At 39.4% G+C, this 72,089-nt stretch overlaps 1 protein-coding gene across 2 annotated transcripts; it reads right to left on the bottom strand.

Moving 5' to 3' along the window:
- Positions 1-13,886: 13,886 nt before the first annotated feature.
- Positions 13,887-70,596, bottom strand: SEL1L (SEL1L adaptor subunit of SYVN1 ubiquitin ligase). 2 transcript variants are annotated; one of them, XM_067728739.1, is made up of 21 exons: positions 70,400-70,596; positions 65,175-65,212; positions 64,090-64,321; positions 47,727-47,894; positions 46,028-46,133; positions 45,066-45,228; positions 42,253-42,306; positions 42,103-42,162; positions 39,768-39,849; positions 39,249-39,403; positions 35,776-35,832; positions 33,384-33,452; positions 30,612-30,689; positions 29,499-29,561; positions 28,100-28,187; positions 27,628-27,776; positions 26,592-26,757; positions 25,989-26,063; positions 24,727-24,899; positions 20,954-21,082; positions 13,887-18,112 (listed from the first exon to the last, which is right to left on the bottom strand). In XM_067728739.1, the coding sequence occupies exons 1-21, from the start codon at positions 70,467-70,469 to the stop codon at positions 17,903-17,905; spliced, it is 2,385 nt and encodes a 794-aa protein (XP_067584840.1). In that variant the 5' UTR covers positions 70,470-70,596; the 3' UTR covers positions 13,887-17,902. The 2 variants fall into 2 exon arrangements, with proteins under 2 accessions (XP_067584840.1, XP_067584851.1); XM_067728750.1 differs by lacking the exon at positions 20,954-21,082.
- Positions 70,597-72,089: the final 1,493 nt, after the last annotated feature.

Here is a 72,089-nt window from a genome sequence, read left to right as displayed (position 1 = left end):
TTGGCCGTGTCACGTGGCTTGCGGGATCTCAGTTCCCTGACCAGGGATTGAACCCTGGACATGGCAGTGAAAGCACCGAATTCTAACCACTAGAGTACCAGGAGACTCCCAGCAATGATGGTTATTCTAAACCATCATTATTCTTCTTCATTATTATTCTTAACCTCCCTTGAATGTAAATAATTACAGTTGACAATCTTTAAGGACAAGAGGCATGAGGGAGTAAAGCATTTTCTAAGAGAGTAGAACCCACATGCCCTCCACCACTACCCCACACCCCGCCCGGAAAAAAAAGATAAATTTGTGAGATGATGTGTGTGCTAAGTAACTCGGTGGGGGGCAATCCTTTGCCCCTTGTGTACGTATAACAAATCATCATGATATACACTTTAAATATCTTTAAATATTTCATATGGCAATGATACCTCAATAAAGTTGAAACTTTTTAAGAAAGCCCTCAAATTAAAAAAATAAAATTACTAGGGGTCCTTTTCTGGCTCAGGGTTGGTTAACACACAAGTGTTTTATCCCTGAAGACCTATGGGGCTCGCATAGCTCCCTGTCGCTTTTGGAATCCCTTTCTGTGGCTCACAGGGGACAAGGAGGCCAGGTCCCTCACCACACCCAGCTGCTTCCTTTCACACTGCCCATCAGACTTGTTTTCTTCCTTCAAAAGATTGCCAACCCTGCCTGGACTTCCTGGGGCTGAGCCCGCTTCCTTTGTCTGTTCTCATCATTCACCAGGACAGAGCCAGGGTGGAGGTTTTGGCCGGCTAGGCAGATCCCTCAGGGCACAAGGGACAAGAAAATGTCACTGAAATGCCAGAACCACCCTTGAAATACAACCAGATGAAGAAAACTGCATTTACAAGAGTTCCTCTCAGGAAAAGTACAGATGTGATTGGCAAAGGGCTGCTTCAGGTGTGTCTGGAGAAAGGGGCAGAACCACGGGGCTGCTCCAGAAGCCCTGCTGGCTGCCAGCTGCCTTCCAGGAATTGGGTCTCGTTAACATGGAACTTTTGTTTCCTGTGGGAGGTATGCATGTTCAGGGCCAGAGCTGAACTGCTCAGGGCAGCTGCTCTGCCTCCTCACCTTCCACCCTGTTCTGTAAGGGAATTCGAACAAATATTTAAACTATTAGCTTGTTAGCCTCCCCAGGGCACTCAGATGTCTGGGTCCAGCCCAAATCAGTTTTTGTATTTTCTAAGATATCCTTTCTTTCTTGTTGGAAATGTACATTTCAAAAGAAAAATAAATAAATAAATAAAAACAAAAAAAGTCTTGTAGCCATAAAGGAAAATGACAAATTTGACTACATCACAAAAAATTACGCATGACCAAAACCACCAAGACCACAGTCAAACACACATCAGACTGGGAGAGCACAGCCATTCCTCTTACAGAAAGAGGTTAATTTCCTTAATACATAAAAGCTCATTGACATCAATAAGAATCAACAATCTGATAGGAAAAGTGAGAAAACAACATGAGTATCAGTTCACAGGAAAAGAGCTGCATGTGACTTCTCGTACACGGAGGATAATCTAACCTCACTCACAGAAGAAATGCAAACTAAAGAAACACTGGAGACTCTTGTTGGAAAAATAGGATCACTGTACACAGCAGATATTCCCGTGGCTCATTTCTGCAGTAGAGACTCTTCCTATGCACACCATCCGTGTCCCACATCAAGTGCCTGCTTCTCTCTGCTTCTCATGGGTGTGGAAGAACAAGACTGCAAGACGAGAGACCAGGAGGTCTGGGGAAGCATCTCATGGATGGACCTATGGGGGCAGATCTTTGTTTCTCAGGTCTTTGCACTCAACAACCCGGGAGACAGGATGACTTGTCAGGTTGCTGTCAGACAACCTCTGTCCTCCTCTCTCAGTGCTTTAAACAAACAGACAGACAGACAAACACACACTATGTACCAGCAGTGCACAGAGGCAGCATTGATGATGCTAAATAGAGGCCCAGATGATAAACACAATGATTTTGGAGGCTGGAAAAATGACTGGGTTGGAGGGTCAAGGAACACTTTCAGTGTGCCCCAAGAACCAGATATATGGATGCGAGGGGGCCTCAGTTTGAGAACCTAAACTGTATTTACTGAGAATCAGACTTGTCTCAGGATCTTCAGAGGAAAGAACGCACTGTGAGTTAGCAGTCAAAGTATATGTCCCAAAGACAACAGGCTAGAGGTGGACGAGGGGACAAGTTTAAGAAGAGCCGTTGGGTCTGGACCTCAGTGTGTGTTCCTATGATGCGGCTTCCTGCAGGAGTTGCGGGGCCGAGGTGAGGTGACGGTGCTGCTCCAGGAAACTTTCTCTCCAGTGGGGGCGCACTGGCTACGGGGATGCTGCTTTGGGACGGGGCGGAGGGACACATTCTCCACCGGGGCACCTCAAGGCTCGTAGGCGCAGGGGCCCACGTCACACAAAAGAAATCTCACCCACGGGTGATGTTATTCTAGTTAGCAGAGGATCCTAAGGCCACTTCTGAGCCTGCCTGGGGACTCTAGGAACTAACTGGAAGGAATTTGAGATGGTCCAAGGTTCTCACAGAAAGGGTGGAGCTGGAGCCAAAGAAATAGCCTTTTTGTTACTGTCAACGCAATCAAATTTTTAGCTCAAGTGTGACAGTGTCTGGGGAAACACAGGACTCGCTAGATGGGAGAGAGGTAGAGAAGAAACGCCAGGTTGTGGGACTCCAGGGCAGCAAGCTTGGGGAAGGCTTTAGCCTGTAATGGGGAGCCATGGAGGGTTCTTGATCATGTTTGTTGCAGATTGTTTAGGGAAGATTAGTTTGGGGTACAGGAGATCGTGGGGGAGGGGTGCGGAAATGGCATGGAGACTGCTACTGATGGGACTGGAAGATCTTAAGCAACATGATAACAGCAGAAATGAAGAGGCTGGACGACCTGAGACAGAGTGCGGAGGAAGCGTCTGTTTTCATATGGGGGTATTCTCTCTGCCTCCAGCCCCTGCCTCTCCTTTCCTGGCTGAGTCCAACTTGTCCCATGCACTCTAACTCCTCTTTCAGGAAGTCCGCCCTGACTACTACCTCCCTTCCCCAGACGGGAGGGGTGGGGTCCCCTTGTGCGCCCCACCTGGCCTCCCCTCCGCCATCCCCCTCAGCCATTGGGTTGTAAGTGTGGCCTGGTCCATCCCCTCTCTAGGCTGTGTGTCTCTTAAGAGCAGTGAGCTTGAATATTTATTGGTATATTGTGTGCCCAGCCCACAGGTTCTTTGTACTTATGGAGCTAGAAAAGAGGGAGGAGTCTAAAATGCATTTCTCTGAGGAAAAAAATTTCATCGTTTCCACTTGTATTTTACTTCTGTCTTTTTTGTTACATCTTAATTTTTCCTCATGTCATCTTAAAATTTAAAGGTAGCACTGATGTGTATGCAGCATAAGTGTAGGGCAGCGATTCTCAGCTTAAAAAAAAATGGCTATTCCCATAAGGAATATTGTTTAGATTTTGTTTTTTCCTTGGTTGTCTTTTCCCTCCCTGCCCCTCCGCGAATAAAGGTTTAGTACCACAGATATCCTGCATATCTATTTATGTACTGTGGTCCTTTGGAGGGTGACAAATCATTGCAGTATCTAAGATTTTTTCAGGAATTCCCTGCCCCCCTCTAAAAACCAATTTTCTCTTCCTTGGGGGCCATATAAGCCCCTTTGAGAATGTGTGGTATAGGCTGACTGTATTCATTTTCTAGGACTGTTGTAACAAATGAACACAACTTGGTGGTTTAAAACAACAGAAATTTACTCTCTCACAGTCCTGGGGCCCAAGGTCCAAAATCAAGGGGTGCTCCCTCCAGAGGCTCTGGGGGAGAATCCTTCCTTGCCTCTTCCAGCTTCTGTCGGCACCAGGTGTTCGTTGGCTTGTGGCTGCATCCTCACAGGGACTCTCTTCTCTGTGTCTTCCCTCCTTCTGTCTGAGTCAAATTTCCCTCTGCCTTTCTCTTACAAGGACAGCTGTCGTTGGATTTAGGGCCTGCCCCTATAATCCAGAATATCTCATCTCGAGATCCTTAACTTTTTCCAGACAAAGCCACATTCACAGGTGCCAGGGTTAAGACATGAAAATGTCTTTGGGGGCGCCACCATTGGACCCCCTACAATGACTAAAATATTTGAGGTGGCAGGGGACATCGTGTCAGTGACACAAGAAAGCTTGGTGTGCATTTCAGAACTCACACTGCTGGTCCAGTGTACTTATTAAAGTTTTGTGATGCTTCTAGCAGTTACAATGATGTTATTGTGGAAATCCAGGGAGCAGACCCCTCTCAGATCTGGCCTATTCCCAGAAAAGACTTTTTTCTCCTTCATCTTCCCTCAGATGTAGCCATTTGGCGCCCTCTAGTGGAACCTGTGGGAACTTGCGGTAACTACAAAGTTACTTTTCAGAGGAAACTATTCACAGATCCAAAATGGTTAGCTGGGTGAGACATGATAGAAATGAAACAGCAACAAACATAACTTGGAGCGTCTATATTATAACCCAGTACAATTTACCGCCCACCCTCGAGAGAAGTGATGCCAGGCAGAGTCGGAGGAGATGCCTGCGTGTGGATTAGGGTTCTCCTGGGTCCTGCCGGGCCCTTTACGCAAAGAAAACTAATCGAGGGAGGCTACCTGCAGGAAGGAAATAGAATGAAAATGGCCGGGTATCTCTCCCGTAAATATCCCAAGAAAGGAGCGAGGCACTTTCAGTCATAAAGAGATATTTGAAAACTTCTTAGTCGTCAGTTTTTCGTAACAATATTACTTGGAAAGACTTCTGCAAAAACCCTAAGTGAATCCCCTAGCTATATTCTTTGCCAGTTTTTCATCACAGTGTTTTCATGACGGCATCCATCTATTGGATGAAGAAAGATTTGTGTGGAAAGGCCCGTTTCCCGGGTAACTGCATACACGCGGACACTTTGATACAGCACCAGCCGTCCAGCCATCCTCACCGCCCGGCCCCCTGCAGTCTGAGTGCTTCTCCTTCCTGGCACAGGATCATGGACATAATAAGCATCCAGGCAGTACTGAGTGGAACTGCCACTCAGAGGTTTTCTTGGTTTCTTTTCAGTGGTGGCTTATGTACTAATGTTTTCTGCTTTTCAATCTGCAAAGGGCTTTGTCACTTCCGCGAGCTGCCTCTGGTGTAGAGCTCTCCTGCCCCTGTTTCTGGGGAACAGCCGCTCCTCTGTGGGGTGGGAGTTGTTACTCGCGGGCCCTCCGTGGGCCACGCACGAAAGCGACTTCCAGATGTACTTTCCTCTTGCTCGCCTTAGAACTGTTTCCCAGCAGGGATCTCCCCTCCCTGCGTGGGGATGGGAACAATAGGTCAGGGAGATCACGGAAATCTTACACCAAGCGGGTATATCACACAGTAACAAACCCTTCAAGTACCTCTGCATTTAGGTAGGTTTTCTCAAGAGCTGACTCTGGATCTTAACTGTTTTTATAATGTTGCTTTTAAGTCCATCCACTAATTCAAACATCAATCAAATCGACGGGTGTGTCAGGCATCATGCCAAGCTCTGGGTGTACACTGGCGAATAGGACAGAAATGGTGTCTGTCCTCCAGGGATTTACGAACAGGGAGACCAAGATTAAACAAATAGTGTAAATAATCAATGATAAGAAGTGCTATAAAGGAAAAATTCCGAGGGCTGCCTAACAGGTGCACCTGATTTAATGCAGGGACAGGCAAGTCTGAGCAGAGATAGGAGGAAAGTGGGCGGGGCCAAGGGGCAGAGGGGAGGCAGGAAGGCAGTTTGGAGACTTGAACAAAGCCGGTATGATGAATGCAGCACATGCACATAATCCTCCATTAGCTCTAATTAATCTTTTCACTACCTCAGCTGTTTCAGGTAAATGGATGAGGGAGGTCTTGTTCTAAATTTATAGACAGATTGGGCTGGCGCAGTTGGGGTTAACTTAGAAGCACTGAAATCATGGAGACAGCTTTGGTCTTCAAAATCTCCTGGAGGGGCTTCCTTGGTGGCACAATTGTTAAGAATCTGCCTGCCAATGCAGGGGACACGGGTTCGAGCCCTGGTCCAGGAAGATCCCACATGCCGCGGAGCAACTAAGCCCGTGCGCCACAACTACTGAGCCTGCGCTCTAGAGCCCGCGAGCCACCACTGCTGAGCTCATGTGCCACAACTACTGAAGCCCGTGCGCCTAGAGCCCGTGCTCCGCAACAAGAGAAGCCACCACAGTGAGAAGCCCGTGCACCACAACAAAGAGTAGCCTCCGTTCTCAGCAACTAGAGAAAACCTGTGTGCAGCAGCGAAGACCCAATGCAGCCAAAAATTAAATAAATGAATAAATTAATTAATTTTTTAAAAAAGCTCCTGGAGTCCATTTTAAATTTTTGTTGTTGTTGTTGAGGCCATTTTTTTTTTTTTTTTTTTTTTTGCGGTACGTGGGCCTCTCACTGTTGTGGCCTCTCCTGTTGTGGAGCACAGGCTCCAGAAGCGCAGGCTCAGAGGCCATGGCTCACGGGCCTAGCCGCTCCGCGGCATGTGGGATCTTCCCGGACCGGGGCACGAACCCGTGTCCCCTGCATCGGCAGGCGGACTCTCAACCACTGCGTCACCAGGGAAGCCCGAGGCCATTTTTTAATGAAGTCCTTGAGGATGGGGCTGATGTCTGATTCATTGTGTCGCCCTTGGATTCTCACAATTTATAGCAGGAGTTGTATACGGAGAAGTTATCTAGAAGCAAGTCAAACACTGATGATTTTCATAACCAATGGGCTGTTTTTTAACTTCTAAGGTTGCTGATGTCATGAAGGAAAACGAAATGTGATTGTGGCAGCCTGTCTCTAAGATGGACACTGTTGGTTCCTTCCCTCCCAGTCTACCTATGCCTATCCTCCACCGGAAGGCTTCCTCTGCCCACACCACTTGAATCTGGGCCGGCCTAAGTGACTTGCTGACTCGTAGAGGGCAGTGCAGATGACGTCTGGGGCTCCCAAGGCCAGGTCCCAAGAAGCCTTGCAGCAACACCAGGGCTCTTATAATTCTTACTTTGGAGCAATTTTATGGACCCTGAGAGGGCGAGTGCCCAGCTGTTTTGGGCATCTCAGCCCAGGCACCAGACATGAGTTGAAGGAGCTGTCTTGGATTTTCTGGCCCTGGAACACGTCAAACAGGAAAAGGCTTAGGCCCCAGCCATGTGGCTTCTCAAGCCAGCCCAGCAGAGGCCCTAGACATGGTGGAGCAGAGTTGAGCCAACATTGGTGTGCTCTAGGTGGTCATCATGCCTTTGTAAAAAGTTAATAAACCGAAGCCTCAATTAAATAGGAGACCAGAAGGGGATGCTCTCATGGCCTGAAACAACAGGGGAGCCCAGTGGGAAGAAGAAAGACTTCTTTCCTGGCAAGGATTTTGCCAATGAAAAAACGATGGACTCTATTATGTTTACTATAGCCTCCCCGACTTCCTTTTCCCCTCTGTAGGAGAGCTCTCCTCCCCTCCCTGTTCAGGGGACTTGCACTTGCCTTGCCATGGTTGCAGACCCCAAATTACAACTCTCTCCTGATCCCAAATAAACCCATTTTTGCTGCAGAAATAACTGGCAGTCTATTTGTTTTAGGTTAACATTTTGGTGGCCCATATGGGGACCAGAGAAGACCCCTGAAGACCATATGGCCCCAGGGCTGGTGAGCAAACAGGTGTGGTACCCACAATCGAGCCCATTGTGCTCACTGCTTTTCTTGCCAGCCTTGGAATTTGAAGGTCTTTCTTTCTCCTGGATGTGAGTTTCTGCCCCCTTTGTGTTTGAAGCTCTCCAGGCTTTATTCGGGATCTGTTTTAAGGTTTAGTCCTTTCTGGTTAAGACCTGGTTTTGTATGCAAATACTCATTGGCACTTCAGTCTGATTTTGAGATCAGATGGTTTCAACAGAAACTGGCTGAGAAGTGTCAGCCCCATCCTGTGAAACAGGGGCTGTTCTATGGCAACGGGCTGGAAAACCTTTGGCCTGGTTCCTCCGGGACCAACCTGTTCCTTAGAACTGGCTGGTATTAGGCCTGCAAGCTATTCAAGCTGCAAGATGTTTGAGATACTTGAACTGTTTAAGCCGTTTGAATTGAGTTATTTGAGCTGTTTAAGCTGTTTGAAACTTATTCTAGAGAAAAACCTCTGAGAAATGGGATCCCAGTTACCTAAATATTTTGAGGGTGCCCCTGACCCCAGGAACTCTGGCTGATTTTATGTTTAAAAAATCCACAGTTTATCCTCACGTGCATTTCTAACTAAATGGACCAACCTGACCAAAGGCAATTTAAAATATCAATGGCCATTATGGGGAACTTTTGACATCCCCAAACTTAAATTTCTTAAAAACAAACTAGACCACAATAGCTCTAAAATTTCCGGAACTCAGTAGAGCACATATTTTGATTGGTATTTTGAGACTTCCCAAGTGTTATCAGGAGCCTAAAATTGCCTCTCTGCAAAATAAGATTTTAAGATTAACTGAGGCAAACGGACTTAAAGAAAGATAAGATGGCTCCCGAAGCCTCAGGCTCTTCCTTGGTTCCACCTCTGGTCCATCTTCCTCCGCCCTTCCTACGCTGCCTTCCCCCCTCTAGACCCTCAGGTTCCCCATACTAATTCTCTTGCCAAACTTCCCTGTTTCTCCAAAACTCTGCCTGATCCCTTTTCCTCTGAATGTATCAGAACCTTTCCCTTTAAAATGAAGACTTCTGAGGATCCAGAGGTTAAACCTTTAATTTCTATATTCCCTGGACTAAAGCTGAGCTGTGAGCCATAGTCAAGGATTTTCCCAAAGTAGTGGAAATCCTCACAGATTTGCTGAGGAATTTAATATAGCCATTCAAACTTATCAACCTGGTTTTTCTGACTTATATACCAGCTAGTTCATAGGCTTGTCAGTGAAGGCCAGGACCAGCATTAGATGACAACTGCTAATTGGGAACATCCTGAAAGGTCTCTAGAATTACAACCAGGAGACCAGCCTACTAACTTACATGATCAGGCTCGGGCAATCCCTAGGTGACTTCATCGAGCAATTCATAGGGCTTTTCCAAAGCCTGTGGATTGGAACAAAATTCAGTCTTGCACAAAAAAATCTGAACATGTTCACGATTATTACAACTGGCTTTGCATTTGTATTTTAATTAATTAATTTTGGGCTGCGTTGGATCTTCACTGGGGCGCGTGGGCTTCTCATTGCGGTGGCCTCTCCTGCTGCGGAGCACGGGCTCTAGGCGTGCTGGCTTCAGTAGTTGTGGCTCGCGGGCTCCAGAGTGCAGGCTCAGTAGTTGTGGCCCACGGACTTAGTTGCTCCGTGGCATGTGGGATCCTCCCGGACCAGGGCTCGAACCCGTGTCCCCTGCATTGGCAGGCAGACTCTCAACCACTGCGCCACCAGGGAACAATCGGCTTTCCATTATTTTTAAAGAAAATTCTAGTCTTCCTTCAGATCCTGATTCCATCCTGGTAGCTTTTAACTCTAACTTTATTAATGGGCTGAACTAGGATCTTTCCCTTCTAGTAAAAAGGACCAAGATGGAATGGGAAACGATGTCTACTCTAGACTTGGTTACTCTGCCAAACCAGCTCTCTCCCACTCTCCCACCTGAAAGGGAGACTGACAGAATTCTTAATCTTCATCTCCAACAAATGAAGGCTCCTAAATGAAACCCAAAGTCTCCTAAGCTTTTGCTATTATTGCAAAGAGCCAGAACATTGGAAAAGAGATTGTTACAAATTTAAGTACTGAGGCACCTTCAGCCCGTTCACTAGCATTTGTGACATCCTCCCGATTCTCAGTGACGGGGCTCCACAGAACTACAGGAACTCTTCCCAATCCTCCCTCTTAATCAGATTGAAGAAACATTTCCCCTGATTGGGAATGAAGTTTTTCCAGTCCTGACACTGGAGCCACACTCTCGGTGCTCAGCCCCACTACTATATGGGATCATTTCCTTAATTTCTCTTTCTGATCTTTCGTTGTTAGTGTATAGGAAGGCAAGAGATTTCTATGCATTAATTTTGTATCCTGCAACTTTACCAGATTCATTGATGAGCTCTAGTAGTTTTCTGGTAGCATCTTTAGGATTTTCTATGTGTAGTGTCATCTGCAAACAGTGACAGTTTTACTTCTTTTCCAACATGGATTACTTTTCAACCCCACTACTATAAAGCAGCCCCCTCCTTGGAGTACTAAAATGGTTCAGGGAATTCCCTGGCAGTCCAGTGATTAGGACTCAGCACTTTCACTGCCGTGGCCCCGGGTTCAATCCCTGGTCAGAGAATTAAGATCCCACAAGCTGCATGGCGTGGCAAAAAAAAAAAAAAAAAAAAAACCCAACAACAAAAACCTAGTTCAAATACTGGGGATCTCTAATGAACCTTAAGAGGTTTCAGTCTCTAAAGCTATTCTCTTTCGTTTAGGCCCTTTGAGAGGTACACACCCTTTTCTCCTTAGTTTCTCTACCCCTATCCATTTACTACACTGAGATTTGTTAGGGAAGTATCATGCTGGCATTTTTCTCCCAAAAGGATAAAATAATTCTAGAACTTGATAATAGCCATCAAAGCAGCCAACCAGTGAACTCAATGACCCTTTGACATCTCTGGACCCTTGCTCCATCTCTGACGCTACTGGACTGATTCTGGAAACACAGATAATTTGTCCCTATTGAGTCAGCTACCACACTCCTTGTGGGCAAAATCTCCAACTGATATGGGCAAATTTTGCAGTCCACCTCCCATCAAGATTCAAATAGATCCTTCAAAATTTCTTCCCAGAATTAATCAATATCCTATAAAGAAAGAAGCCCTTCAAGGCATAAACCCTGTAACAGATTACAAGGCTCAAGGCCTCATAATCCATTGGACTCCCCCTTGTAATACTCTGCTCTCCTTCTCAAGTCTCTTCACAGGAAGACAGCCTCCACTTCCTAGAGCTTTTAGCCTTAAAGGGATATAAGGTCACCAAAGAAAAATTGCAGTTTGCTCAAACCCAGGTTTGATATTTAGGGCATCTGATATCAGAACAGGAAGTACACCTACATCCAGATGGACTTCATGGTGATCTAAGTTTTCCAAAACCCCAAACTGAGTGTCAACTGCGAGGTTCTCTCAGGCTAGCTGGTTATTGAAAAAAATGTCTACTCAATTGCTTTTGGCATTTAAAACCTCCGAGGGCTGGCAAGACCTTAATGACCATCCAGTGCAAGCAGCCTCTTGATAAAATGAGCGGTTTGCCCAAGACCATCCACTCACCATGAGGACTAGAGCCCAGTCCAGAGCTTTTCTCCCCTTGCTACAGCATCCTTCCTTTCTTCCTTTGTATTTCAGCGCCATTCACTGGGGGCAGGACTGATCCCTAATCGCTTTTATGAAGGGATTAGGCAACTCAGGAGGGTCAACGGGAGAACCTGTCGGGAATGCAAGACCCAACTATAGGCCATGGAGGTTGTGTATAGGTCCATCCCTGTGCATCTGTCCAATTTGTCATCATGACTCTGGCACTGGAATAGTGACTCGTAATTAAAAAGCCCCTTTCATTAGTGGCAATAGGTCTACTGGGATGCAGTGTAGTTTTTCTGTAGCTAAGGCTGGGGTTTCATCCCAGTTCACAGGCCTTTCTTCTACTTCACTGCTTTAAGGTATAAATGTCCAGTTCCTAGCTTAGTTCACTGTGCCCGGTGAGACCTAATAGGTTCCTTCTTTGGTTTAGTGAACTTGAGTACAAAAAGCATTAGTTATGCAGTTTTAATTACTTTTAAGCCTTAAATGAGTGATGAAATATAAATACCAATTAACACATCTAAGGCTTCTTCAATTACTTTTTTCCTTGCCTTTGAAATAATAAAGGCTGTTGTTCACAGCTCCAGTGTGGACAGTTCCATTTACAGCATTTATTTCATCTAGAGTCAAAATAGGGACTATAGGGAAACCAGTGTGCTGTTCTCACCTCTGTCCTGGCAGTAAATTTCCATGCATCGTGTAAGATGCTACCAGCCAAACAACACTGTCCAAATAGTATGCAAAAGCAAATAGCATCTGTATAGGTTGAAGAAAATTCAAGTAAATTCTTTACTAGTACAAGGGAAACAAGACCAGCTGGATGATTCCCTCTACTTCCTCCCCCTCCTCTCTTGCACAATCGGGATTAGTTTCTATTTGTTTTCATTTAGAACAAAAAGAGCCAATTAATCAAATTTTCCTAAGGAAAAAAAAAATTAGGCAATGCATGGGTGAAGAGTGGGGAAACCCAGATGCACAAACTCTGAAACTCACAGCTGTGCTTTCACATCTTGAAATAAATGTTTCCAAGAATGGAGGCTTCCGTTGTTCACATTTAAATCTTGAATCATGTAAAACTCAGTGACAACTTCAAAGTCAGAATCCTTGTTTAGGATACTTAAATCTCATATCTAATACTTAGAAGACTTATGAGGAATTCTTTTCAATCCTGAGAGGCTAAATAAGAGTTCTATTGGGAGGTAGAGAGAGGGCAAAAGGAAACTGGACTGAGCAAAACCAGAAAATATTTATATGAATGTTCTCAAGTCAATTAACTGACCATATTCGACTCAACTTACATAAGAAAAAAATCACGTGGGGTTTTTGTAAGTGGGACTTAATACACAATTCAGCATTAACACTAGGTCATGTTTAAAATAAATTAATCCAGACTGAAAACATTTGGCCACTAGGAAAACTAGAGTTTTTGCTCAAGGTTGTTCAATCTGATGGCTTTCTAAGTAGTGGTGGAAATGACATGGGAAGAAATATACAAGATCCATTAATGCAGAAGCATCTCCTTTTGAACTGGTAGATCCTAAAGCCCTTTTTCACTTGACTCTTCAAGTATTTGGAAAATATCCAAAAAGTAAAAAAATCTTCCTTCTGTTTTTTTTTGTAGTTTCTACTACAGAAACAATTTCTAATCTTTAACTTGCATATATTTATGTATATGTCGTGACACAGTATAAGCAAATTTCAAGGTTAGTGTAGCCAATCCAAATTAGTGTCATAAAGGTAAAAGGGAGAAGCTGCTTCTCATCAAGTTGCATCCAGTGAAGACCAAGGACTCATTTTAATGACTTGTCAGAAAGGGGCTAACTGGTAAATAGGCATCACACCCAACTCCAGGTTGAATGATCAAACTGCTGATGTTATAGCTCCGATGTCCAACTTCCTCAAAACTTTTATTTTAGTCAAGGTCAAAGTCATCTTGGGTGGCTGACTATGCTCCCAGAAGTAAAATTTGAGACCCAATTTCTCCACTTGCCACAACCTGCATCATCCAAACTTTTTCAAGGATCTGATGCTTCTAAGATGAACATTTTAGCTCGATTTCTTTTGAGTTGGCTGCTAGGAAGTTAGGGCCAGATTTGTAGCCTGGTTCTAACATGCATTTTGTGTACAAAGTTCACTCCTGATTTAATACTGTTTTCTCCTTTGTTTCCCCTTTACTTACTTATCCTAAGTAAATTTCGTCGTGTTGCACCGTTATGTAGCTCTGCAAGCCCTCCTAAAAACTTTCTGGGAAAAGACAATGCATAAACAACCTTTAGCTAAGTTTTACCATAATCAGGATAAAAGTGAATACGCATACTAAATATCACAGGCTGATTCAGGTCAAAGATCTGAGATTTAAAAAGGGAATCATGTCTTAGCAAATTCATATTCTGCAGGATAAAATTCAACTTATAGAAATCTGAATTTCAATAGTTAAAATTAAATGTAAGATGGATTCAAACTGCCCCTAATCAATGCTTTCTAGAAGTTTCTGAATTTCCAAAATGGTTCATGAAAAAATTGAATGATTCAGGTTTTAAAAAAAGTCTGCCTGGAGAGGTGCCTGGCCATGGTACGTTATAGCATACAGGATAACCAGAGGTGGAATCTTTATTTCACAGGTTTCAAGATACAGTACAAAACGAATCTGTACATCTCTCTATTAACAGGATTTGTTTACACAATTATATTACACTTCACCAGCCTTTATATTGAATTTAATTAAATACAAAATAAATTTACAAAAAGTCTACCATGGTGCTCTTTCCCATGCCAGCTTACGGTCTTTTAAAACGTCTCCTAAATATTGATAGTGGTTACACCTTGATCGTATCAGTATTATGATTTTTTTTTTAATCAAAGAGAATAGTGTCATCTTGTTATTCCAAACAGGAAAGCCGGTGCATGAGACGTGACTCCCTGCACACAACCGAGACATCCTTCTCACGCGCACATCAGGTTTTTACTTGTGCAAATAGTCACTTTAAAAATACAAATCATTTTTACTTGGAATATTTTCAATTCTCTTGAAATACCAAGTGGAAGGAGAGATGTAGCTTCTTTTCGAGGACTACTACACATTTAAAAATCAGGTAGTGCCTCTGACAATATGATATTCAGAAATTTTGTATTTTCATTTACATTTGAGAGCAATGACTAATGAAAAGTATTTTCGTGAAAATAGAAGTTTCTTCTGCTTTATTTCTTGCACAGTTGTAGTCATAATATTGTATAACATAATTAAATTCACTTTCAAAACAAACACTACCTGTTATTGGGACAAATGTAGCCCACGTTGCTCTTCTTGGTAGGTAAAGGGGCTATTTCTCTGAAGCACTTTTTGTTTTGAAATGTGCATGTGAAATGTTAGTCCAAACCTCTGAAAAAGGTTTTCTGCAGATGTAGCTAGACAATATAATACACATGCTACACACATGAAGAGCTGTGGTCTTCATTTATAGGCTTGCATGCATACTTCCAAACACTGGTTTGAAGAACAAACATGAGGAGCAAAGAAAGGGAGAAAAAAAAAGCTTATACAAAATACTTAAGTTTCCTGGAGGCAACAGCAGCTCCTTAATTAAATAAAGCAACAGATCATGGCCAGATCACCAGCAGAAGTTTCTACAACTTCCCAATGGTACAGAGATAAAATGGCTTAGCAGTAAAACGCTCACAAATTAACCTTATATGCACAAAATAACCTTATATGCAAAGGGTAACACATCCTCAACAGTATTAAGATTAATGACTCACAAGTTCATCTAAATGCTAAATAATAATGAATTCTGAAAAAAAGAAACCTTTTGGTTTAATTTTTCTGTGCCATTGGATATTAACCAAAAATAAGATAAGCCTTACCCAGAATACAGAAACAAAAGCTCCAAAAACAAAAAGGAAAAAAAAAACAAACCAAGTCCCAAACCCCAATGCTACCTTTGTTAACATAAAACAAAAAGCAAAACAGATAGTCTCAAGACTCTGGAACAGTTGACTAACCAAGAAACCAAATGCACAAGAGAATAGAAGCTAAGTAGAGTACTATTGTCATCACCTTGGAAGGCAGGAAGACAGACTATAAAAGGGATCGGGAGAGAAGGGCTACCACGGAGAAATGAAGCCGTACTCTGCTAGCTCTAAATTCTAACATTAAAACTCCTGAATCCTGGAGTTAGTTTAATGTCACTGACATTAACTAGCTTTAGTTACTGTCATTTTATTCAAATGGATGCCATTTGATTAGGTAGGTATTGAGCATTATTTTAGGAGAAACACCAAACCCAGTTCCTACTTGCTTAGGTATCATGTCTCTTGTACAGAATGAAAAAGGGAACAAAGTATTTTGAGACAGTCTTTAAATGAAGCCATAGGAACGAAGTTATTTTAAATTTACCATTCAAATTTCCAGTAGCAAATGACCCAGGGTAAAACAGGAGGTGGACAAAAGCCAAGAAAAAGATCTATTTGGGAGATTAATAAAAAGGACATGGCTAGTGGTACACTACCGGGAAGTTATTGCCTGGAGAACAAGACCACGCTTTCCCACCTGCCTCTGGGTAGTGCACACTGCTTTAAGAAATGTTTTTTCAAAGTACTAACAGAGGGAAGTAAAGATAGAGATAAGAATGCTGCTAAAGGAAAAATTAGGTGGATGGTAGAAAAATACGGAAGTTTAGTTGTTCAAGTTTTAAATAAATTAAAACAGTTCCTTCGAAATGAAGCGTGGCTGCTACTGTGGATCATACTTATTTTGAAGGTTGGGGGAGAACGGGCAGGGGTGAAGACACCAACATACTGTACCGACTGTACTCAAATCTCTAATGTAAGAGATCAAACAAGTCTTAATATTTACATGAGCTGCCCAAAGCAACATGACACTTCTGAGGGTAAAATTTCTTACCTTTCAGATCTGCATTTATACATATGGTTCTCGCTGTCATCACCTCTTCCTATTAGAAGCAATTATCTAGGAGGAAAGTTTGCTTACCAGGTTTCTCATAATACTCTAAACACCAAAAAAGCACACTACTTCACATTTAGAGCCTTCATGTTCATTACAGACTAATTCACTCTAGTTCTAAATACAATCTCTACTTCAAAAACCAAAGTCTTACAACTCTTCAAGTTTTCTGGCAGATAAGGGGTTATGGAAAAAGAGTATAAAGATTAATATAAACAGATGAGGTCAGCAGGCACAGAAAGCCTGCTCACACACTAAGAGAGCCTCAGACCAGATACAGGCTGGTGAACGCTGCCATCCGACAACAAAAAGGAATACAATTTGGTTGAAGTTTCAATTTTTTCATTTGTGGTATGTGACCTTCTCTGTTTTCTTTGTTGTTGCTGTCGTTGTTGTTTTCTGTAGTACTTAACCAGACAATTCTGAAGTGTAATAGCCTTGATTTTCCTGATGTTAACAGTGGGAGGGTGGTGAATACGAAAGCTAAGCAAGTGGTTGATCTTCTACTGTAACATCAAACTGCAGAAATAAAAGTCTCCCTGAACAGTACAAACAGGCTTTGGCTTTCCTCAACCACTGATTTTAATGCATCTCAGATTCTCTGAGTGTTAGTATTGTAATGGTAGTCACTGTATGCCATAGCTTGGCAACAATATTTCATATTTTAAAAATTCAGGAGGGTGGTCTGTTCTTTTGCAATAAGAAATGCAAAGTAAAATAAATCCTGGTAACAAATGCTTCAACTTTTGGGAAAGTGTGTCTGTGATCCTGGTACCCCACTCAGAGTTCTTCAATATTGTTTTCTAATCTCTCCCCTTTAGTCCATCCTCTGGCTTCCAGGTAAAGGCTCTGTATACTCAAAACAAGCAAGCAAATTACATTGAGTAATTTGGGGCAAGTTCACGTGTTAGCTCAAGAAGTCAGTTCACAATGTTTTCTATATATTCCATTCCAAGGAAATGAAGTTCACATAAAACTCTTTAACATGGCCTTTCAGTCTTTGAAGGAGAGAAGTATGGTATAAAGTATGACACTCACCAACAGTAAGAAACCTCCCAACCTTGCCTTTTAAAGTAATAAATATGCTGAATATGTATACTTGCATGTGGCCTGGTAAAAGTTCCTCGGTTATCGCAGTTCTGAAACACTTTGAAGACTTTTTTTTTTTTTTAACTTAAAAGGCAGTTCTATTTTCAGACTTTCAAACATGTTAAGGTTAAATCTGCAACTAACTGGGTTTTCCTTTTTACATCGATCAGTTTTTAGTGTCGACGCATGAGACCTTAAAGATGGTTGACAGAACTTATGCACATTGAAAGAATGACCAAAAGGACCCAAGAAAGATAGCTGGACACAGCAGACATTACCTTGAGTGTCTCACATGTTTCCAGGAAAAAAAAAGGGGGGGCAGGGGAGCCACTGAGAGTTGTTATTCCATACGGCACTGAAACGGACATTCAACTCAGTTTAGGTAAGAGTTACTTATCCCTGAAAATAAAGGCATCAGATTCTAAGCAGCTTTAGGAATTCAATGCTTCCTTGTGCCTCTTCCAGGAGGTGGCCACTGATCCAAAGTCCTAAATCAAATGCAAGTGTTCTTGGTAAACGATTTCCTTGTTTGTCACTGGTCAAGGCTGGCCGCCGTGGGTCACTGTGGTGGCTGCTGCTCGGGCGGCCCCTCCTGCTGTGGTGGTGCTGGCCGTGGCCCGGGAGGCCTGGGGACAGGCATGTCCTGGTGCTGCCTCTGCCTGTAAGCGATAACTGTCCCCAACAGCAATGCGATGATGGTCATGAGGTAAAGGTCCCACTCAGGTCCCAAAAGCTGGTCCATATCAAGCTGGGTGAACAGATCTCGAAGCTTAATGAGAAAAGTATAAAAATCATTATGATCATTAAAATATAATAGAAGGAGCTACGAAAGTTACATCACAGATTAGAGATAAATACAGAATTTATTAAATCAATTGGTTTTAGTAACATTTTGCAATGTGTTCCAAAAAAAAGGGTTTTACTAAACTCAGAACTACCATATGACCCAGCAATTCCACTCCTGGGTATATATCCGAAAAAACAGAAACACTAATTCTAAAAGATACATGCACCCCAATGTTCATAGCAGCATTATTCATAATTGTCAAGATGTGGAAGCAACCTAAGTGTCCATCAACAGATGAATGGATAAAGAAGACGTGGTACATATATACACAATGGAACATTACTCAGCCATAATAAAGAATGAAATTTTGCCATCTGCAGCAAAATGGATGGACTCGGAGGGCATTATGTTAAGTGAAATAAGTCAGACAGAGAAAGACAAATAGTGTACGATATCACTTATATGCAGAATCTAAAAAATACAACAAACTAGCGAATATAACAAAACAGAAGCAGGATCAGATATAGAGAACAAACTAGTGGTCATCAGTGGGGAGAGGGAAGAGGCGGAGGGGCAATATAGGGGTAGGAGACTAAGAGGTACAAACTATTAGGTATAAAATAAGCTACAAGGATGTATCATACAACATGGGAATTATAGCCACTATTTTATAACTGTAAATGGAGTATAACCTATAAAAATTGTGAATCACTATATTGTACACCTGTAACTCTATATAGTATTGTATATCAACTATACTTCAATTAAAAAAATAAAACCCACCAGACTTTAACAAAGAATCCAATCTAATAAAATTAAGGATAAAACAAGACAAAAATATAAAGACAATGAGTTCAACTGAAAAAAAAATTTTTAAAAGCCTGAAACTCAAAATAATGTCTGAGGACCAGAGCTATGGTTCCTTTCCATCAGTAACCTAATGCACTGATTTCCAACCATTTTTCACAGGAAATATTTGAAACAAACACTGGGGACAATGGAGGATGAAGGGGGGGCGGAAATCAGTATCTTGGCACACCTCACCTATAACCTATTTCTAGTGTTGACACACTAGCTAAAAAGCTCTCTTCTAATGAAAGCAGGGCTATTTTACTACTTTTCTCATGTAACTGAAGATGACAGGAATTCAGAAATTTAATAGCTGAACAAATAATGCTTTTTAGTTAGGATTTAACTAAATATTTAACAACTGAAATTGAACTTAAAAGTTATTTTCTTCATCTATGATATTTTAATTGTTTTAATGTCACTTAAGTTATTCCTGGTATTTTCTGACTGATGCTTACCCACAAAGAAAGTAAATATGGGGCATAATCCTTTATGTTTAAATAAAATTACATTTAAAAGGTCCCCATAATATAATATTTGTAGGTACAGGTGCTAAAATTTTTCTGGAAAAAAAATTATAACAAACTATTAACTGTGTTCCCTGGGGTGGGACCCGCAATAGGAGACTTTGTTTTTCTGTATTTTTTGACTTTCTCACCATCAATACTTATTACTCCTTTTTTTTTTTTTTTTAAGTTGGAATATCTAGGTGGTAGGATTACCGGGCATTTTATTGTCTTCTTGAAACTTCTGTATAAAACACAACAACTTAACATGGTGTATTACATGACCAAATCCTAGACTGTAATCAGTAGTTTATTAGTGATAAAAACTGTGAGAGACAAGAGTCTGAAATAGTCCTGAGAAAGAAAGAGCAGGCGGCCACACTGTTAGCTTTTCAGTTAAAGGAACAAGGATCCTTTGAGTTAACGGAGCGTACAGCATACCCTGGCTCACGCTATTGAACAATTATAAATTTGACATTACAAATGTATAAGCAATCAAGAGGACAGAGGCCAACATCTCCAGCCCTCTGGAGCCCTATACGTGGAGGACCTCAGTGCACGTGCTAGGGCTGCAAAAGGGAGGAGTTGTCGAATTTCTCTTTATAGATGCTGAAGCAGCATGGACTAAATTTACATCTGTGTAACAAAGAGGGAATGCCCCTTCCGGAATCTAGTGCTGAAATGGTGCATCAACTTGTTCTACAAGATATTAACAAAAGGTTGAAACATCATCCTTTTCTGGTCTGGCGTGAATTAAAGTTAAATAGCCCTTCTTTCTGCATACATTTTAGGACTTTCAGAGTTAAATGCTGCACCAGTGAATCCATTAGGAGGAACGATAGGTACTGTAAACAAAACAGAAAACTGGAGAACCCAAGAGCACCAACATTGTGTTGGTAACTAGAGTTGGTAGTTTTGAAGAGAATGGGTAACCCACCCATCTCCTAGCAAAGTTCTAACATTAAGCATATTTAAATAATTCAAGGTATTTTTAGAAAATATAGTTTCAGTGGTATTTTTAACATGTTCCACTATCAGAAGAATCTGAAGTACAAGAGCCTGGACAGGTTCTCAGGTTCTACTTCTTTTCATGTCTTAAATTCTCTTTTTAAGGGGCTGGTCTGAGTCACTGCTAGGCAGTCATCTGATTTAATGTTTACTGGAATTAGTTAACTACTATTTCAAATTGCCATGGTTTAGTCTCAGTTTTCCCTAAACCAGGAAACATCTGCACCAATGAAAAATACTTTAGCACTGGGAACCACTGTCAAATGTTACCTGGGAACTGTTAAGTGCTTTGTGGCTATACTCATCCCTCACCTGATGAGGTCCCTTCATCTGGGAAGAAGGAAAGAGACCAGACACTTGCAGGTCCTTCCTCCCCTCCCCCAACTTTGCAAAAACGAAACTGTGGACTGAGAAGGTTACATCATTTGTATTCTAGTTAAAAGAGACATGGACCACTTACATTTGTTTCCCGTAGGTACTGCAAGAAATAGACAATACCCAATTTGCAGAGTGCTAGGAAGACTGGTACTTGTGCATCTGGGCTGGCTTCCGCTGCCATGTCATAAAAACGTTTTGCAAGGTGAATATCCTATAATACGGGTAGTAAACCAAAGTTCATTTCTTGTTAAACTAAGTAAAAATAATTACTATTTATATATTAGGAAAGTTTATTTTACCTTTCAAGTTTCATTTTAAAATTTCCCTTACCTAAAGAAAAAAACCCAAGCTTTAATTAGGTAAAATTTGTTTAATTATCTAACTGCTTAATTTTGAAAAACTTAGTTGAAAAATTTAAAAGTTAACTTGTGTTCCCCTGATCTGACATCCCACTTGCTGTGCAGATACGGTGGACACAGCTATATACCTATGCATAACACTGTTAACCTGGAGACTTCCAGGGGTGACCTGTAAGTCTCAAGTTAATATTTTCCTACTTATAACCAGTCAGTGTAAGCAATTCCTGGTTTCAGTCTGCAACAGTGATCTTCAAACTGGGGTAGACATACTCAAAGTTTTCCAAGGGGTGCATGCATGGACAGCGATAAGGGACTTGCATTCTGTGTTTTCCTGTCTTAGATGTATTTCTATAAAGGGCAAAACAAGTCATTACTAATTTTGGCCCAGGTTGGAGTGCTCTGCATTTAGATAAGTGGTAGAATGGGATGGTGGGAGGTGCAAAATTCTCATTTAACAACCTCACTTCTCCCATCCCCTGACTACTGTCAAAGAATACCAAACTCATAGGTAAGAATTCCATGAGACATGGGAAAGAAAGGCTAAACATTAAGACTGACTTTTTCTACATATTTAAATATAAGCAGTTACTTTCAGCTGTTCTCCATACTTGTCCCTAAGGTGAATCCTTTTAGTTAAAAAGAAGAGCACCTTCAAATAAAAGTAACAGCATGGTCAGTGTCTTTGACTTTTTAAAAAATGTAACAAATTTTATTTGTAGTAATATTTCAGAAGACTGCCCTGCATCTCTCTCATCCTCGAGCACACACACATATTGATATCTACACTGTTATATTTAGGATATTAAGCCAAAGAGAGATTCATGAAAACGGAAAAGTATATTTTTCAAGATTCATGATAACGGAAAAGTATATTTTTCAAGATCATGCATCAAACTTTATGTGATCTGCAGACTCTGTGTGGATGATTCAATAGGGTAATTAAATCTTATCTATCAATCAAATCCTGAATTATTTATTCCAATTATAACCAATCCTCATCTTGTTTAATACTTAATATTTTTCTATCTATACTGGATGCTGGACTGATTAGCTTTTAGAGTATGAGTATCTCTTTTATTTAAAAAAACAGAAAACATAAGAAAAGGTGATCATAATGTCTTATAAAAACGAATGAAATTATTCTGATTTTTATACATGATTAATTATTCTTAAAAGCTGAATTCCAGGGTTCCCTCCCCTAATGCTAATCAAAGGAATTCTATCCCTTTTATCATAGTCTTTATTCATAAGAATTTGTATAAGCTTTACATTACAAATTAAATTATGAGAAAAGCACACTGATTAATTTTCTTGTTTTCTTGTCTTACAGCCTATTATAAAAACAGACTGTTATATTACTTTAATTCTGATTGTCTTTAGCAAATTATTACTAAGCGTATAAAAGCCATAACTTACGGGTAATCTTTACATTAGGGATCAAACCCATATTACTTTTATTTGAATTAACAAAGTCAGACTTTCTGATAGAAACTAAGTCTGATTTGGCTGACTGATCTGACAATGCAGGGAGGCTTCAACAACTATGTTACATGGCAGAGATTGTCCATGAACTGAACGCACTCAGCCTGCAGCTCCAGATTCTTGATAAAACTATATTCAAGTATCTTATATTAATATAAATGTAAAATATCAAAACTTACATATTGGAATTAAAATACTCAAGTGTAATAAAATAAAAAAGCACTTTGACAAAAAACAGTGCATTAACAAAATGAAATGAACAACCTTCTAGATTTAAAAGCACATAAGGTCACAAAGTGTCTCTAAGTGACTGAATGAGCAAGGAGTATCATTAGCTATTGATAAGCCTTGGGAAAGCCTTTTAGACATCACTCCCAGAAACTGAGAAAGTATGAGTCCAGTGATCAGGGAACACCTCCTTTTGCAAGTCTCTAGTTTCCAAATCTTTGCTTTCAACAGAACTGAACAGAGGCTTAACCAAGTTATCAAGTGACAGATCATTAGAAATAATTTTAATGACAGATCAGTCTGATTTTTGGCATATGTTATGGACTAAATGTTTGTGTATCCCCAAAATTCATATGTGAAACCCTACTCCCTAATGTGATGGTATGAGGAAGTGAGGCCTTTGAGAGGTAATTAGGACTGGATGAGGTCATAAGGGTAGAGCGCTCATGAACGGAATTAGTGTCCTTATCAGAATCCCTAAAGAGCTTGCTGCTTCTCTCTCGCTCTTTCCTCTTGAGAGGACACAGAGAGAAGAGGGCCTTCACCAGACACCAAATCTGCTGGCACCTTGATCTTCAACTTCCCGGTCTCCAGAACTGTGAGAAATAAATGCCTGTCGTTCAAGCCACTGCGCTATAGTATTGTCACTGCAGCCCAAACTACCAGGACAGCATACAACTCTAAAGCAGTTTAAGGAATTAAGTGACCTTACTATAATAAAATTCTTCCCATTCCCATATACTTATTTATGCGAACAAGGTTCCAGTCATATATTTATAAAATGAAAACAAGAATTAATGGTAAACCTGTTCCATGATACTTAGGCTAATTTTTAAAAATGCTCTATTTATCTCATTAAAAGATACATTTTCAATAATTACCACAAAAAGTAAAATTTTATCAAATTTATAATATCATGAAGTTGATGAGAACAATAGTATATTAATAACTGACCAACTATGGCTAATAATATCTCAAGAATTTTTCTTAATACTTAAGAGCCTATAATCACAGGAAATAAAATTCAAATTTGAATTTATACACTTTTTTGTTTCAGATAAGCATGATCAGTGATCAGTACATTACACTGGTATACAATTCTGTGGGAATAATGGACTAAAATATAAATTCAGGGAGAAAAGGAAAAGATACTATTTTCATTTAACGAATTTGCTGTGTATTTTTAAAAAATTAATAATGGGGTTATCAAATTATTTTGGTACTTAAAGTAATTTAGTCATTTTATTTATAAAAATGTTAGTGTTTAAAATAGCTAGGACTTAGACCCTTTGAAACTTATGATGAGATATTTTAAATGTCAAATTAAAAATGTGCAAGAGGATACACAGTTTTTCAAAATTATTTTAAGGGTACACAGGCAAAAACTTAAGACCGTGGGTCTAAAGAATGTTAGACTTCATTAGGAAGGTAAAAGAATGAATATATTAAATTCATTTCAAAATAATCTAGAAATGATAGAATTTGGCTATTGATGGACAGTTTCTCAAACAGCAGTTATCAACAGAGGCAGCACTGTTTTTCCATTTTCATGAATCTATCTTTGGCTTAATATCCTAAATATAACAGTGTAGATATCAATATGTGTGTGTGCTCGAGGATGAGAGAGATGCAGGGCAGTCTTCTGAAATATTACAAAACTGTCTCTTAAGTTAGCACCTAAAATCTGAGCACATTCTAAAGCAAACCTATTTCCTATAAAAATGAAGATGTTTCCCCCCAAATCACAATTACATTATCCATACATTTGTTTCAAAGTCACACTCACCTGTTTAATGCCTAGTCCTTTCTCATGCATATATCCCAGGTTAAACATAGCTTGTGCACTGTGCTGCTGCTCAGATGCTAGGCGATAATGAATAAACGCCGTCTCATAATCTACGTCAGTGCCAAATCCATAGAAATGGTAGTCTCCAAGCTTAATTCTAGCCACAGTATAGCCTGAAACAAAAGGTAAATGCAAAACCGCCAATAAATAAGGTGTGTTGAAAACAGACCAAACTCTTATTTCTCCTCCTGCTAACATGTTTATATAAAATAAATGTTAATTTGTAACACACGAACTTTGTAACAAATTCTTCAGCCAACATAGAAATTCGGTAAAAATTTAACTAGAAGGGTTGCTTTTCCGAAGAAGGCTTTTGTAATAGTCAGGGAGAGGTAAAACAAAGTGGGTGTAATCTCTATTTCACTAATGATACTCCTCAGATGATCAATCACTCTACTCTGTCATTTAACATTTTAAAATAATTCAACTGGGGACTTCCCTGGTGGCGCAGTGATTAGGAGTCCGCCTGCTGGTGCAGGGGACATGGGTTTGATCCCTGGTCCAGGAAGATCCCACATGCCGCAGAGCAACTAAGCCCGTGCGCCACAACTACTGAAGCCTGCATGCCTAGAGCCCACGAACCACAAGAGAAGCCACCCAATGAGAAGCCCGTGCACGGCAAAGATGAGAAGCCCCTGCTCACAGCAACTAGAGAAAGCCCACACGCAGTAACAAAGACCCAAGGCAGCCAAAAATAAATAAATAAAATAAATAAATTTATTTAAAAAATAATAAAATAAAATAATTCAACTGGACCATTGTTTAGGCTTGGAGAAAGGGACAGGCAGACGATGTTGATAGTAGTATGTGTGAGAAAGAACTATTCAAATAAAAAGGAGTGGGGAAAGGCTGAAATCTTAGGTTTTACACCTATAGTCTATTACACGTTCTATTCAGTTCTCATTTAATACAACATACTAGCCTCCAACTAAAAACCAAAGAGTAAAGCATAGTATGATATAAATGTCCAGTACGATAGAAACCTTGCAGTTCAACTTAGAAACCCTGGGACTGGAACTTCCATTTTAAGAATGAATACCAATCATGAAAGCAAACAAGTTAAGCTATAGTTAGCATCTCTGCTTAATTTTAAAGTGGTGAATGACATGATTTAATCTTTATGTGAGATTAAAAACAAACAAAAAACAATAAAGAAAGGTCCCTGGGTAAAATTCTTATCCTAGAATTAACCAACCACTCACCTTGTGAGGCGGCCCGGTTCCAGTGTAGCAAAGCTCTGGGATAAGTTTCATTCTCACCTACGATGGTTGCTTCTCCTACAAGGAAAGTTGAAATACAAATCAGGTGTTTAAGGAAAGGCCCTAGACTTTTAGGCTTTATCTGCAAACCAGGGTGGATACATGGAGCATAATTTAAATAAGTACTGGGATATAACAAATATTAAATGAAAAAACTATTGAAATTAAACAAGTATGGGAATAAAATACTGAGTTCAAAGGAATCATTGCATTCAGGGCAACACTACTTCCTGAGACATATTTTCACCACAGAACTAATAACGAGATTACTGAAACACTAGAGATCTACATACCACTGGAAAAGCAATGTTTCTGCATCTGCTGTAGTTTGAAAAATGTATTTACTGAAAGCAGTTAATTTTATGATGGACGTCAAATCCATTTCTATTGTCAACTGTATAAAACTAACTTTGATGGCTTAGAGATCTGAGGTAAAATAGCTTGAGCATGTGTGCTGTTATGTTCTAGTTATAATAATAGAGAAGTATCTTTGTGGCTTTCCTTTTTAAACAGGTTAACCCAAGGCAGGACTAAAATGAACCTTACTCTGATCGAGAATGAAGGCTGCATTGCTTTGTGCCACTTCATAGCCTTGCTCCGCCAGCAGGAGGTACTGGATCACTGCGGCATTGTAGTCACCATCTTTATAGCTGTTATAGGCAGTCATGAGCCTCTCAGACCACCGGCCCCGTTCACATACATTCTTAAACAACTAAAAAAACAGGAAAAAATAATCAATACAAAATTAAGAAAGATATGTTGGAAAATCATTTTTGCACTTTGGCTATAAGCAATTGTTAAGCTTGCTCTCTCAATCAATCTCTGGCAGTTTTACTAAGTATATATATAAAAGTCAGGGATATTTATTTGAAGCTTTCACCTAGTCTTTAGAACAGGTTTATAAAAATAACAGCAAACAATTACATACCATTTACTCTGGCCAGGCACTATCCTAGTGATTTATGTATAGTATGTATATTGACTCACTTACTCCTCCCATGAGGGACCACTCTCTTATGAGGTAAGTCCTAGTAACAAACAGCTTCATTTTACAAGCGAGGAAACTGAAGCATAGAGTGGTTTAGAAACTTTGCTAAGCGTTTCACAATGTCCTTCTAAAGTGCCAATTACGAGAAAGCTAACAACGTTCACTTAACATACACTTTTTGATGCTGACCATGTCTCAGATACTGTCTTAGGTGTTAGAGAGACTGTAGACAATAATATCTGCCCTTATAAATGCTGATTCCAGGAGGGAGAGACAAATGGAATAAGTGTGATTCTAACACACAGACCCTCAGAGCCTTCTTTCAGTATACCAGTGCTAGTTGGCTAAGTCTGTTTCTACTCTAGAAGAAATCATGCAAAGAAAACCAGAATTAAAACAGTAGGATTGGGGGTGGGGCAGGAGGGAGGTCCAAGAGGAAGGGGATATATGTATACATATAGCTGATTCACTGTTATACAGCGGAAACTAACACAACATTGTAAAGCGATTATACTCCAATAAAAAAATAAAACAGCAGACTTTCCTACGGGGCAAATTAATTTCCTACATACAGGTTGGTAGAAAAGCCCTTACCTCCACTGCGGTGTGACATGATCGCATTACACCTGTGCCGCTGGCATGCATCTGAGCTAGGTTATAGAAAGCCAAGATATGGCCTCCCTGAGAAGCTAAATTAAAATACTTCAAGGCCTGTTTATAATCCCTCTTGACTCCAATGCCATCTGTAAGGAAAATTACACGAGAGGTTAGGAATAGTCTTAAATAAGATTTAGCTGAAGCGTCAGAGAAGCCTTACATAGGAATAAAACTAAATGAAATTCAGAATTCTTACTCTGGAAAGATGTGAATCTTATTAATATAGATTTGTACATCAATACAGATTAATATACTCTACAATGAAACACAAGATGCACACATCATTGCATTGGGAGAACATTAATCAGCTAGAAATTCGATAGCTCTCACTTCCATATCATAGTGGCATCTAGAGGAAAATAGGTAATTTAGATTTGGTGTGTCCATCATTAATTCCAACGTTACTTACTATAGTACATGGAGCCAAGCTGTAGCTGCCCATCCACCCAGCCTTGTTCAGCAGCTTTCTGGAAATACTTCAGTGCCAGATCATAATTCTGTAGAAAAAGAGGTCATATGATCACATGGTAAGAAAGTTCAAATGGCTGATATACTCAGAAGTCAGGAGATTCATTCATAAAAAGAATTAACAAGGCATACAGAAAATATTCTTAAAATCATTAAAAGGATGACCTTCTAATTTTTTATAATACAAAGACGGTAATATTTTTTAAGTCATCAGGGATTAACATTTAGGACTGTTAAAAAAAGCAAATATACTCTTTTGTGAAACAATTTGCATGTCTGCTCTCAGAAAGCATAAACAACACTAGTAGAACAGCCGGCCAGAAATTAAGAAACAGTCATCGTATCTTTTCGATTAACCAACTAACCCTTTTAAACCTCAATATTTCTAATATTAAATAAGAAAAATTCTCTCCTTATTTGTTCTTTCCTGGGTAGCTTATCAAACATTATATGATTATTATATTTCAAATATCAGACATATCCCCAAAGAAAAATTAAAACAAAGGTCACTACTGGATTTCAGTACCCTAAAATGACTAGAAGGAATAAAAATGAGACCACATTACTGTCTTTTGTGCTAGGAAATACGTACAGATTAGAATTCTATACCTAGCTCTTAGTTTCGGGCCCAAATTAAAAGAACGTATTGCTTGGAGAGACCACACAGAGATGAGGATCCAGGAGCATCCAACGTGAGCAAGTAGCACAGAAGAATGAAGAGCAATGGCCCAGGAAAACCAAGACAGCCCCCGGGAACAAAGAGTTCAAGTAAGGTAGAACCAAAAAACGTCCTGTGGGGCTGACACTGAGGAGGTTACTGGTGAGCTATGTAGAGCAGTTACATGAGGTAAAAGCCTGACTGTTGAGAGCTGAAGAGTGAATGGTAGCAGCTCACACAGTTCATTCTCTGGGGAAACGTGGCTTTGCAGGAAAGGGCTGGAGAGAAGAGAGGTGGTAGCTAGAAGGGCAAGGGGTAGAACAGAAAGCTTTTCTCCCTCTACATGGGAGGACTTAAGAATTTTCTTAGGCTTGGGTGAAGAAATAGCAGGGAGATATTTAAGTCTGGGAGAGATGGCAGAGTAGGTGGGGTAGAGAGCATAGATGGAACAATGAGAAACAGCTTCATACCTTAAGGAGAAGGTGCCAGAGACACAGCTATTCTAAGAAGGCAGCTGCTATGGTGGGATGGGGTAAGGGGTGGTAGGGAACCAAACTCAGAGTTTCAGCTTTGCTTATAATGAAACGGCCTCACCTGGGCTGACTGGGAGCTAGTTAAGGAATACTTCCCTATCTCACCAGCTGACGGCTCATTAAAGTCAGACGTCAGATTGAAGACTTACAACTTGAACTCCTCTCCCGTAGAGGTAAGCCATTCCAAGCCCACTCTGTCCAACTGGGTTGCCCTGCCAATCAGAGACAAAGTGAGATTCATTACAAAATAGGCAAGAATAAATGACTGCAAAAGAAATAATTTACAAGCATATTCAAAACATGTTTTAGTACTTTTCAATTTAAAACTAAATTTTCTCCTTCCCATCAGACTAAACATGATACTGAGTTTTAGAGATTTGACTTTCAGTAATTGCTGAAAAAGAGTAAATAGTAAATTCACTTACAATTAACTTTTGGTGACTTACCTTATGACTATCTGTTTCATGAATTTATGATATAAAACATGACATGTATTTAATCTTTTCAAAATTAAAAGTAGGTCATTGTTTTTCTTTTTGGTAGTTTTTCACTGGTAACTTCCCACCCCAATAAAGAAGATGCTGCCATGGGGCAGAATCAACGAATTAATATTGGGATCAGGTGGCAAGGATATGCTTAAGACTGTTGGAATGTTGTGGAGCAAAGACAATCATTGTTTTGAGACCGAAAAGAGAAAAATCTAGTATTCACCTAAACTCAGAAGGACAGAGCCATCTTTAAAAAAAGTGTCACAGTGCCCCTTTGGGAAACACTCCACTGACATTTGGGACTACAGTAACATGTACTAGTTGACAAAGAGGTCAGTGTACACACTGGAGCCAGAGGATCTTAAATATTCATAGGCAGCTTTCTCTGGGCCAAAGAAAGCCTAACTTATGTATCATGGTTATCAAAACTACCCAGTCATGTAAGCTTTAAACCTCAAGTTGCAACACAAATAGGATAAATTATATAACACCCAATTCCATTACTAAAATCATTATTTCCCTGATCAGGAAACTTCTCAATGAAATTGAAACAGAGAATTAATATTCAATAATCCAGTCCCTAAAAAAAATACATACTGCTTTTCACCGAGTAGGTTTTTTCTAGCCAATTCATCCATATGAATCATACTTACATAAGCACTTCCAATAATTCATGAAGTCGATTATGACTAACCCCCTTAACACAATAAACTTTCTTATGAAAATAATAGTAATATGGTACACATTTCAATATACTGAGTCATGAAGTCTTACCATGTCAGCAGCTTTTTTAAAGTAGTGAAGAGCTGTCTCATTACTCTGAGGTACAATATCACTTCCCTCTGAATACATCTGAAAAACAGACCCCAATTTCAATATGAGCTGTAACCTTCTCTCCAATTACATTCTTCTCCTATCTCAGCTCATTCTGGGTTTTGTTAGATTTCATGGAATCTTTCAAAAAAGTTTAAAATTCCCCACAAGATATTTTAGAATTAAAAGCAAAACCTTAAAAGTAGACATTTTTTATATATTCTATGTCATGTCAAATTAATGACTTATCTATAAACATGAATATATAAAATCAGTTCACTGATCAAACTCAAAAGAAGAAATCTTTTTTATTAACTACAGTTATTTTATTTTATTTTTGAAACATCTTTATTGGAGTATAATTGCACTACAATGTTGTGTTAGTTTCTGCTGTATGACAAAGTGAATCAGCTATATGTATACATATATCCCCATATTCCTCCCTCTTGCGTCTCCCTCGCTCCCACCCTCCCTATCCCACCCCTGTAGGTGGTCACAAAGTACTGAGCTAATCCCTGTGCTATGCAGCTGCTTCCCACTAGCTATTTTACATCTGGTAGTGTATATATGTCCATGCCACTCTCTCACTTCGTCCCAGCTTACCCTTCCCCCTCCCCATGTCCTCAAGTCCATTCTCTACGTCTGCATCTTTATTCCTGTCCTGCCCCTAGGTTCATCAGAACCATTTTTGTTTTCTTAGATTCCATATACATGTGTTAGCATACGGTATTTGTTTTTCTCTTTCTGACTCACTTCACTCTGTATGACAGACTCTAGGTCCATCCACCTCGCTACAAATAACTCAATTTCATTCCTTTTTATGGCTGAGTAATATTCCATTGCATATATGTGCTACATCTTCTTTATCCATTCATCTGTCGACGGACACTTAGGTTGCTTCCACGTCCTGGCTATTGTAAACAGCACTGCAATGAACATTGTGGTACATGTCTCTTTTTGAATTATGGTTTTCTCAGGGTATATGCCCAGTAATGGGATTGCTGGCTCATATGGTAGTTCTATTTTTAATTTTTTAAGGAACCTCCATACTGTTCTTCATAGTGGCTGTATAAATTTACATTCCCACCAACAGTTCAAAAGAGTTCCCTTTACTCCATACCCTCTCCAGCATTTATTGTTTGTAGATTTTTTGATGATGGCCATTCTGACTGGTGTGAGGTGATACCTCATTGTAGTTCTGATTTGCATTTCTCTAACGATTAGTGATGTTGAGCATCCTTTCACGTGTCAAAAGAAGAAATCTTAAACCCTGAGACAAATCTTTCTTCTCACTCTGTCCCAGCGCAAATGGTTGAACAATTGCTTGGGATAAGCGATTAAACGAGGAAAAGAAGAGCCGATAGCAATGTCCACCTTCCTTTCTCCTCTACCACCGCTTTCCCCATGATAAGATGCAGGGTATGTCTTAAATTCAGGAAAGGAAATAACTAAAAGGTTATCTTAAAAGGTTTCAAGCACTGAATGTCTATATAGTACCAGGTACGGGAACTGACAAAAGGGCCAGGAGAAAGGAAAACTGAATGACCAGTAGTACTGTTTTTATCAATGTAAGTATTAAGGAAATAAGTAAAGAAAATCTTTTTTTGAGATAAGGAAAATTAGTAAATCAGAGCAAGAATCGAGAGGGCTGAAATGAAAAGTTGTTAAATGCTAACAAAAATAGATAGGCAGTGACTTCCCTGGTGGCACAGTGGTTAAGAATCCACCTGCCAATGAAGGGGACACAGGTTCGAGCCCTGGTCTGGGAAGATCCCACATGTCGCAGAGCAACTAAGCCCGTGAGCCATAACTACTGAGCCCACGTGCCACAACTACTGAAGCCCACGTGCCTAGAGCCCATGCTCCACAACAAGAGAAGCCACCGCAATGAGAAGCCCGTGCACCGCAAGGAAGAGTAGCCCCCACTCGCCACAACTAGAGAAAGCCCACGCACAGCAACAAAGACCCAACACAGCCATAAATAAATAAATGAAAAAAAAAAAGATAGGCAATACCAATTTCTATGCTGTAACAGGAAGTCTAAATGTAAAGTTCTCAGGTCCCAAATTACTAGCTGTGGCAAATACTGGTTAGATCTTCTCTTTGTAAAAGCTTTTGAGATATAGTCTATCTGAGCCTCCTAACCTTAGGACTTGGCTATAGATGAAAATATCCATTGGTTTATAATGTGTTAATTTTCAAAATAATGAAAAAAGGAAGTTTTGAGGTTATGCCATGACATATGGAATCTATTCATTAAGTATCTAGATTAAAGGTTCCCTTGCTTGAGAAAAGAACTGCATTGAGACGTGGGTGATGGCTATCATATTTAAGACAATTAAAAGGTTTGCAGACACATTTCAACACACTCTAAATGTCTCTTATTCAGCATGAAAGTAAACAGGTAATTATGACAGACTTAGCAAAAAACTGCACAGCATAAAGAATAAATTCCTTATTACTGTGTATAATACACAGAAAGTAGGGGTGCAGACAGTGATAGCTAACTTCGATGGAGAATTAACATACTGACAAGCAAATGCTATGTTACCTTTAAGTTACTTAAGAAAATGCCTCAGAATAGCACTTATCTTAAGACAAGATATCATACGCTTGTATTGGAAATTTTATTTCCAGCTTATATTTGGTAAATTGTAGACGATGAATACAATACGTGCTTACTATGTGAACACCTCTTGCTATTACAGAAAATGTTCACAGGATGTACAGTACCTTTCCCAAGAAGGCCATGGCATGAGAATTGCCAGCATTAGCTGCTAAATTGAAGTAGTCAAATGCTCTCTGTGAGAAAGGAATTTATGAAAATTATTAGTTGTTAATAGAACCTGCCCTTGGCTTTTAACCAAAATAATTACCACACGAACATTTTAAAAAATCTTGTTATACTGCAGTATATCTCAGTTTAAGTAAATGACAACACAACGTCTCCTGGATGTCTGAGGTACCCACCCCACTTCCCTCTCATATCCAATCCATCACTAAGTCCTATTTCTTTCACCACCAAATACTGATACATCTTGAATCCATCTACCATCCTCCATTCCCATAATTCTAGTGTAAGCTGCATTATCTCTCAGCAGAACTTCTGGAATGCTCCCCTCCCTGATCTTTCTGCTTTTATTCTTGGGGTCATCCAAAGCGACTGTTCTTAAATCTCAACATGCTGGTCCTTCCAGCCCCTTGAAGTGCTGCAGGGAATACACTGACGTGACCAGACACTGTTTATCTCAGTACTGTTTCACCTTGTTCCCTGCACTCTGGGTACACCAGCCATGTTCCTTCCTGCCTCAGGACCTATACACATGCTGTTCTTTTTGGCCTGGAATGATCGTATTACCTCCAAGGTTCAACTTAAATGTCATCCACATCTCTTCAGAGACAAGTGCCACCTCCCCCTCATTAACCTATCATTGGACTCATTAATTCTCCTTTGTAACAATAACCACAATTTATTACATATTTGTTGGTGTGATCATTTAAAAATTACCTAATGCTTCTATTAAACTTGAAGCTCTGTAAAGGTAAGGACCAAGGGTAAGGTCCAGCATTGTATCCTGAATGCCTTGCAGTGAATGGGACCGGTGGTACTCAAATATTAGTTGAATTCATGCAATTATATATTGGGAATTCCTTTTCTTCTGTGAAAATTTATCACTGTGTAATTGTTTCACAGGTAGGCAGCATACACCACCAAGAATATCCCAAAACTTGTTGTGTAATGGTATGTAGCAAATTCTTAACCAGAATTCTGTTCTCTCACCTGACACTTTTTTACTAACCAGTTCATCTGATGCTTCACTGGCCGAATGACATGTAATTTTAATGACCTAAAGACACTTAAAGTTGTCAAAATGCTGTTTGAATAATAGTTTTAAAAAGCATCAATATTTGGTATAGTTTTAGTGATAAATGTATTTTGTTACAAATTAATTCTTAAAGTTGATATAATATAGTGCTTGAAATAACCTTAATTAGAATACTTAACTGGTGTGGTAGAAAAACAGTTTCATTAGTTTGAAGAACATTTATTGAGAACTTAATATTATACATGCTAGGCACTGCCAGGTGCTGGGAATGAAGTGGCAAACAAGGCAGACATAGTTCATGCTGTTTTGGACCTTATATTCTAGCAGGGGAAACAATTACATAATTAACTAATTTATAATGGACAAAGGCCACAGGGAATACAGATTTTCAGAAGTCATAACTGTGGTCCATGACCTATTCTTGAAGTGGGGTTGTGGTCAGTGGAGACATTCAGGGGAAGAGATCCTGGAATTGAGTTCTGGAGAATGACTAGGATTGTTATGTGAATAAAGGAGGTGGGATAATAATATTCACTCTAGTCAGAGGGACTGGCCTTCCAGAAGTCCGGAGACAGGGAGGTTCTTAATATTTTCAAAGACCTGAGAAAAGGTCCGTGTGCCTGTGACTCAGAAAGCAAGGGGCTGGTGAGGTAAATAGAGACTGGTACAAGGCCTTGGAGGTCATGTTAAAGGTTTTGGTTTCCAAGCTACTAGAAATCACAGACCACTCAAGAGAGTTTTAAGCAATGGAACTGCACGATCAGATGCACAGTTTACAAAGACAGGCTATTGCTTAGGAAATGCAGGCGGGTAATTATTCACACAAGTGATACGTATATTGATGGCAACAAGGGAAGAGACGAGCGATACACAGGACAAAAAGCAGACCGAAGTTGGTGAGTGGATATGGATCTGACCGCTATAGTTGTACACTCCTAATTTCTCACAAACTCAACACTGAATTTTCCTCAGTTCTAGGAAATATTTTCCAATAGGAGTTTTCTAAGACATACTTCTATCACAATACCTATAGAAAACCAAGACACTGTTGATGCATTTTTGGCCGTATTGAGAACTAGGTTTTGGAATTAATGAAACCTTTCCCATCACTACGAGGTATGATCACATTTTTGTTCCTCAGTTTCCTCAGGGGTTAGATCTTGAAAGCTCATTTGTGATGTTACCAACATCCATTAATCACAAAGCTTGATATTGTCAATGACTTAGCAAGAAATATATCTGGAGCATCATTTCTTGCTACAATATGAAATGTAAAGCCCTAAGAACAGGAAGGTTACCTGATGGTTTTGTTCTACTCCACGGCCTCCGTGCAGATGCAGCTGTCCCAGACCAACCTGAAAATGAAAAAGGAGGCAAGAGTAAATGGCAGCACCTGCCTCTGGCATGTAATGAAATTAGACCAACAAGAAACCATTTGGTCACAAAAAAAGGTTTCTGTTCACAACACAGAAAATTAAACATTTAGTCTTAATTCCCTAAGATATTACTCTAACTTACATTTTTTGTTTGTTTTAAAGACTCTTTTGATGTGGACAATTTTTTTTTTTTTTTTTTCGGTACGCGGGCCTCTCACTGTTGTGGCCTCTCCTGTTGCGGAGCACAGGCTCCAGACGAGCAGGCTCAGCGGCTATGGCTAACGGGCCCAGCCGCTCCGCGGCATGTGGGATCTTCCCGGACCGGGGCATGAACCCGTGTCCCCTGCATCGGCAAGCAGACTCTCAACCACTGCGCCACCAGGGAAGCCCGATATGGACAATTTTTAAGTCTTTATTGAATTTGTTACAACATTGCTTCTGTTTTATGTTTTGGTTTTTTGGCTGAGATGCATGTGGGATCTTAGCTCCCCAACCAGGGACTGAACCCACACCCCTTGCACTGGAAGGCGAAGTCTTAACCACTGGACCGCCAGGGAAGTTCATATCCTACATTTTAAAAAAAACTAAAAATGTCCGCTTTTAGTTGCAAAGTATCCTGAAATAGAGGTGAAATAAAGGCATTTCCACACAAACTAAAGAAAAGTTCAAATCTTTTGAACTCAAGAGTATTCTTTAAGAGGGAAAATTATCCTGGGAAACTTGGAGATGCAGTAAGAAATAAAGAACAAGAGAAATGTAAATTTGTGAGTAAATCTAAATTGGATGGACTATATAAAATAATAGTATCTTGTGGGGTTCAAAAACATATAGGATTAAAACACAGACAAACTCAAACCAAAATAGGGTAAGAAAGGAGAGAAAAAGGAACTTGGAAAAGCAAAATAAAAGTGAGATAGAAAATTGAAACTCAAATATATCACTAATTACTCTACTTAAAAGACTGAATGGATGAAGAAAAATGAACAAAACTAGTCATATGATGCTTGTAAGAGACATACCTTAAACATTAGAAGGTTGAAAGTACAAGATAGAAAAGATATTCTGGGTAAATACTAACCAAAAAAAAGTAGTGTAGCTATGCCAGTTATCAGGCAAAATACAACTAAAGTAAAAAATATTTCTGGAGATAAAAGAGGTCATTTCATGATACAAAAGTTAGCTCAACAGAAAGATAACAATATTAAGTTACGCATCCACATGGCTTAAAATCTATAAATCAAAACTGATGAAACTAAAAGGAGAAAGAGACAAATCCACAATCAGAGTGGAAAATTTCAGCAATATTGTCTCAGCATTTGACAGAAAAAGCAGCCAAATTCAGTAGGGATTCAAAAGATTTGAACAGTAGGATTAAGAAACACGACAGCTGACACATATCAAACACTACACCCAACGACTGTAGAAATTCACATTGTCTTTAGCCCACAGAATATTTGCCCAAACTGACCAAGATGGGGCATCAAGCAAGTTTCAAGAACTCTAACAACTGAAGTCATACAGAGCATATACTGACTACAGTAGATTAAGCCAGATATCGACAACAAAAAAGGTAAGCAGAAAATTCCCATGTACAGTTGTCCCTTGGCATCCATGGGGGACTGGTTCCAGGAACCCCACAGATACCAAAATCTGCAGATGCCAAGTCCCTTATATAAAACGGCATAGTATGTGCACGTAACCCATGTACAACCTCCCGTACACGTTAAATCTTTTCTAGATTACTTATAATACTTAATGTAAATTCTATGTAAATAGTTGTCAATACAATGTAAATACTACGTAAATAGCTGTCAGTGTGTGACAAAGTTTGCTTTTTGGAACTTTCTGAAAAAAAAAATTGTTTTCAAATTTTTTGATCCACAGTTAGTTGAATCTTTGGATGCAGAACCTGCTGTTACAAAGGGCTGACTGTATGTGGAAACTAAGCAATTCATTTCTAAATTACACCCAGGTCAAAAGAAATCACGATGAAAATTAGAGCTAAATATAATGAAAATATGATAGTGGGAGAATGTATTATACTAGCTATCAAGTTCTATAAAGCTACGAAAATTTGAGACAGTATTTGCACAAGACATGTACAAGAAAATGCAGAGCATTATTTGTAACAGCCCAAATCTGGGAAGAATAAAATGGATAAATTGTGGTAGTTTCATACAATGAAATACTATATAGCAATGCAAATGAATGAATTACAGCTATGTGAAAACACATGGATTGATTTCACAAAAACATAATGCTGAGTAAAAGAAGTTGATACCAAAAAAATGCTGTATGATTTATTTTTACGTAAGACTCCTTCAAAAACAGGCCAAACCAATCTATGGTGTTAGACGCAAGCTCAGTGGTTACCTACAGGCAAGAGGAAAGAGTTAGGGAAGAAGAGTTCCAAAGAGGGGCTTCTAGGGTCCTAGTTACACCACACAAGAGGCTCCCTTGCTGATAATTCATTGAGCTGTACTTCAGTTTTGTGTACTTTTCTGTATTCATGTCATAACTCAGTAAGTAAAAAAAAAGAAAATGATATACTATACCACACACTTTTTTCTTTAACTTGAGATTTTCACTTAATACACTGAAATCAGCTTTCTACATTAAGTAGTATTCTACATAATTTTTAATGACCGCATAGAATTCCATTATATTGGAGTGTCATATTTGAGCCAATTCCCTATTGTTAAGCATTTAGAGTGTTTTGAATTTTAATTGGTGTCATATAAAAGAAAGATGTATAATCAGAAGAGACAACTTTATTTTAATTTCCATGAGCTAAGATACGGCTAAAGTTTTTTTCTTTTTTAAAAAAATATTCCCTTCTATTAGTCTGAAAATTAACTGTTCTTAAAATGGACAGTGAAGTTCTCCTTTTTATTTTAATATCATCAAAACAACCAATGAAACAGCATATTATACATGATACTTTGATGTACTGAATATATCATACAGTTTACATTAAACAAGCCTACTTCTGTCCTTGACCTTGAGAAAATTATAGTCTAAGATAAGGAAAGGAAACAGGGATAGCTCTGAAGAGCATCTGAAATTTCAAATGTGCCAGAGACTTTTTGTTTGGGGGGGTGACAGTTTCCATCCTGGGTGACCCCCGGAAGAGCCTTCATCACCACCGCAACGCCGCTCCATTTAAGCAGCAGTTTCCAAATGGGGTGCACAGCGGAGTCTCCCCGGCCAGCTTTCACGGAACCATCAATATGCCTGGGCCACATCCCAGGTGAGTCCAAAGGGAAGGTCATGAGAGTGTGGTAATCATGTAGCTAATAATAGCTCCGTGAAAATGTTATAGATATAAGTGCTTGCCCCCAGAGGCTGTCACATACAAGGCAGTAAGATCTCGCGGGAGATGTTTAAACACATACCTGTGCTTGCACATCACCTTTTTCAGCTAAGAACTGGTAATACTGAATCAAATCTTCTTCAAGCATTCCACTGTTCATTCCTGGATTTTCCACCTCGTCAGGCAGCCGTATTCTCTGTACTACTGAGCCTCCCGTCAGTGAGATATCACTAGCAACTGAAATGTGGACAAAGTAATGATGGGGATGAAAGTCAGAGGGACTGTCCCACAGGGGGAAGTACAATTCCAGCTGCCAAATGCTGACAGACACTATGTTAAAGGAAATTGTTTCCACAGTGGTCTATAGAGTACAAAATAGTAATCTAAATTCAGGGTTTTTTTTCCCCACATAATATTAAGAAGTGGAACCCAAAGCAAATTTTTGAAAAGTACTTCTTAATCAACTAGTGTAAAGATGATTCTACTTGAGAGAAACAGTCACAGTATTTCAAGTAGTACAATGAAAATAGATGTATTTAAAATTAATTCTGTTTGGATTCTTTTTTGGTTTTGGTAAGGTGAAAGGCAAAAAGGTATATACCATGATTAGCAACAAGACGATAATGAGTCAGTGCAGATTCACAGCTCTGGAGGACCCCAATGCCAGCCCAGTATCGGTAACCCTGTAATACAACTTCAGGTGAGAAGAAGGCAGTTTCACATGCTTCAGTGGCATTCTTGTGGGAACAAATAAAGCTAACTACAGGCAGAATGTAATTTTGCTGTCCTTTGATCCAAGTACTTGGCTACATCATTTATCCTGAGTTTTACGTTGAGGTAACTTATTCAGCAACTTCAACAGCCAGGCTAAGAACTAGGAAATAAATAATAAAGTTCCGAGAGCAATCAAAATAGATGCCATCAACTTTATGTAATGCAGTGTGCCCATTTACCTATAAGAGGAAATTGCTTGGGCTCTTAGAATAGATTTCAATTTTACTTCAGATACAATTTTAACAAAAACAGGTTAATCTTCCAAAGTAGCTCTTAAAGAAGGAACAAATTAGCAAAATAGGGAAGACAAGAGACTACTAGAACAGGCACAGTAATACCAGCAATAAATGACTTCAGAATAAGGGGGAAGATAGCTAATTATAAAGAGCATAAGACAGAGCTCTCTGGAGCCATTTAGCACAGACTCAAATAGCTTTACCAATTTTAACAATCCTTAGGGAATGACTGTATAATAACATGTATTTTTTTTTTAACTTTTTAAAAAAAATAAATTTATTTATTTTTGGCTGCGTTGGGTCTTCATTGCTGCGCACAGGCTCTCTCTAGTTGCGGAGAGCGGGGACTATTCTTTGTTGCAGCGCGTGGGCTTCTCATTGCGGTGGCTTCTCTTGTTGCGCAGGATGGGTTCTAGGTGCATGGGCTTCAGTAGTTGTGGCTTGCGGGCTCTAGAGCGCAGGCTCAGTAGTTGTGGCGCAAGGGCTTAGTTGCTCCGCGGCATGTGGGATCTTCCCGGACCAGGGCTCGAACCCATTTCCCCTGCATTGGCAAGTGGATTCTTAACCACTGCACCACCAGGGAAGACCCATAACATGTATAATATTGATACTTAATGTTCTTGTTTTGTAGCCACCATTTAAGGAGATTGATAAGTAGTTTAAAAAGATTTGTGTCAAAAATATCTAATATTTCTTGAAAATTCATCTAAAAATAACTTTTCAATTACTGTTTGAGGAATAAACGTTCCTGGAGATTAAACAAACAAGTGAAAAAGACTTCAAAATTAGTAAGGAGTGTTTCAGAAACCTAGAGCAACACCCTTGTTTTTCACTTACTGAAACTCCTTCAGCAGTTTCCCTCTGTAACAGGACTAAGCCCAAGCTCCCTGGTGTGATGTACAGCTGTTTACATGAATCCTGTCTACCTGTCCTGTTGACAGACTACCTGGCATTCTATTTCCCAACGTTTTAGTTGCTCGTTTCTTCAGAAGTATCTCCTTCCAATGCCAGTATGGGTGAGGTGCCTTTTAGGTGATTCCCTGACATTCTCATGCTGTATTGTAACGACCTCCTTACTCACGTCTCCCTTTCTACATTAAAAGTTTGTTGTGCGATAGTATTATATCTTACTGATCTTTGGAATTCTAATGACAAGTATTCAGTAAATATTTTTGGAATACACATAGGGAAAATTATCCAGGATCTACCCAATTGGCCAGAAAACTAGATTTTCCTTCTTTGTTAAGTGTCATAATCCCATCAATGACCAGGCCTAAAGACCCCTCCAGATTTTGGACTGGTTTCTCTGCTTTCAGTCTCATTTCTGCTCAATCTATTCTTTACATTCCTGCACGAACTTACATATTCATTTGGAACAGTAATATGGGTCAGAGGTCATGTGGACTCACCCAAAGTCAATTTATAAAGTAGAAGGCAGATTAAACACCTCAGCAAAAAAAAAATGTGGTGGAAAGATTCTATATTTTAACACTAAGCCGTTTAAGTGATCAACACTATCAGGTAATACATAAGAAATACTCTGTAATGAACTTTATAGGACACTGGTTATTTGTATATTTAGTCCTTCATCTATTTAAATGTAAAATCTGTCATAACCCAATCTAAAAAATGATTCTGACAAACAATTCCAACTTATAGAAAACTGAAAAAGAACCATTTATCAGATTTCTATTTTAAGGGAAATCAGCCAAACTAATCATTTTAAAGACAAACTGTGGACTCTACCAATTTTCATCCACACGTAGATTCAACTGCTGTATCCATTAACAAGAAGCTGAAGGACATTCAATTGAAATTGGGTCTTAATGAATATAAGTAAATTTCAATCATGAAATCTAGAAAAGTTGCGGCCACTTGTAAACCAACTATTCAATGTTATTAGCCTTCAATTTAAATCTTACTTACCAAAACCATGTGGGCTATTAGGTTGCCCCCAAGAGCTCCGAAAGTATAATAAACAAGGGCCTGTGAAAGAACAAAAGATGCTTAACTCAACATAGTTACATATTTACCCAATTCAAATTATAATATACAATAAAGTTTTAATAATATTACCTTTGCCTGACTTGAATTAACACCAAGTCCAGAAGCATAGAGAAAGCCAAGAGCCTGAAACAAAATGATAAAAGGCAGACAGTTTTATGAACCATGAAAAGATGCAAGAATCTTTAAATGCTAAAAGATTTGAACAGTTGCAAATATGCACAGCTGTGGAATTAAAAAGCCTCAGAAATGCATTCAAGGTTTTACAAATTACACAATGAAATATAACTTTAAGCAACTAAAAAAGCTTAGCTTGAAGATTAAAGACAATTTAATAAAACATCAACTAGAAAACTGAAGCTGAACACATTTAAATATGACCTTTACTTGATTCTTGATGAACAGCTATTATGAAAACAAAATGTCTCCTATACCATTACATCAACATATTATCTATGTGAAGGGTGATACACAATGATAGTGGGTAAGAGATTACTAAATAAGCTATTGCAGGAATAAAAAGAGGCAGCAAGGGGCTAAGTTGAAGGGATCAAGGGAGAAAGGTCACTTTACAACACTAGAGCATACACAGTTTTCTTAAAAAATCCCAACCAACCAATGTATTGGTAAGGTTCTACCCTCTGCCCTCTGAGGATTATCCCTGATGACATGAAAGCATAAGCTAAAGTTGTAAACGCAGGTGCTATTCTCATCAAAAGCCACGAGCTCTTCTACATTTCCCAGCCTCCCTTGAAGTTAGGTAGGGCCACTGCCTGGGATGTGACCAGAGGGGATGCAAGCCATTTTCAAACCTGGCCCTTAAAAACATCCCAGAGAATCCTCCAGTCCTCCCTTCTCCCTTCATGATGGCTTGGAAGCCCCATGTTCCAGATGGTATATAGCTACATGACGGAAGCAGCCCCTGACCCTGAGTCACCATATGAAGAGTAACTCAGGCAGGAGAGCTGCATGGGAGCTGGCATAAACAAGAAATAACTCCTTGCTGTGTGAAGCCACTGTGATGTGGTGCTTTGCTTCATCAGCTAGAATTAATTATGGTGGAGAGAGTGCTTTGCAGTGTATAAAGCACTGTGGCATTGTAAGGTTCTATTATTAGAGGGAAAAGATGCCTTAAAAGTAAAACCATTCCTCAGAACAGAATGTGTCTGAAGATAAAGAATATATGTGTGAATTTTACATAACCTGATTTATGTAAAAAGGGAAAAAAAGCTTTGAAAACAAAGGGGAGCAATTAAGATATAACCTGTTTATAAACCAAAACCAAGACTACATAAGAGTTGCATACTGATCAGGTTATCAGTCCTGTGGAAAACAATGGTCCAAATGCCTTTACTGTTTATAGTCTGAAAACAGACTTCCTCTGTGACTAGAAATTCTGTGTTATCTTTAAGCAAATCCCACACCATTGATAAATCTTTATTATTGAAGGCATTTTTTTTTAAGTGGGCAAAACACCTTTGTAAGTAGGACACAAAACCCAGAAACCATAAAAGAAAAGATGAATAAATTCAACTAAAGTTGCTTATTTTACATGAAAAAACGTATAAACAAAATTAAAAGACAATATAAAGAATATAGATAAACAGCCAGATGCAGAGGTACAAAGGGCGAGGTCCGTAAGAGTCCTGAGCGCAGGAGCTTCTGTCCCCATGGAGTTGGAGTGTACCACCTCCTGCCACATGGATGTATTCACCAACCTGGAGGCTCTCCAAACCCCAGAGTTGAGGGATTTTTATGGAGGCTTCTTCACATAGGTATAATTGATTAGTAACTCAATCCCCAGCCCCTTTCCCTTCCCTCTATTGAGGGCATTTTAAATAAACGTGGCCCCTAAATCCAGGCATCAATCCTACCATTACTAGTGGGGAGTCAAGCAGATATTATGTATCAACTGGCTCAAAGGGCAATATGGAATCAGAACATCTGCTACACAGTAGCCTAACTAAAAACATTTTACTTGAGTTCATCAGCCTTTAGCTGTGTCATTCAGTTTTAGGAAACACAGATGATGAAGAAACAAACTAAAGGACACCATGAGGAAACAAATAGACAAACTGAGGCAGAACATTCTGTAGAAAAACTGGCCCTATCTCTAACACAGAAAAAAAAAAGAAAGGTGCGGGCTATGCTAGAAGTAGCGACCAAATATAAGTATAGTCCTGGACCAAATACTGATTTGGACAAAACAGATGTAAAGAAAATGTTTTCGCTCAACACCGTACGAATATGGTATGGGTGTTATATGATGTAAAAGTTTACTGGAATTGGAAGAGCTAAAGGCTATTGATTGAAAAGAGCAAGTTATGGAACAGTAGGCAATGACATTTTATTTTAATAAAGAATTTACACGAAGAGAAAGGTCTAGAAGGGAGGGTATGCATGGACTAACATATTACCAGTGCCTATGTCTGGGAGGTACATATGTGATGTTCACTTTCTTAGCTTTTTTAGTTTGTATTTCTAGTTTCCTTATAAAGGACATGTACTGCTTCTGTAACAAAATATCTTTTTACAAAAACACCAAGATTAACAGGAGCTGGAGCACCTGACCTTAGGAAAAAAAAATACAACGGTGAGTAATTTCAGATAAAAAACAATTACCTTCGTTTAATTCTCTGAAGATTTAAGTTGGAAAACTACAAATATAATTTTGGCAAGATGCAATTGCAAAAACGCCTTAAGTGACTATAAATGTTCTCAAACTAAGGAAAAAGACTGTCCAAGAAGACTGGGAAAATGATCTGCCACAAAATTAATATTTACAGTTTTACTTGTTAAAGGAAGTCAGGGCAAAGAAGAGTACCACGCTGTTAAAATAAACCAGTGCTGTATGCGGAGAGATCCTCCACGGAAAGTATACTTACAGTTTGTCCCTTGGGAGAACCTTCCTCAGTCAGTTTCTCAAACATCTCTTTAGCTGCCTGGATATTCTGTGTCAGGTAATCACCAAACAAAAGAGCATAGGACACTCTCTCCAGGGCCTTGGTATGGTTCATGCTTGCTGCCTTTTGAAGATACCGATATGCTCTTTAAACAGAAGTAATGAAAAAACAAATTAGCAATATTTTGGAGCTGCCATTTTTTTCAAGATCTCCTAAAATGCAGCTTAATTTCCTTATTCTATAGAAGCCCTCTGATATTTTATTTTTACTAAAGTAGCGTTATTTACAAAACTTACTTTTGTTTTTACATAAGGTACCAGTTCTGTTATTGCAATATCTTGGAATTCTAATTACACTAATAGTAATCCTAAAAAATTCGATTAAAAAAGTTAACTAGATTTGCAATGTGAGAACTATAATATGGTGTCCGGTAAATAATCTAATGAATGATATAATCACCATAACTGTCTTCTTTGCACAGACTATAACAAAAATCAGCTGAAATTAAAGGGACATAAAATGTTACAGGACAATCACTTGTTTTATATTCTTTCATTCCTAAATTCTAGACTTTGCAAGAAAATTACAAAGCAAAACCAAAAAATCAGAAAACACCTGACAGCAATTCCTTGTTTGTTTTATGTCACTTTGAATTCTGGATACTGTATGTATTCCTGGCTCTGAGAAATTACTATAACTTAATCAAATATTGCCATTTGCTCACTGTTCATTCTTGTGACTGGTTTTAGGACCTTTTTACCCCAACAAGCTAAAATCTGATAAAAGTAATGCCCCTAATATTCATATATCATATTGAGTTTTCTTGTAATGCAACTTAAGAAATCCTTTGTCTCTGGCAGTACATTAAATTTAAAAAGTACTTATCCATTTATCTCAGTAATGGCCTATCTCAGGGTAAGAATGGAGTTGGCTGTGCTACCTACTCTCTTTTTTGGCTTTTCTTATTGCTTCCATTGAGGATTTTCATCCCAGTCTGGTACATCATTTCCGCTTCCTGCATTTGCCGTCTTTTGGCAGCCTCTTCTTCAGCTAAAAATAAAATTTACATTTTGAATTTACATGGATAATTCTGCACCAATTATTTATCAAACATCAGTATGTATTCTTTCTTTTGGGTAGTCATGCAAACATAATCCATGATCTTTCACCATTTTCAAGTCTGACTCTAAAGACACATGGTTTTCAGTGTGGCCTTTATCTGACAAAAGATAAGGCAGGAAAATCATTGAAATCACTTTCTTTCAGAGAAAGCAATATCAACCTGCTTTTGGAGGGTACTTTTCTGCTAGTAATTCTAACTTTTTATATAATTCAACTAAAATTTCAGTAGGAGCTTATGATTATATATGCCAAGGTCAGCTAAAATCAGGACAGTAAAAAACAGAAAAATACTGTTGTAGTCAAAGAACACTTCAGTCTCACCTGAAATGCTGTATATTTTACAAGGAGAAAGTATTTGATTAATTACATAACAAAAATTAGTAAAAAAATTGATTTTTATTAACTACAGATCCTGATTAATTAGTGTTCAAGTTCTCTACTTTTTTTCCTATGCACTAATACAACCCTGAAAATCACAGAATTATTGCAGATTTCTCAAAAATTATTTTGTTACTGTAATATAGCATTTAACAGAAATATAGAACTCACCAAGAGACATCTGAGTATTTCATGAGGACTAATATTTACAGGAACAGAAGTGAGCTGTTCTTGCAATATAAAAACAAAATCTGATGTGTTAAACTGGAGTACTTAATCATACTGGCCTACATCCAAAGACGGACTGTAAGACATATTCTAGGAAAGCCTAAATAGTCTATCAGAGCCATTATTCTGAAAATGTCATTTGGTATCAAATGAGGTATATTCAAGGTTTTCCGTTGTTTTTTATTAGTTAGAAAGTTTTTCCCAAAAACACAGCTTGCTTGAATTTAGAAGTCAGTCCCTTCGTACTGACATGAACACTTAGGACAGTTAAATATACTATATTTGTCAAATGTTACCTTAGCACAGTGCATTTCGCTCAAGTATTTAGGAAAGGTATGATCTATCTTTCTTTTTTTTTTTGGTGGTACACGGGCCTCTCACTGTTGTGGCCTCTCCTGTTGCGGAGCACAGGCTCCAGACATGCAGGCTCAGCGGCCATGGCTCATGGGCCCAGCCGCTCTGCGGCATGTGGGATCCTCCCGGACTGGGGCGTGAACCCATGTCCCTTGCATCGGCAGGCAGACTCTCAACCACTGTGCCACCAGGGAAGCCCTATCTTTCTTTTAACCACTATTAATTAGCCTTCACCATAATGTTCTATTTCCTTTATTGCCAAAAAATGTTTCACATTAATTAATTTAGCAGCCTGCCTGAGAGTTTCAGAACAACCCGTGCACACCAATGGAAAACCACCTCTAAATAAGGCACAAATGTGATAAGCCGCTTGAGTGACGGCCTGGAAGTAAGTACACTGCACGCTTCCTGCGCTGACGTCCAGGCTTTAAGGCAACAACCTCGTCATCGACGTTGACCATTTCTCACAAAGGTGGAAAATGGACGGCTACGAAAAGGCCTTTAAACTGTTGCCTGAGACACAAAACAATGTGGATGTGCCGCCTACTGAGCAATACTTACTTTCACAAAAGCCCCACTTTTCATCTGCCTTGTAGTCATAGGTTGTAGCACACCACAGTCTGCCATCGTCCCTCCCATCTGAGGTACATTCATCATATTCCTTATCCAGGAACAGAAAAGGGAAGTGACAGGGCTCCCCGTGTGCTGTGCCTTCAATGGCGGTCAAAGCTGGAAAGAAAAAAAAAAAATCTAAACATGAACAGCACCTCTGGTACTCATGGATTTAACACTGTCAATTTCAACTATGAGAATCCAAAGACACAGATACATGATTTGTAATGGGGAACATAAAAGACCCGGCACTGATTTTGTTCAGGGACGACGTGAAGGTGAGTCAACTTATTGAGCATGGCTAGCTGACTACCCAGCTCTATATCTAGGTTAGAATTTTGGAAGGTCTTGAGATAATAACCTTAGAATATCAAAAGTCTACTGAAAACAGCTGCCCAACCAGTGAGCAAAAAATAAGGCAAATGCAACTGAATCAATTCCACTGCTCAGCACAACTCTCCTTTTTTTCCTATCTGAATGCTGTAAGTCAATTTCTTCAATAATATAAAGTTACACAGGGACAATGCTCCCCCAGGCAAAGTTAATCACTCACATACTCCTCTGTGATCCCCCAGCATTTTATTAGAGTACTGATCACACTCACTGAGCTTCTTTCTTTACAATACTCTAGCTCCCACTAGACTTTGAGCTTGTTAAGGGTAAAAACCATATCTCTGGGCTTCCCTGGTGGCGCAGTGGTTGAGAGTCCACCTGCCGATGCAGGGGACATGGGCTCGTGCCCCGGTCCGGGAAGATCCCACATGCCGTGGAGCAGCTAGGCCCGTGAGCCATGGCCACTGAGCCTGCACGTCTGGAGCCTGTGCTCCGCAACGGGAGAGGCCATAACAGTGAGAGGCCCACGTACCGCAAAAAAACAAAACAAAACAAAAAAAACCATATCTCTAATTTGTTCTGTAAGTTCTTTCCAAGTATCTCCTAGGTGCTGGGAATTATGCCAGGTGCTGGAAATGACGTGGAGCAGAGGTCTCTGCTACATGGAACTTACTGCCTAGCAAGGAAGAGAGACATTAAACACAAGTACGATTGATGTTATGGAAAGGAAAGCTCCCCGTCAGGAACTGCAGTTTACACTGAACCTCATGGATGTCTAGGAAGAGGTGGTGGATGAAATGCTTTGGGGTGGGGTAGGGGGACAAGCATTGTAGACAAAGGGAAAAGTACGCGTTAAGAATCAAATGAAAGACAGCATGGCATATTAGAGAAAATAAGGTTCATTATCTCACAACACGTAGTGTGAGTGTCAAAGTGGACAAGAGAAGAAGCTAAAGAAGCACAAAGAAGCCAGACTAGGGAGGTCCTGACAAGTCTTACTAACTCAATTTGGATTTTATCCTGAGAACAATGGAAACTCAAGAGTTTAAAGTAGGAATGACATGCGCATACTTATACTTTACTTAGAGAGGGGACAATGGAATGCCAGGCTGGATGCAAGGTGACTGGTTTAAAGGTTGTGATAGTGGTCTAATCGAGAGGTAATGGTAGCCTGAAGAGGACAATGAAATGAAAAAAGTGGATGTACTCAAGTGATGCTAAGGAAGTAGATATGGTACTACTTACTGACTAGATGTGCAGATGAGAGGAGAGAGGAATCAAGGAAGGCTCCCAGGTATTAGGCTTCAGGAAGTGGGTAGGTGGTTGTCCTTACTAAGATAGAGAACACTAAAGGAGGAGTAGGTTACTGGGTAGGGATGAAATGGATCAGGAGAGAGACAAGTTAAGCTTTGCTCCTGCTACGTTCAAGGTAGCTAACAAAAAATAAAACAAGTGAAATGTCTTAGACATCTTTTCAGCTGTAGCCAAAAAGAAAGTTCTCCAGTTTACAGATATATTTGAAGGCAAGAGTATGCATAAGAATGCCAATTAAGAGGTATATGAGAATACCAAAGGGCCAGGCCTGAGCCTAGGCTCCAACCATACGGTAAGTATGAGTACATATATGCCAACATTCATTTTGCTTTTACATGGAGAATTTAATTAGGCAGCAGAGCTTAGTAAGTAACAGTATAGGTTCTGGAGTCAGAACACCTGACTCAAACCCTACTGATTATTAGCTGTGAACTTTGAGTAAGTTATTTAATCTCTCTCCTTACCCATAAAATTATTTGGAGATAACCTCCTTATCTACAAATAGGGATAACAGTCCTTGCTGCATAGAGTTACTCACAAAGATGAACTGAAATAATACGTGTAAGGGACTCATCATGGTGCCTGCCACGTAAGGCGGTAAGAGTCTAGGAGATGGCAATTGCTATTTTATTCCTGGCACTTCTGCTCTGAAAGGCTAGAAAATGTATGCTCTTTCTTTCCTGTGTAAAGAAGAATACATTCTAAGACTAATTTGAAAATTATTTTCAGTAAGTTATGAAAGGCAAACAAATTCAAAATGGTTTACCACCAGATAAATGTCATTCATCATCCTGGTAATCACTGACCAGAGGCAAATAACTTTTTCACCTTTGATTTGTCCACTTTTTAAGAAATGATCTTTAATGCAACATATAAGCAAAGCATCCTTTATCAACAACCTCAGAGGCATCACTTTGACTACATAATCTGAAAAAGGCGCTCCCATGCACTGCTACTAGATTCAAATTTGCTTTGGAAAGATAGTATCTGTACAACTGCAGTTTGTAAACTTGAATTTCAACTTAAATAACTACAGTGGTTTAAAGTATATTTGATTTTTCCCTATGATAACAGAAATTTCTGTTTTAAAAGTAAATAAGAATTGTCATAAGAATTCTAATTTGCCAGAACTTATATTTTCTAAGTGGTTCAAATACAGGAAAGCATTCGTTTTCATGTGATGGAACAATACAGCAGAAAAGAAACTGGAGAGAACCCAAAGGTTTTTAGCAACAAAAGGTTTTAACCTACTACGGAGTCAGCACTAGTTTTAACCTACTACTGAGTCAGCACTAACTTAAGCAGGAAGAACTCCTAGGGTACACCTGCTTTATCAATTTAGTAAAACCGAAATATCTTGGTCAAAATAATGTGTTTATTATTAAGTTAGTGGAAAGAAAATTTGTATCTCTCAGCTATCTTCTCCAAGCAAAATCACCACAGGGAAACTGCTGTTACCTTTTAAACTTATTTTAAAGTCTTCCAAAAGGTACTGACTAGGACTTGCTGGTTTCAAGTCAATAATCTCAAGTTGATATTCCTCACAATAGCGTTGATTTCAGTTAATTTTCTTCCATGGAGAAATTCTCTAAGAATTTTGAAGCTATTATTTTAAAAACAGCCATGAAAACAGTACCAGTTTTAAAAACAATGGTAATCACTGCTCTGGCATAATGAGGCTGACTGAATATGCAATTTGAGTTAATGATAGCCAGTAATCAAATGTGACACTTAAAATGAAAGGGAAAAAAATGTGTTAAGTCAACTCTGCACCTTCATGTAAAAATGACATAGTATCACAATCTATTTAGACCTTGAGAGTAAGATATTTAACTTAACGGTATTTGAAAACTTATAATAATGAACAGACTGCTGCTCTATATTTAAACTAGTAGAAATTTGCTCTTGCAAAGTCAATTAGAATCATTTAGGAAAGCTAGAAAGGTTTTTAACAACCCCCCACCCCCCTGCTCCCGCCCCAAACCCTACCTGAACCTGTAATCCTTCAGCGCTGGCCAGAATATAGGTAAATGGGAACTTCCATACTGTTGGCAGGAGTGTAGAGGGGCATTCAATAATATCTGTTAGAATTGAAAAGCTCCATACACCTTTCAATCCCATTTTTTCACTTCTGGGATGTTTACTTAATAGAAGTGCTCCCACGAAGATAAAAAGAGGTATGTCCAAGAGAGCATTTGTGCATCATCATAATTTTAAAAACATAAAGCCAAAAAGAACTCAAAGGTTATGATAAGTAGGTTGGTTAAATCAACTACAGTGCAGGAGTTACAGAGAAACCTGGGCATCAACACAGATGGAATCAAAGGTCACTAGAGAATGGTGTAGACAGAGCAGAAGATAAAGGCTGTGTCTTGGGGGCAACCTTACGTTTCAACATCAGGCAGGTTCCGAGGAACCACAGCCAAGTGAAGAAAGCATCTTCAGAGAAAGGAAAAAAATACATGAGGGGTCGGTAAGGTAAGGACCAAGAACTGACCAGGTATTCAGCAATTAGAATGCGCCTGGAGGAGAGTGGCTTTAGTGGTCTGGAGGGGACCAGGGCCTCGTCACACTCCGATTAGAGAATGGAAAGAGAGGAAGCAAAATCAGTGAATAGAGACAACTCTTCCAAAGAATAATGCTATGAAGGGGAGTAGAGGAGTAAGGTGGTTGTCGGAGGGGCACTGGGGGCCAAGTCTTGGTTTTTCTAATGTTCAGATATTATAGCATGTTTGAACGTTGGTGGAAAGAATTCAAGAGTGTGGGCAAAGACTGTCGTTTGCCATTCAGTAAACAAAGAATGCTGTCTGCCATAGAGCCACCAGCCACTGCAGCTGCATCCCCAACAGTGCACCCTGAGGGGAATTCAGGATGGAGAAAAACAGGATACTGGCTCTATATAGTTAAGATGCATATCTAAGGAATAATTTCAATGAGCCCAGACTCTTGCATCTTCCCAAACATAGAAAAGCACTAAAATCATTAACTTGAGATGTCTGATTTTTGTGATTAGCAGTAATATTTTGATGTCTGACTACATGCATTTTTTTCTTCCCAGCAAAAACTATATATCCTGGCTCCTCCCTTATCTCTTAGGAGCAGGTCCTCAGAGCTATCTGAGAGGCTGTCTCCCACCATACAGTCCTCAGTAAGGTCCCCGAATAAAACATAATTTGCAACTTTTAGGTTGTATGTTTTTCTTCAGTTGCCAAGAGAAAACAATGTAAATGTGGCTAGAATGTTGCTATTGGTACTGAATTAAATGTCCTGGAATACAAATACTCATCTTTTCCTCATTTTTAATTGTAAGATCAAAACAAAACAAAAACATCAACCTCTTGATCCATACAGATAAAGTCAAGGGATTTAGCTCTCAAATTCCTCATTTTAAGAGCATTTACACTCTGTTAAAGACTGATAGCATATCTATAAGTTTAGATGGGTATTCTGTTAATAAGACGACTATTTAATCATGCTGCTTGTTTGAAGCAATTTTGTACTTCCAAATATACAGCAGTAAGTAGCATTTTACTCAAATATATTTAGAGTCAAAAATATACTTATAGTCGGGCTTCCCTGGTGGCGCAGTGGTTGAGAGTCCGCCTGCCGATGCAGGGGACACGGGTTCGTGCCCCGGTCCGGGAAGATCCCACATGCCATGGAGCGGCTAGGCCTGTGAGCCATGGCCGCTGAGCCTGCGCGTCTGGAGCCTGTGCTCCGCAACAGGAGAGGCCACAACAGTGAGAGGCCCACGTACCACCAAAAAAAAAAAAATATATATATATATATATGTATGTGTATATATATATATATACACACTTATAGTCAAAAATTATATTTATAGTCAAATGTATTTATAGTCAAAAATTGAAACACATTTAACGTTAAAAAGGTACCAACCTCAAGATAACTGTCATATAGTGTTCAGCAATTTTAGTAAACACAAAGATAAAAACTCAATCAACCAACCAATTAACATCAAACTTCCTAAAGTACTACAGACGGAACACAAATAACATGATTTGAAGCAAACCATACTTGAGATAAAGCAAATGGTATAGGCCAAATAAAGAGGTATTTACCGTTGACTGAGAAATATGGTATAGTAATCTTCTAGAGAAAATAACAATTTTATGTTATTTGCTACAAGAAGACTGTTTTCACCCAAGGTTGAGAATTGCTAACTAGAGTTGAGAAATTACATTAATGAAGGACAGACATGCAGACTATACTAAGGAAGGCACTGCTTTAAGGATTAAGATGTATTTTTCAGAAAACTAATGAAATGTAGTCACCTAGAGAATGAACAAAAACATTAAGATCAGAGTTCATATAAGCTCAGTTCTCTCTGTGAAAATAATCATTCAAAAGAAGAAAGCACTGGCCCATGTGCCCAGAAGAAAGTGACAAAAGCTTCACGACACTTAGGTGACAGGCAGTCAGAAACTAGAGTGAAACTTGCTCAGGAAAACTGCTGCTTAAGAACAGTGAGTTTGGGGACTTTCTGGTGGTCCAGTGAGTAAGACTCCACACTCCCAATGCAGGGGGCCAGGGTTCGATGCCTAATCCCACATGCATGCCGCAACTAAAGATCCTGTGTGCTACAACTAAGACCCGATGCAGCCAAAATAAATAAATAAATACTAAAACAAAAGAAAACAGTGAGTTTCACTAAATAATGGCTGTAAAGGCATTTTGAGTTCAAAAGCCCTGGTGGGGTGCTTTTCCACAAGGATGGTCTCCCAAAGGCGTTTCTTTCCACAAATAATTTCTTGTACAACCAAACAAAAGAAACAATGATAAAAGAAAGCTCTACATTATAGACCTGTTGTAGGTTATGGCCTATGTTTCCTTAACCATTTATCTTCTGTTTAGTCAGAGTACTAAGGTTTGTTTATTCCTTTCCACCCCCCCGCCTTGCATGTGACAATGAAGCAAAAATGCTATCCTATTACTCAACCAACTTTCTTACTTCAGAACCCAATTTTAAGCATGTTTAATTAAGTTTAAGCTCAGTGCCATTCAAAACAGACCAAGATGCTGATTTTTTTTTTTAAGACTATTAGGGTAGTGTGTTTATTGTAGAAAAGACAATCCAAGCAATGGGAAAGTATACAAAATTAAAGAAAAATCACTGTCATCTTTAGTTACCACTGAAAATTATCTTTCTCCAAAGGTAATGACTGTTCCTAGAAAAGAGGTTCATTTTTCTTTTCAAGTGCAAATGTGGGGAAACAAATGGCCTTCTTTCCCATAAGGGACCTGTGATGGTTAACTCTTGTGTATAAACTTAGCTGGGCCACAGCATCCAGATGTTTGGTCAAACACAACGCTGGGTTTCTGTGATGGTGTTTTTTGGATGAGATTAACATTTAAATCATGGACTTTGAGTAAAGCACATTACCCTCCACAATGTGGGTGAGCCTCAATCCATCAGTTAAAGGCCTAACAGAACAAGAGCAAGAAGGAATTCTGCCAGCAGAGGGCCTTCAGTTCTATTGATATTTCTCTGCAGCACCCTGAGCAATAGAGGATCAATGGGGCGAGAGCTGGTTCCTTATACGGGGTGAGGGTAGGGGTGTGTCCAGGGGCTGGGCCGGAGCGGTGGCTTAGGTGGTCTGCCCACCCCTATATGGTGGCGTGTGCAGGAGGCATGAGCAGTGCCCTGCTTTTGCTCCCGACCCCCTGCTTTTGCTCCAGGCTCTTCAAAAGTGGCTCTTCAAAAGTGGCAGTTGGGTTTTTTGGTCTCTGTTATCTTTTGTCCATAATTTTGCCCCGCTGTCACACGCACACAGTTATTTTTAGTCCCATACAGTTTCTATATATTTGTTGCTTGAGGAGAGATGTGTCCAGGGGCAAGCACTGCAGCACTGCAGCAAAGGGTCCCGGGTCCCAGGCTTCTCTCAATACTAAGTGAATTATTTACAATGTGACATTTTCACTTATCACTGACATTCCTTCAGGTGGAGCCAGTGTAGACTGGCTAACAATTCGTAACCCCTTCCTCACCTCTGTGGGGCTGGGGATGGTCAAGTGATAGTTTTGGCAGTTCTACTAGTGACTTCCGAGGGAGGCTGCTGCTCCTCTGATGCAGGCACCACTTCTTCCTGCGGACCTAGGACCTGGAGATACAGCTACCACCAGGTGTGACCGGCTGGGACAAACATGACGATGAAGTCAATTTACTAAGGAGACTGAACAGGAGAGAGAGGAGCTGGAACCCTTGATGGCACAAGCCCTGAACCACCTTATCTATGGAGTTCTGGTTATGTGAGCCAAATAAACCTCTGCTCCTGCCACTGGTTGATGGATTTTCTGTTATTTGCCAACAAAACTTGTTCCTTTTAAAATGACTATTGAGTATTCTGTAACAGGGGAATACCACAGTGTAATCATTCCCCTCTTGGTGGCCTTTCATTCATTCCTTTTCAACAAATGTTTACTGAGGTGATATGCAGAAAACAGTTAACACAACAGACATGACTGCTATCCTTTGAAAGGCTGGCCCTTGGCTGGCATCTGGGAACTTAGACTCTGGGAGGGTTCCTGCCACCCTAACCCTAGTGGCTCACTGTACCTAAACTGCTTGTACAAACCATGTGGTTCATGCTCAACATCTGCTTTCCTTCTGGGAGTCTGCAATTTTGGTAGATTCCAGGCGGACAGTGATTATATGACTAGTCTCCACTAAAACTCCAGGCACTGGGTCACTAATGAGCTTCCCTGGAAGACATTTCACATGTGTTGTCACTTGTGCTAGGGGAATTAAGTGCATCCTGTGTGACTCCACTGGGAGAGGACCCTTGGGAAACTTGTACCTTGTTTCCTTTGGACCTCATCCCACGCTGATTTTGCTTTGTATCCTTTCACTACAATAAATCATAGCTGTGAGTACAACTATATCCTGAGTCCTCCCAGCAAATCATTGAACCCAGGGGTGGTCTAGGGGGTCTCCCAATATCAACTGGCATCAGAAGTGGGGTTCCCTAAACCAACCCTGACTAATAGACGGTGAAATTTTGGGAAAAGAAGAATAAGGGGCCCGGTGTGATGTATCTTTGGTGCCCAGCTGATTATGGGGTTATCCATGGTATGCAGCAGTAGCTGATCTGCTGTATGTTATGAGAGGTAAAAGTTACCTGTGGAATCTGAAAATGATAGATCCAACTCCTGGAGAGTAGGCCTGCTGCATCCCACACTGCTTCTGGCCATGCTGGCTAAAGTGATGCCTTTGGGTTTTGCTCTCTCCTCCATGGGAGGAAAAAGGGGCCCCAAATGCCCGAAGGTGAAAAGGCCAAAAATGTTAAAAGTCTGCATTCTGCTCTTCTCCAAGTGGGCTGGGGGTGGGGTTTAAATCAGGTCCCAGGGCTGGAGCAATATTTTAGATAAAACAAAACAACAAAAGAAAAAGGGAGGGAGGTCACACCACAGCAGTTTTTTCAGCCTAGCTGCTGCTGCAGTACCTCCTCCACTCCCCTTCCTCCCCTGCATTCCAGCCTGGATCTTCCCTGGCAGCTGCAATGCTAACACTGCAAACACTGAACATATTGCTAGGAGTTTAAGTAAATTTGCAATGAGGAAAAAAGAAAAAAGGAAAATTTTTTAGTGACTTTATATTTTGTGGTTATGACATCTGGATGTATGGTAAAAATGGATATAAAATGTTAAATGCTTGTAACTGCATACATGCCAGAGGAATCATCCTGATCAAGGGAAGCTGCAAAAAAAGAAATGTGTTAGTGGGACACAACTTCCTTGCATTTTGCCACCAGTGGGCGGGTTGGAATTTAAACTCTCTTAGTATTGGAAACAGAACAAGTCTCTGTAACTGATGAGTTTTGCTATGTAAGATATGAATTTTTGCTTGTTGGAGCCTCTGGAAAAAGGGAGGTAATAAGAAAGAAAGGTGACCTACAGATGGAGATCTACTTTTAGAGTTCTAAAAAGCAGGTTTTAGTTGGCTAATGAGAGCTTGTGAAAGTGGAGGTCTGTCCCTTAGAGACCGATGTGCATACTTGTGAAGGGGTCGATTTGGACTTGAAGAATGACAAAACCAGACGGTCATAGGAAAGCCTTATCTGCCACTTGGCCTTTCTGGCCTGTAGCATCTAGTCTTTGCTGCTGAAGAAAAGTCTCTGACTTTTTTTAAACTCCTGAATTCACAGATCCTAACTGCCTGTATCTGATTCTAAGCTGAGGCCTGATATTGTCTGGTGTAAGCTTCCAACCTAAGTGGGAGCTGTGTTGAACTGAAAACAGGCATAGGCTCATAAATAAAACTCATACTCTGTGACCTCTGCACATTAGGCCACCTCGCTGTGGGGTCTACCCTATGAGGACATCATAGCTGCTCAGCTGCACCGTCTGGGTCCCATACAAATCCCAGCAGGAAAGGACTTGTTCTTTGATGGGACCATCTGAAATCAAGCTGCTGACTGCCAGTATAGTGCTGACACAGAGCCTGACCACATTCTTAACTTGTGGCTATAGCTGAAAGCTGCAATTTGGGAGAGGGTACATCACAGCAACTGTGGCCTCTGATCACTCCTGACAGGCTGAGCCGACTCCAACCCCCTCTAGAGCATGTCTAACTGAGGTCAACTCCCTGTGCCTGTGTCTCCTGAAGAGCAGCCATTCGCAACGATGGACTACACCTCTGACTCTTCTTCCCTCACCTCTCTCCTGCTGCGCACGCCTGAGTGCAAGCTGATTAGTCATGCAGCCATCCTCAGAAAGGGGCTGATCTTTTCTAGGCTGTTCACCAGATAAAGTCACCAGAGTGAAAGGGGTGGGAGGTTATGTAAAACTATTTTGAAATTTTTTGAAAATTTAGGAGTTTTGTCCTGATCGATTCGTGAAAATGACGTTTTTTCCGGTTTGGCTGTATAAAGGGGATTTTCTATGAAGATGTTTTGCACCTCTTTTACAGAACCCCTCCAGATGAAAGGTCTGGATGAGAGTAGGGGATGACTGTGAAAACATAAAATTATGAATGTTGAGTGGAAAACACTGATTTTAGAACAACCAAGGGAAATAAACCAAAACCCCTGCAGCTGGAAAGGCACAAGAGAGGGGAGAGGGCGTTATGATCTTTGTTCTTCGAAATTACTTCTGGAAGCTTCTTCCTTTTCCTTAAGGAAAACTCTCTGTGCACCCCTCCAAGCTGTTGAGAGCGCTCTGAGTTCAGACAGCTGAGCTATGATCATACCCGGCAGCGCTGACTGAGGCGGCAGGATCTGACCCAACCCCTGCACTTTTCATGCAGAAAACCTCCCGATGCTGACCACACTCACGAGGTGGATGAACTGTTGTCACAGGCAACAAAACTGTTTGGAACTGATTGGCAGTCCCCCTGAAACCAAGCACTGAACTAAATTTTTTGGATTGGACTGGGATCCCTAGGATAAGATACCCACAGTGGGCAGCCACATCATACTGCCTAATTTATGTCTTGCTCGGGGTGCCCAACGATTGTAAACTTTCCGTTTCTTGGGAATCCCCAAAAATTCCTTCTGGGATTGTACTTCTGTATGTGTACCCTGACTATCACGACACTGCCTTAGCCCTGGAAGGCTTTCAACTCAGCTTTAACTTACTGGCCAGACTTGTACTGGGCCTGAACTGATGCTTAGAGCCAGGTAAAAAAGGTTAAAACAGAAACTTAAGGAGGAAGCTACCTGTCTAAGATAGACCTTTATGATTAATGGGATTTCTTATTTGGCTAAGACATGTGAAGAGCACAACTGAAATCAATACTGCAGGTTGGTCTCACTCTGCTGTCTGGGTCATATTGATAATAATTTTGCTGTGAAGACAACCTGGCCAATGACCAAAGAGGTATGCCACGTAGAGTAGAGTGAAAATAGCAGGCCTAAACTTCTATCCTTGAAAAGGCCTGCTTACAAGGCTGGCCCTTGGCTTGTGTCTGGGAACTTAAGATTTTGGAAGAGTTCCCACTACCCTAACTGTTATGAGTGACTCACCTCAACTGTACAAAAAATATGATTTATGCTGAACACGTGCTTTCCTTCTGGGAGTCTGCAATTTTGGTATGTGCTAGGCACAGAGAACCTATATGACTAGCCCTCTATAAAAACTCCGGTACTAGGTCTCTAAGGAGTTTCCCTGGTAGACATTTCACACGTGTTGTCACAACTTTTTGCTGGGTAAATTAAACACATACCATGTGACTCTTCTGGGAGAAGACCCTTGCAAGCTTGCATCTGGCGTCCCCCAGACTCACCCCATGCACCATTCCCTTTGCTGATTTTGCTTTGTACTCTTTTTCTGTAATAAATCATAGCTGTAAATACGACTATACGCTGAGTCCTGTGAGTCTTTCTAGAGAATCATCGAGCCCGGGGGTGTGGTCTTGGGGACTGGGAATAAGTGTGAAATGTTCAAACGAACAGCAGAAAGCAAGTGTGACTGGAGTCCTGTGAGTGACAGATGAGGTCAGAGAGGAGAGGCTTGATCACATAAAGCCTTGTTTGGATTTTATTCTGAACATGACAGGAAGCCACTGGTGGCTTGTGAACAGGAAGTAGGATCAGTCTGCCTGCTGTTAGATAACTGGCATCAGGGGAAAGGGTGAAAACAGGGACACTGGATAAGAACTCCTTACAAACAAGAGATTCATAACTACCCTTGGGTGGTTCAGGAACTACTTTAGAAAAGAGAAACCTAAGTTTATCTTTAAGGATGAGCAGAAAGGCGATACATGGATTTGGGCAAGGGGGTGAGGAAGGCATCCTAAGCAGTGGGGTGAACTTGTATATGCCTCTGAAGAAGGGTGATGGGTTTAGCATCGCTGGAAAAGGGCAAATGGGGGGAAGCTTTGGGAGATGAAGTCACAGAAGATGGCGGCCACATGCACCCAGAGGCTTTGTGAATCCTGCTAAGAGGCAAGCACTTCATCTCATAGGCAAATGGAAAATAATGGGGGTTGTAAATAGGGGAGTTATAGGATCAAATTTGGGTTTTAGGAAGATCAATATGCAGAGACATGGGTAAGAGGCTGACAAAGGAAGCAAGTCTAGAAGTAACTGTCATATAACCCAGGTCTAATGTAGCTGGGAATACACAAAAAGTCATGCATATGCAACTTATATGTATGTACATAAGCCTTTTCGTGTATTAATAATACATTAAAAACAAGTTTGAATGAAAAAAAAAAGCAATTATTGAAAAACTAAAACAAGTGAATCTGAATGTTTATAAAGTTGTTGGTATGACCACACAGAACATTACTGAAATGATTTTAAAACACATCATATTATTGATACAAATCACTAGTAAAATAAATACTAAGAACAAAAAGAACCACAAAGAAACCTTAAACTGCATTCGGTGGTTAGTGGTAAGGTTGTCATTGTTATTTTGAAATGATATATACTTTATTTGTTTGATTAAAGTAATATAACAATGTTGTTAGGTACCATGATTTTCAGCATCAGGGCAAGGAGACCCAAACATAAAAGAAAGAAGCAAAAATCCTGATGGGTGGAAAGGACTAACAGCAGACTTGAAATCCACTCTCTCTTTTTACTGCCCAAGAAACAGAGAGACAGAGAGGTGACGTGATCAAATCATCTGAGACATGCTAACAAGAGGCCTTCTGGCAAATGCACTCAAGGTATTTACCACCAGGAGAGTCCTTACTTGTGCACTGCTTTACCAGGTTGGACCTGGTTTGTCCAGACTGTTCACTGTACATAAACCTAGGATGTAAGTATTTATCAGGTGTGACTTCCTAGAAAATACCACACAAGCCATGCAGTTATCAGGGAATAAACTGGAGATGTTTCATAACCGAAATAGCTCCCTTTTGTGGAAGTGACACTCCATATCAATCACTCAAAAGGCCTCATATATTAAAAACATATGTTAAAGTAAGCCAGAGCGCACCTTAACTGAGGTTAAGACAGGACCTGGAAGCAGCTCTGGCAGCCACAGATCTGTGACTTGTGTCTTGTGATAATTATATCTTTGAAAATATTAGTCAAGTTTGATAGTGGGTAGGATCTCTGATTCTTGTGAGTTTGTCACTCTGACCCTCTGTGTTATCTCACTTGTAATATTTAATTTGAACTAGAATAATCAATATCAATGTTATATTTCCTAACCTTACCCACCAAAAAGGCCTATTAGTAATGACAATTCAGTTGCAATGCATATCCTTGGTGTCTAGATTACAGTATCTAAAATAAATACAATTTCCCACTAAAAGGAATATGGATTCCCTGGAGAAATGGCTGAGATTCATTCTGGGGTAAGGAAAAGTATAAGATGAATTTGGGACATCTTGTCCCGCTTAAAAAGGAAGAAGTTTAAAAGTTACCTACGATTAGTCAAAAGGACAAAGGAATGAACTTAAAGGGACTCTCAAGAGCCAAAAATGCAATAATGTGAGCAATAAAAAAGTATGATTGCAAAAGAGTAAAGCCTAGCTGTATAAAACCCATGGATTTGTAATGATGCTCAAAAGCAAAGCAAAACGAACAGCAAACATATTCACTGGTCTCTTTTGGAGGTCGTTAGGGCACCAAATCATTATCTGAAAATATTTCAAGGGAAAGAATCAAGCATTTATCTTGCTGTGTGGATTATATTTCTGGGTAACCAAATAGTTGATGAGGGAAAGTTCTTTAGAAAAGAACTCCTGATAACAAATGCAGGAGGAATGATAAGTTAACAAGTCATTATTTTGAAACTCCTAATGAAATAATGCATCCAGACAACAAACGAAATGGTTCCCAAAAGCTCTGGGTGAAAGGTCAATGAGGAACTTTTGAATGGCTGGGTCAGGCTGACACCACCCAACCTTGCTGACCAATCACTAGGAGTGGGACAATCAGATACTATGTAACTCCCAGGTAATGCAATGGGAAGCATACAACACTAACTATAAATATTATCGATTAAAAAATAGAACTAAATCTACCCAGGCCTTCGGAGCCAACTTCCAGTTCATAGACTAGACAGCAGATAGTGGAACAAGTTCAATTACATTACTAGCATATGACCAGCTAGATCTAGAATAAGGGAAATCCTATGGCACAAAGGATATTCTTTCTTTAACACATAAAATGACACTTAAAAACAAGGAAGGGAAAATTGTTACAGGTTAAGAGAAACCTAACATCTTAGTGTGGACACCGACTGACAGAAACCAATTCCAAAAAGACATTTGAAACAAGTGGGAAAACTAAACGGAATCTGGGTACTGGGTGATAAAGGAATAATAGCTAATTTCGTGGGTGTTATAATACTATTGTATTTTTCATTTTGTTGAAAAAAAATTCTTACTTTTAGAGATATGTACGCAGGTAAAACAATGTGGAATTTCTTAATAATCTAGGGGAAAAAAAGAGTAAATGGATATGGAGTGGCAAAGATGAAACAAGAACAAGAGTGTTGATGGCTGTTGAAGCTGGGTGATGGTGCGTACATGGGGGTCATTACACCCTCTACTTTTGTACTTGTTTGGAAGTCTCCCTAACAAAAAAGAAAGGAATGAAAATAAATATTTGGCAAAAATTAAAAATGGTAATATACACTTGGCTGAGGTACAGGAAAAGGAACAGACTTACTTTTCTGCAGAACAGTTTAGCAATATGACTCAAATGTCTTTTCAAATTTTATACTTTACTTTTAAGAACTAACTCTAAGGAAATTTTCATAGATGTGTACAAAGGTATACTTAAAATGGTCTCCCATTAAAAAAAAATATTATGGTATATTTACATGTAAAATTTTTTATAGCCATTAACCATTAAATTGTAAAAGAATATTAAATAATATGGGAAAATGTTCAAGACAAACTGTTAAGTGCAAAACGCAGGCTGTAAAATAGTATATACATTTTGAACCAGTTTAGTCTTCTTGAAACCATACATCTAGAAAAAAGCCTGAAAGAGTATTCTCCACTATGTTGACAGCTATTATTTCTACTTGATGGGATTAAGGTACTTTTAATCAAAGAAAAAAATGGTTTCTCCTTTTTTTGTATAAAATATTTGTAATAAAAATTATATTTTTAAAAGGTAAAACGTGGATCAATTCTCGAGATTGGCTAATAACAGAATAAGCAGATATGGCAGCGATCTTTGAAATAATAAACCAAATGACAGATGGGTGGTGGGACAGGGCAGAGTGGACACATTAATAACTAATTTTTAAAAGAATACGTATTTAGCACACTCTACTGTGAGAAAGATCAAGCTGTAAGTTTAAAAATTAGAGTGTCAAGAAAGCAAAAGTTAGAAGAGGATTAAAGTTTTTATGTAACTTTAGGATAAACAACTAAATCAAATTACCTAGGATGACTGAAAAGATTATTGTAGTAAAAATCCTAACACAGTTCTGAAAATAACCAAAGCAGCAAGTTAGACAACACTTCCTGTCTGAGTTTCTATTTTCTGTACCACTCTGACAGACTGTTACATACTGGAGTCCAAAAAGAAATGTTCGAATACTAATATAATACAAATGCAATTGTCACCATCAAATTCAGCTTCTGTAACTTATCCTGTAAAATTATACGCTATACATTATATGTGGTGAATATCAGTAAAATAGGACTACTGCACCTTCTATACTAGCTTTAAAATTTCAGTTGCCTCCTTCCTAAATAAGGCAAAAGTAAACAAAATGTCCAGACTACCTGGTTTCCGTACTTTCATTGGCTCTTCATAGTCCTTGTTTTCTGGATTTGCAGATTCTAGAAAGCTGATTTCTTCTGTGACAGTTTCCCCTTCTTGGCTTCTGAGGCCATCTTCCTCTTCTTGAATAGGTGATTCCAATTCTGATTCTTCTGAATCAAGGAATATCTGACCAGCGACTACTCTGCCTGCTGGGCTATGGTCCTCTACCGACTCATCTGACGGCAAAGAAGTCTGACAATATAAAGTATTTTTAGTTTCCACTACTAACAAGACTCCCTCCAACCTAATTTGACCATTTCTTTCACTAATCCAGATACACCTCCTTCAGTTCCTTGAATGTGTCATACTCATTCGCCTCTATACACTTTGGCATGTGTCCATCACATGCCTTCATCACCTGCCTAAAACTGACTCTTCGGATTTCAACTTAGATGTTACCTCCCCACAAGAAGCTTTCCTTAAATTCCCCAAGTCTAGGTTAGGGTCTCCCCCTACTTGCTCCCAATATATCTTATACTTCCCTGTATGACAGCCCTGTACTATAACCTCCTGTTTCTTACCTACATTCCTTGCAATCTAGAGATCAGGGATCATAACTGATCGGTCTCTTTGAAGATGTAATAATCAGCCTTATTCATTCAATCAACCAAGTAAGTGCATTAACAGATTTTTTTTAATTGATAAGTGTAAACAAATGGCAGAGGTTAAATCTTCAAATTAAAAAACTAAAAAAAGAAAGAATAAAATCAATCTCTCATTAGGCAGTAAAAAATGTAACTGCCTTCAGGCTCTTCAACACACATACACACACACACACACACACACACACACACAGCACAGCACATTTAAGTTGGAATTAAATCTAGTAACCAACACTCTTAGAAATATTATTCTCTCTCCTATAGGTCAGTGATTTTTCCTCCCAGAAGAACTAATATTGGCAGTAGCTATCTTTCTTTTCCTTTTTTAAAAAAATATAGTTCTGTTGCTCAGAAGATGCAGATTTCACATCTTTTTGAAGATACATCATTCATGCTTTTAAATTGCGCATCAAATACTGGTCAATGTAAATTTGAGTACACACCTTGGAATCTAAGGTTTCATCCTGGTTGCCTTCTTCATCTGTAAAGAAATTTTAAGACAATTTAGTCATCTTTCTTGTTTGGAAATTGCAGGTATGTTAAATGAAAGCATTTGATAACACAACAAATAATAAGACACTGGATAAATAAATCTATAATTATCTAAAAATTGGTTGTATTCAACAACTGTTCAGAAAAGATTAAGTGAAAGGAGGAAAGGGCGTTGGGGGTGGTATTTTTTTTCTCTTTATTCAGGAAAGACATTAGCTTCATCTGGTACACAGGTAGGAAGACCAAGACCACCACCACCAAAACCAGACATTTCTTCAGATGCCATCCAGTTCTTTTGTTATAGTTAGTCCACTACTGAGAATGAGTTGCTAAATTTATAAAAATAGAGCCCTGATTTTGCGGTTCGGGATTCTACCCATTCTTCTCCTCAGCTCAGAATCTGGAGTTACTCTAGCTTATTTTAGTGATAACTAGCATTTTATTGTTCACTAAGACTACTAAAGATGGACATTAAGAATTATTATTATCTGACAGCAGAGTGGCCAAAGATAGTTAGAATTTGTGTTCGACTTTACTGAAGACATAACCAGATATGCATTAAAAAGTAGCATCACACTATCATGTATTTACTCACAAGAGATCTATTTATTAAGAAATCAATAGCTTATATCAAATAAATAATAAATCCAGCCACTATTTACATCTTTCTTCCAAATTCATATTGGCTGTTTTGGTTTTGTCCAATTACATTAAGTTTCCTTCTATTATTCTTTCTGCATTTCTCTGCTACTTCTATTCTGGCTGCTTGCTATTCTTTTTCCTGCTCTTATATAAACACATTCAACAACCCAACGGCCATTCACAAATATTTGATCTTTGTATTCCAAGCCAGTTAAAAAAACAACTGTCAGATGATCTCTAAGTTTCCTTCTTACTATTAAAATTACCTGATTTTATCCAGGTGTAAGCTTCAGTACTGCCAGCTCCGTAAATTATGTGAGAAATTAACCAGTAGACAAAATGCTATAAGACCATGTGATTTTTTTACTAGAAAATTTGGCGTTATGGTTGCCATTTATCTTTACTTCATATGGTTAGATCCTAAATATGATTGGTAACTTGTAACTCCAAAATACAACAAAAACATGTTTTGGAGTTTGTGTTACCAAAGTACTGAGCCAACTTTAAGAAGTATAATCAACTCATTATGTACCAAATACCCAACTCTATTTCACAGTATTTGTTTCTTTTGAATATCTGAGAAAAATCAGTCTACAGGTGAGGTTGTGCCATATATAAAGTGCTGTAAATTCAAAGAAAACTTAAATTATAGCTATTTTCACACTCACTACTTTTAGATTACCTTCCAAATATTTTATTTCTGGTGGGTGGGGAGGAGAAGGGTATAGCATGTATTAGTCCCACAGTGCCCATAACGTTTAGGTAGTGATGTCAATTAATGAACAATCATCCTTCATGCTCACTTCTTCACAAGTATTACCCAAAGCCCAAGTTCTAACATATGGTTCAAAGTCCATTCTCAGCAGATCTTTGGATAAAGGAAAAAAAATTCATCTCTAATAACAAAGTTGTATGTGTGAATGTATTTAATTAGTCATAAACATTAGCTAGTTAATAAATCAAGAGCAGACATTAAATGTGAAATGTATAGGGTATATCCCCAAATACTGAAACTTTAGATTAGTTGGAACTCAAATCACTAATCACTCAACTGAGTACCTTGTCACAATAGTTCACATATGTAGCTAATAAGTAAATAATATAGATGCCTATAAATAAATTTTAAGACATGTACATTTGAGACACTACAAGCTGTTAGGCATTAGAGTAGCAAAATGTGTTTCTGAACTCCCAGAGACATGGGAACTTGTGACATCGGGGTTACTCTGTATGAATGGCATCATGCTTCTCTTTCTTTTCTCTCCACGAACTAGGAATATATACTCAGGTTACTGGTAAATAAGAGCTTTCCTTCTCATTTACTAAACTGGGAAAGCATACTCCAGATGGTAATCTTAAAGCAAAGGTATTTTCTCTTTGAAACTAATATGTCCATTCACATAACACTTTAAAGAAGTTTCTTATAAGCTAGAGACTTACGACAGGCAGTCAGGTAAGGATTAAAAATACTGAAGTTACACATAAATAAAAAGAATATAGGAATGCTTTTATCAGAACACATACATCAAGCAACAAGAAAAATGCAAAAGGAGTCAATGAAGAGCTATGGATTTCTCTCAAGAGTATCATATCCAAAATACCATGGTTTACATTACTTTGGTAATCATACCCCTTCCTTTGAAAAAGACCAATTTTCATTTTTATTATATCAGCTAACAAAACGGCAAAACACCAGGGATACTCTTTCAGGGAAAAGTGGTCATTACAAATTCATTTTCCAACTTGGCATGTAAATTAAACAGACTGATATATCTTCAAACACAGAAAGTCTTACAAGTTTAGTGAAAAGAGACCAGATATCCTGTCTTTGGCTTTGCCATTGAATCTGTGCAGATCCTAGGATACTGCTGATTCCCAATTACTCCAAATCCAAGGCCTGGAGAGCCAGGCTCAAAACCTGGCTTCATTACATGTTAATATTGCACACACGGTTCAATATAGCAAGTTTGCTCAGCCTCCTCTTCCTCAAGTGTCAAAAGGGAATAATATCATCTGCCTTGTTGACTCTCAACAAAGTTTTAAGGAACAAAAGAACAGTGAAATGAAACATATTCTGCAATCTGAAATCTACTCTTTAAATACATGGTGTTAATTAATATAACTGTTACCTGAGATACCTAGCAATGGACCTAACTGACAAGACTCTGTAATATTATTTGGCATAAAGAAAAAAAGTAAACCATTTTAACCAGTAAGACACTTCCTGTCAAAAACAAGAAAACATGTGAGAAAAGTTAAAGCATTTTTCATTATTATCTTGAGAAAATGAGAGTAGTATCTTTTAAATCTCCTCCTTTAAATTTATCTATTCACAAGGAAAAGAAAACATTTCTAATAAAAGTATTATACTTTTACATGCCTTTAAGACAAGATATTAGATAACAGCTAGTAACAATGATAGGATCAAGATTCCCTTTGTTGGCTGATCAAATTCTACCTGGCAATAAATGCAACTTGCTCTGGGTAACCACCAACACTCAAACATTATGTCAACACAAAATTATGACCCAAAACTTGATTTTTAAATAGGAGTAAATCTTTAAAATAAAAATGAGGCTGATATCCTGTATAAATAAGCAATTTAATGAATAAAAAAGTCAACTGAAAATCCATGTACTCAACTTATAAAACTTTATCTCACAAGCGTTTTATGATATTTGCACTTCACGTGAGAACAGCAGTGCCTTTATTACTGATCAGCATGCACATCTATATAGTTTTAGTTCTGGCTGAGTAAGATTTTCGCCTCTCCCAGAGAAACGTTTTGGCAGTTTAACTATGATGGAAATCAGAACAGATGTTTTGTGAACATAGTCCTTTGAGTACATCAACACAACCCAAAGATTTAACACTTCAGTATTAACAGTCTTCTATTATAATATATGGAGAATCCCAACTGTTGACTAAAAAACTTCTTCAAGCATCATCTCCACTGACATGATGCTTTAGATATGTGCAATCTAGTCAAAGGAAGATGCAGGAAAATGTTTACATGCTTTAATCTTCTTTAAGTTCTGCAAATTGAATTCAGAGGGATATGCACCATGTTCTTTAATTAGTAGTTCTTACACTTTAGGGTGAAGAATCACTTGTGGAGCTTTTTGAACTACAGATACCCCAACCTGTTCCAGACCTAAAACTGCATTTTTAACAAACCCTTAAGAGGAATTCTGATGCAGGTGGTTCATGGTCCATCAGGTACTCTACAGTACTGATTTCATACTTCCTTTGATCAAATAACTGCTAGCAGTGGCTTCAGGAGTTACACAGAGTTTTAAAGATTTGGTCAGGAACACAAATCAACACTAGAAGGCGGGGGGCGGACCTCAGAGCATGATGTTGGCAGTAAAGTAACTGGCATATGCTTGTTGCTTTTGAAATGGTATCTTAAACCACACTATGGATAGAATTTTAGGTTTAGACCTCTTATTTTAGAAGCGGAATGACATTACAGCATTGACTTACAACTAGGACGGATAATTTGAGGATTCAGATAACCATCTGGGAAATTTTCTGTTGGGGGAAAAAAAAAAAGAGTTGACATTTATACCCTGCCTTGTTCCAAAAAAAATTTAAAGCCACAGAACTGCTGTTTTGTTAACTGAAACTGATTAAAATTCAAAAGCTTTATTGTACTGATTGTTTTTTTAACCAATACTCAGAAACACTAAATGCTTCTTTACCAACACTCTCAAAATAGACGTTTTCAGATGTAGGTGGATTAAACTATTAAAAAAGAAATGGTAATTTTCAGAGCCAGGGTATAAATCAGCTAACTGGAAAATCAAATCAAAAGCATATGAGTTTCTCTATCTATGTAAAAAGTTAAATCTAGATGCTATCCAGTTTACATTTATAAGAACCAAGATTTTTTTTCAAAAATCATAAAATTACTGTCAGCAAACATGGGGCGGCTCAGAAACACTGTGACACAGTAAAAAATACTTTCTTAAGAATATTTCTTTAAAAGGGGTACGGAGTAGGCACATTTACATGAAAAGTCTTCATTTTTTAAACAAAGAGGGCAATCTCAGGTGCTAAGCAAACCCACCAAACCACTGTCAACATCCTGGTTTTGATGGACCTGGCTCTGCCCAGACAACCCCAGGTGTACCAATTACTTAACTTACAAATCCCAAAGCCAAAGTTTCAAAACCGATACAGCACATAATCTACATGAGAGTCGTGGAAGCTCCGGAAGGGCTCCTGTGTCACTGTGGGTCTAAGCCAGCTGTCAGGATTCATTCTCATGGAGTCACTACTCCTTCGGGAGGAGTCGTGTAAAGTTTGTGAAGTGAGGAGAGGTGTGAGCAGGGGGACCGCCCCTTCTTTTCCTCCCCTCTCAAGCTCCCCTAAACACCCGCTCTGACCCAGGCCAACCGAAGCCCAAGAAATGACAGCGAGTGACAGGCTACTGCGAGGTGTGAGCTGGAGCCCCCCCGGCCCTGCCCCGGGATGGAGTCCGGGGGGGGCGGTGGCTCCTGGCCTCCAGTCCGAGGGGGCGGATACTGACCCGAGGAGGCGGAGGCCGAGCCCAGCAGCACCGCACAGAGCAGGAACGTCAGCCCAACCCAGACCCGCATCCTGCTCTCAGGGCCGCTACCACCCGCTGGAGCTGTCGCTTTCTCCTCTGCCACCACCAACTCAGCCGCCGCCACCGCCGCCGCCTCGCTGCTGCTCTTCCTGCTCTGGTTTCCTTCCTCCGCCCCTTCCCAGGCCTCCCTGCCCTAGCATTCAGCCAATCCCCGCCCGCCGTCGTACGCTCCTCGCCCAATCGCCGCGGCCTTCCCGCCCACCTTATTGCCCCGCCCCTAGGGTCAAGACTTGGCCAATCATTACGCGAGATTCTCACACCGGCTTTCCCGGTTGGACCACGGCCTCACCGACATGGCCCCAGCTAATTGGTAGCTCCTGTGTTTAATCATCCCGGAATCAGAGCATGAGTCCAGGGTTGGACGAAAAGTTACCCAGGACTACAATTCCCACAATGGACTTCAAGGGCCTCTCTCTGTGTGTGCTCTTGGGAAACGTAGTCCATCATGGGGCAATATTTAAAAGTGCAGGTGGTTGTAGAAGTTAAGAGAACTTAGCTAACACCTGGGCTAGACACCAACTCCAGGCCGTGAACTCACAGGTTTTTTTTTTTTTTTGAGCCAAATAAATATCAAGAAACACACATTATAAGGTTAAGAGTTTGTAATATGTTAAGCTCTTCCTCTTTGTTTTGTTTAGAAAATTTGAATTGGACATAGTGGTATCAGCACTGAGGAAAAATACAACAGCTAGACTGAATTCGAGGTACTTTTTTTAACGTAAACGAACAGTACCATATATACGGAAACCAGGATGGAACTCACTACTGGTCCCCCTTTCCCCTACAAAACAAGAGGAAATAAACCCCACCCAATACAGACTATGTCAATGCTAGTATTCATTTTTACGACATCCACCAGATAATAATAATCTGGAAAAAGGGGTAAACAGTCTTCACAAAACCCTTCCAAACATTTGTCCTCATCCCTCTCCTTTTGTAAGTTACATTGTTTTCTTCTTCATTGACTACCTAGGTCTTACATTGACTAGGTTCAAGAGTCAAATGGTGTATTTGGAGATAAAGGTGACAGATTGCATTGTAGAAGTGGAAATAGTCTTGTGTATTAAGTACTAACTCCAGGCATGCTCCAACTAGGTAGCAGAGCAGTGGCTTAGTGTTCCTACCCTTTCATCAAATTGTCATTCTGCTTTCCCTAGTATTCACCCACAGTCAGCTCTTAGGTCTACAACCTAGACATTCTGAGTTCAGGATTTTGGCAAAGTTCACACTGGCCACATATCTTCATACCATCTGTGTTCCATCTTCTTTGCGGAAGAGTCCTCTTTTCCAGGAAGAGGATAAAAAACTATTGTCAACATTCACATTGGAGAGGATGAAGGAAAAATATTGTCCCATGAAAGAGTTCTCTTTTCTACTACTACCACACTCATCTCTATTTTTGTCATTAACAATGCTTCCTCAGAGTTCCTCTCATTTTAAATCATATAGTAAAATCTAGTATAGCATGTGACCATTTTTCTCTTTCTCACTGAAAACTTCCTTACTGACCCTCATTTTCCCTTACCTTCTTGATGCACCTGAGTTCTAGCCATACTCACCAACACCATTCTCTCTTCACTGTAAACTAAACTGCATACTATGGCCAGAT

Source organism: Pseudorca crassidens, chromosome 1, assembly GCF_039906515.1.
Source record: "Pseudorca crassidens isolate mPseCra1 chromosome 1, mPseCra1.hap1, whole genome shotgun sequence".
NCBI classification, from domain to species: domain Eukaryota; kingdom Metazoa; phylum Chordata; class Mammalia; order Artiodactyla; family Delphinidae; genus Pseudorca; species Pseudorca crassidens.
Note: the sequence above shows the minus strand (reverse complement) of the source record. Positions and strands in the feature narration are given on the sequence as shown.

Bases quoted from the DNA above. Each gene is read 5' to 3' on its own strand.
- SEL1L (XM_067728739.1), bottom strand. From the start codon at position 70,469: ATGCGGGTCTGGGTTGGGCTGACGTTCCTGCTCTGTGCGGTGCTGCTG. The intron at 39,404-39,767 runs GTATATACCTTT...TCCACATTTCAG, and splicing joins TCGTCTTGTTGCTAATCATG to TTGCTAGTGATATCTCACTG. The intron at 18,113-20,953 runs GTAAGTGGTCCA...TTTCTCATTAAG, and splicing joins AGTACCTACGGGAAACAAAT to CTTCGAGATCTGTTCACCCA.